The following is a 71,646-nucleotide window of genomic DNA, read 5'->3' as shown; positions in this document are numbered from 1 at the left end:
CTTATGGGGACACCTTCACAGATGGTAATATTTGTTTCTATGGACTTGTTCCCTTCTCCCATAAGCTGCATAAATAAGTATCCATTATCTTACTAAGCATTGCAGATGGTGAGATGACAATGAGCATGAGTCAGTCATGGTACTGTACTGTGTCCAGGAGCAATATTAAAGGAAGGGTTGTGTGTTCATTGTGCTGGGAGCACAGCTCTGGGCATGCTTTATGTCTAGACCAGATCCTGGTGTTTCCTACATGAGGAGGTGTGTAACCACAAAGGTTTGAAGGGCAATGAGGGGGGAGGACTTTGCCAGCATTACACACATTTCAATGCAGTGGGGTGTTCTTGTGTTTCTAAGGCATTTGATGCAGGGGTGTAATAAAGTTTTTATTGCTGTATACTTGGAGTGCTTGCAACATTTAGAGTTGGTAACAACCTTGCATGCTGATATCAGGGGATATCAAATGGCTCCTGATTGTGAGTATGGGTGTAAATACACTGCTTTTCACTCCCTTTCTGTAGAACAGACCTGTGTCTCTGAAGAAACAAGAAGGATGAGGAAGGATGCTGTAAAAAGAGCTACAAATGTTGCAGAGGAGGAGCAGAGCACATGAAGGTCTCCAGCCATCCTGCAGGAGTGAGGGATTGATGCAAACCAAGCCTTGAGAACAGGCTCGGAAGGGCCAGACCCGTTCCTCTACCCACGCTCATTTCCCCTGCACTCTGCCTGGAGCAGAGACAGTGCAGGCCACTTGGGGCAGCTCCACTTGAGCAGGGATGTTCCTTACTACATTCCAGAGATGGCAGGTTTGGAGGGTGCAGAGAGTATTTACCCAATAGAGTGTTTACTATTGCTGGCCCTTCAGAGCCCATCACCAGCCATTCCCTGGTGAGAGAGGCTCCATCTCTGCATCCAGCATCAGGTACCCTCCATCCTCTATTGAGGGATCTCCAGTCAATAGAGGGCCACATGGCAGGTTCCTTTTTTGCTCTGTGGGTTGTGGTGAAATACTGTCCAAAGTGTGTACAAAACAGTTTAAATCACTTCCACCAAAGAAAACATTTTTCATTGGCATGGTGGTAGGAAAGACATGGTAACAGAATTTTGGTAACTTTTTGCTCCTTCCTGCAAGGTGCAAGTGGTTCCTCAGGCTCTGATGGCATTTTGGGCGCCCAGGGTGTGTGGGCACTGTCTCTTTAGCTGGCCCATTCCCAAAAGCCCTGTTACAGCAGGACAGCTGTCAGAGGGGCAGGAGAAGGACACTGCTGCAGGAGAAGCCAGCGTCCTTCCCGCTTCCCTGACTGCCACCCCACAAGCAGATGGGCATAACTCATCAGTGTCACCCTGACACAGGGCATTGACCCTTGCCTAAGCACATCCTTGAGGCTTCCCGTTGATTCCAAATGCCCTCCTCCCAAGACTAACTTTCATTTTCCATCCAGGAAGCAATGTCCAGCTGAAGCAATGGAATGTGGGCATCAGAGACTCCTTGTCTAGACAGAGAGTTTATCCCAGGCACAGTCACCTGGCTTGGACACACCCTCAACCCTTCTCCCTATGGAAAGTGAGCACAGGCCAAGCTGGAACCCTCCTCTGCTGCTGTCATGGTCTCTGGAAAGGAGCAACCAGCCATTGGTGTGTTTTGAGTCTTACCTTGTGCTTTGACAGGAAGCTGCCATGTGGCAGGATGAGAAATTAATTAGCCTCATGCTGCTGCAAGCATTTCCAGTCCCAGCTGACAACAGACTAATTAGGAACCTCCCTGTGGTGTCTATTTTAGATAACCATTTACTTTGATACAATTTAACAAGGGCTTTTCTAATGGTTAATTTCACAGGCAACTCATTAGATTAATGAGTGGCAAACAGCAGGATCTTGAATAGACATTTTGAATTCCCAGCTACCAAAAGTCAATACAATTTTGCCAAAGAGTGCACTAATTTTATCGAGTCAAAACATATGCTTCCTTCTGATATTTTGTGTCATGTCATTTGTTTCCATATGTCGCCTTAACCTAAGTCCAGAAGTTTTGAAAACTGAAGGTGACCTTGTAAGCGCAGGTTCTTAGGAGCCAATTAATGCTCCTGAATGAGATTGCCCATCAGAGTCATTTGTGATGCTTGCAGACTGAGCACCAGGGCTGCTAAGTGCACCACAGTGTCAGTGCTGTCTGCTTCTCAGTGAGGACTGAGGAACCAAACTTCCTGCCAGCCCAACAATCCCTGCATCCATGACTATGGAAAATGCTGATACATGTACAACTCCAAGGTTTTCACAGGATCTCCCACAAAGCCTAACAGAATCAGAAAAGGGCCCTAAATCCTTGAAATGGCAGGAAGGAGTATCCATCCTTTCTACCTTAACTTTCAAATGTTAAGCTTGACCCTACCTAACTGCACCACCACAGTTTGTCTTTAGGAGCCTACAGGAGTGCCAGATGTAGCCCGGACTAAAGTAGGGACATGGGTGGAAAATTATTTTCTCTGCACAATCTGTCCTAATGGGAAAACATGCAGGAGGATTTTACTTTTCCTTTTTGTCTCTGCACTGCCTCATGTTCACAAGTTATAATTGTGAGGGTGAAGTATTTGACTCCAAATTAAGAGGAGATGACAGCAAAGGCGGCAGGTTGGACCTTACATTGATGTGATTGCACAGCTTGGAAGGAGGACTAGGGCTCTGGGTGGAGAAAGAGAGCAAAGAACGGGAGCTGAAAGGGCTTGCCCGGGGAATAGGGTGATGCCGCAGCAGCAACTAAATACTCTGAGTGATTTTCAGCAGGATGCAGTTCTCCACATGACTGAGATCAGGTTTTTCGTTGTCGCTAGAATTAATTGGGAAAGTCTCTTTGAAAAGAATCTTCGAACATCTGATGTGTTTTGTTTTTCCCTCGGGGTACTAACTAGCATTTCCCTGCTTTCAAACACCATTGAAAACTTAGGTTAAACCCTCGCCTCAGAGATTAATTTTTCTTCCAAGTTTGGTTGAAATTGGCTTGTGGATTTGGATACATAATTTCATTGGATAAACTGCTAAACTGGCACTGCCCCCTTCAAGTCATTTGCTCAGAGCCACCTGCTCAGAGGCACGCAAACCATCCATGTTTGTTGATGAAGAAGAGTGTTTCCATTCCTTTCTTTCTAAAATGCTATCCCAAACTAAAATCCCTATATTCTTGTCTAGAATAACACATAGGAATTGAAAACTAGAAACATTAGTGAGGTTATCAGTTTGCATTTCTCAGCACCTTATTGTTTGTAATTCTTGCCTCACTCTCCCTTGCTCCCAGAAATTCTGTGTGACCAGAATTTGGAACACTTCCCCTGTTTCATGGCAACAGAGCTGTGCTGTAGAGGCTCCACAAAGCCACACACATTATGATTTCTATCCCTTGTTGCAGTCTGGCTGAGTGTAAACACTTCCTTCCCAGTCCTGTCTGAGCCTTTTTGGATGCAAGCAGCTACAGCAAATATCAAGTGTGACTTCATTTGCTGTAGCTATCTGCCCTCTGCCTCCTTATCCTTCGGGCTGTGGCTGCTTTCCCCCTTGGCTGCATGCTGGGAGGCTGGTGACCCACTTCCTGAGGCTGAAGGCCCCGTGGAACAGAGGGTGGCTGCAGCACCCCGCAGCTCTGCTGAAGCCGAGTGCTGACAGCCAGAAGGCAGTGAGGACTGAATGCAGTTGCGTCTGAAATGCACACTGTGCACTTCCCCCAGCAGATAACTCTGCTGCAGCCGTGTGACAAAACGTGCTCTTGACTCACTCCTCACAGGTAAATAGTGGCTCAGTGCTATCAGCTTGTGTTTCTTCCTGCCAGGAGCCTCCAAGGGCGCTATTAAGCAGAGGGTTCTAAAGCTTTTTTTCCTGAGGAGTAGCTTTATACAAGTAGCCTGTGTCACACTGATGAAATTATTAGTTCTGTCCTTTCTTGGCGGTCCTTTGGGCATTTAATGGTGCCTTCCTGAGGTCACTGGCACTGCTCTGCTGACTCCTACCTGGCATGCTACTCCATTGGTGAGCTCAGCCTGTCAAAAAACAACTTTGTCTACCAGGGTGCTCATGTCAACAGTTGGGTGCAACTGGATGAGCTGCAGTTGTCATTCCTTTTCAAACTATCAGATGGTCTTTTTTTTTTTGTACTCTTATTTACTATTAAATATCTGTTTCCAATAATATTGTGTGGTTTCTAAGGATGCTGTGTGTAAACTCATGTGTCCTTTGTGCTTTGGTGTTGTGGTTTGAGAGGAAGTGAGTTTTTTGGGATGCTGTGGTCAAACCAATAGGTGCTCAGATTTGAATATTGGCACCCGGTGTGGCCACTGGGGACATGGATACGCCTCTGACCACACGGGGGTTAAAAGCAGAGAACTCTTAGGAAAACTCCTTTTGGGTTCGGGTGGTGAAAGAGCTCAGAGCTCTCCCTGCCCGGCTGTGGGCTGGGCGGGAGGGGCAGCCATGCGGCCGGGTGAGGTAGGCCGGGACTGGGACAGAGAGGGGACGTGAAGCGGCCCCGAGAATGGAAGGGTGGAGGAGCATTGGAGAGTCATTGGGCAGCCACCTCTTCCCCCTTCCCCCCCAAGGAGTGAGGGAATGAGAGAGAGAGCGAGAGCCGGTGTCTGTGCGTGGGCCACCTTGAAATTTGATAGCAGGGCCGGCCGAGAAGGAGAAGGGGAGGGATGCAGCGAGAAGGTGCCCAGCAAGGCAGCCGTGGGAGTTCTGGGCAGGCAGAGACTGAGATTTTTAACCCTTTTCTTGGATGATGGAAACCTTGCAAATGCTAATCCTCCTCCTGAATGAGAAGAGAGCAGGAAATGGGCAAGTATGATGCAAGTTTGTGCAAGTGAAAGATGTCTGAGAGAAGCTGAGAAGAATCTTAGGTAGGAGGAGATGATGGAGTGGCCTTTGGCTGGACTTCTCTTGTATAGCCATGGACAGAACCATTTTTTTCCTGTGACACAGAGACTGCATTTAGGGGGAGGCAGTGGCTCGGAGCCAAGGGAGTGCAGTGATGTTATGTGAAGGAGTGCGTAAACAGAGACAACGGGTGAGGAGGGTGGTTGGTCCCTCGATCTTCAGTGGAGAAGATCTCTGTTCTTGAGACCCCTTGGCCCCAGGGGGTGAAATCTGGGGGGGACGGGTGTCCCAAAGGTGGGACTGTGCTTTTTTTGGAACTGGACAAAGCACCCTTAAAAGGACCCTAGAAGCAGCTCTGGTCCATGTGCAGTGGTGAGAGCACTGGGCATGGAAGGAAGAGGTCACGATGGCAGATGTTCTCTGGGCAGTGCCACGAGCGACATGGAAACACACGAGGTTTCAACAGTGTTTGCTGGGGAAACCTATGGCACAAGAAGGATTCCTCTCCTCTTGATGAACTGAGAATTGATTGTCTGAAGGGTGGTGATGGACCGAGAGTTGGTGATCTGAGGGGTGGCAACTGAATTGAGAATCCAAGGTTTTGTCTTACTGTGATGTATTGGGAACTTGGTTGGGGGGAGGAGGAATGTTTGGAAGGTTTTCATCCTCAGTTCTGTGTGTTTCTTTTATATATTGTAAGTTAATAAAGTTTTTTTTCCTTCTATTCCTAAGTTGGAATCTACTTTGCTCTATTCCTGGTCACATCTCATAGCAGACACCGGGTAGAAGGTATTTTCATGTGGGCACTGGCATTGTGCCAGCATTAAACCATGACAGGTGTATTAGCAGATGGAGTACTTGGGCATGTTGCAGTACCTGAGAGTCTGTCTGGCTTCTGAAGCTGACCTGATATCTGCTGATAATTTTCCAAAGCAGAAATTCTTTATGGGAACATGAAATCATGGCAAGGTCTTGTGAATGAGCTACATCTGAAGACCAAGTGACCACAGCCCCCCATGCTACATATTTCCTTGCAGAGGCTTGCTCTGCCCCATCAGTAACACTGAACAGCACATTGTACCTGGTTCTGAAGTTTTGATTTTCAGACTCTCACCAAATGTGTGCCATTGATTCCTAGGTGCTCTCTTGCCCTGGGTCCCAGGCATAGCACTTGGTTCCTTCTATACTTCTAGCTCCCTTTAGGGCCAGGGCTATCCTCAGGAATAACATGATCTCCTGTTAAATACACTGGGAACAGCCCATGAGGCATGGAGTCCTTGGGCTTAAACTGTAAGTATGATCCTGTGTCTCTAGTAAGGGCATTGGTTTTCCTTTTGTGAATTCCTGCCCTAAATCCCACCCTATTCTGCCAAGGGGAGCACCAGCTGCCATGTTATCCAATGGCCTTTGGCAGGGTTGCTGTGTCCAGCAAATAAAGTTTCTAGTAGTGTTTCAGCATTCATTCCGACCCTACATCCCTGTCAGGATCTTTTCCACATTTCCTATTCAGGTGCTACCTGCAAAACATGTAATCTGTCACAGGGACAAAGACTGGATTAAACATTCCTCAGCAACATGTATTAGAGAGATTCATCCCCTGTGATCAAAGGCCCTATCCTTATCCTGTTCCATTTAATGGAAATTTTACTAATAACCTCAGAAGACCAAGATATTATTCTCCCTGATTAGTGGACAAGACCATTACAACATTACAGCTTCAAAAGAAATGATAAATCCCTTTGTCTACTCTTTGGGTGAGGGAACAAGGCATGTGTTATGCTTCCTCTTTGGATGGTGTCTGTTCTCGCAACTGGTAATCATCTGAGACAGGAGCTGGTGTCCTGTCAGAGGAGTGTGCTGTAGCAATTTCTCTCATCATCATACATTTATCCCTGAGTTTGGAAAATGGCTCCTACTAGATGGGAGCTGAGCTAAGTTTACGTCCATGGTTGTAGCTGTGCATTTCCAGTCCCTGTTACCACTGGTGCTGCAGAACCTGGTGCTGAACTGCCACTACTTTTTATTCATTCCTAGGAGATTTGGTGAAAGGGTGTTGAGATAATTGCTCTGTCTTCCCCTGAAATTTTTATTTTTGGAGTGTGTCTCAAATGTACTCAGAGAAAAGGAATGAAATTCAGCAGTATGACTGCGCTAGCAGAGCAAATGTTTTGCTGGTGGTAACTATTTCCTCCGTCATGTTAGCACTGAATTTGTTCTGGTATTCCTGAAATGCCTTTAAACACTTCATTTCTTCTTAAATGCTTCCTTGTGTGAAAGCTAGCTCTGGGAAGACAGTGCTAAGCCTCTTAGTAGAGCAAAGTTGTGCCTGTGTTTAGACTTATTCCATCACCCTCTGTGGCACTTGAGCTGATTCTACTTTTTATGCCTATCACTTTCTCATTTCCTTTGGCTACGATCCCTCTTTCTTTCTGCTGAAATGTTTGGAGGGCAGGCAATTCCATGGCTGCCTGCAGATGAAGCCAGATCAGCTTTCAGCACTGAGCTGTGTAACAGCTGCCCAGTGTCACTTGAGAGCCAATTTTGGGACAGTGTCATCAGCTTTGTCAATCCATATGTCCCAGGGAGATTTTAAGTGGATAAAAGCCTAAGTGTCTATTAATTGGATCAAATTCTTAAATGTATAACTGAGACATTAAGTGTCAAATGGAACACCCAACTATCACGACTAACTGCACAAAACTGTAATTCAATGATATCAGAGTTCCATGAATTCCAGCTATCCATAGGCACAGGATAGCTAAAAGTTTGTCCTGTGCTCACCCGAGCCTGTATATGAATATGTGGGAAAAATATTAGTAGCGTTTTTGCAAATTTTGCCCTTTTTTTGGTGTTTTGTTAAATAAAGGTTTTAATTGCCAGGTTTGTGTTTGTCAAAAGCATGTGACAAAAAAAGCCAGTATGAATAGTATCTGAGTTTTAGTTCCACAAAGCAAGTGTAAAACTTGGAAGTGGAAGCTTGCATATATATATATATATATATATATATATATATATATATATATATATATATATTTCTAATATATATCTTTCTAAGCTTGCAAATATAAAAATAATCTTTCTAATACTAAAAATGTCCCACTCGCCTTAGATGTGGGACACTGTGTTCTGGAAGATGTCCTCCTGCTTCCTGAACAGCAGAGCCCCAATGAGAGCATGCCCTAAGTTGCTCTTTGCCACTGCATTCATTTCTGTACAAGACAAGAAGAGTCCGGGGCTGGAAGGTCAGCTGCACACAAGCTGCATCAGATCCCCGGCGGCTTCTGGCAGGAGGTTCAGCACCAGCCCATCCTGTCAGCAAGTGCCAGGCTGCTGACGGGCTCTCCAGCAATGCACGCAGCTCAGACAGCTGGTGGTTTGCATAGGTTTGCATAGACAGCCCCATAACTGAAATTATGGGGAGCACCACATGCTCCAGGTGAGCTGTCTGCAGAGACCCTGCCACTGAAAAGTAAGTCTCAGGACTGAGTTTGAACATTTTTCTCTTTGTCTAAACACAAAAGCATGATCAGTTCAGCTTGGCTCACTTGCCTTGTTTGTACTGGTTAAATTACTCACTAGCCTAATAGCGGCTTTCCTTCATCCATTACCTTAATATTTCTTTAATTAATTCAATTTAAATAAGAAACCAATCATATCTGGTGCAAAATGTACTGAATGATAGAGAATTGTGGCTGCTCAGAAGCTCACAGTCTGACTTTAACTCTAGATCATTTCTCAATAGACTTCTCTGCATCTACAACATGACAGCTGCCTTCAGGGTGGCCAGAGGAATGAAAAAAAAATAATGCTTATTTATTTTATTTAAGTTACTCATATGTTATAAACAAACTAGTAAGCACACCTCAGCCAGGCATGGAGCATTTATAAATCAGTGTAAAGAGCTCTGTTACTCTGATAGTGAATTGATATATATTGATTTGCATTTTTCATTGATCAGACCTGCCTGCATGAGATTAGCCTCTTACAATTATCTTATATTTGAAAAGTGAATTTCTTTACAGCACAGGATAACTTTTAATAGGACGCAATAACCCAGCATCCTGGGTCCTTTTAAACAATGGATTTCACTCTGGAAGGTCACATAATACTTTTTCCAGTAATAACCAGGAATTTTTTCAAGTTGGATAAATTCCAGCTCTAGTAACTACACTTCGCCTTCCCCAGCTTCCCGAAAGGTCCAATTAATTCAGGCATTCTTAGCATAAGACTGTTACACACTGCTACTGTACATGACTAGACAGCTGCTGCACTTCCCTCCAGTGACAAATACATCTCAGTGGTGCATGAGCTGATTCCCTGCCACCACTCTGATATGGTGTGCCTGAATGATTCCAGTTCTCACAGTCCTCCAAGAAAAACCACACTGGTAACACACAATTTTATCATGGTCTTCCTAGACCTGCTAATCTTGAACATAATTTTTTTGTCCTGCTGGTTAAATTCACTCCTGGATCTTGAACTCCCATAGGTGGGGAGGGTCTCAGAGCAGGGATGTGCCAGGTGCACTGGCAGGCTGTACTCACATAGCACATGTTGTTTTGAATAGCTGAGAAGGCACCCCCACTGAGGTAACTGGTTACCTCCCCATTGCCTAACAGGCCTGTGACACCTGTGTTGGCTGATGTTTATCTGTAGTGAAAGAAAAGTTAAAACCTCAGACAGCGAGTGGAGATAGAAAGCCCATAGCTGCAGTGGTGCCTGTTCTGCTTTTCCTTTTGAATATGTTTTTGCATCTGTTATTTTGACCAGGTCTCAGTCCAATCCTGGCAGCAAGAGTGTGTTGCTTTGAGCTTAGCTCTAATGGAGCTTAGTGTGTCTCTTAGTGTGACTCCTGTGGATTGTAAAATCAGCTGCAGTGCTCATGTCTGACGCTTGCTGCCAGACTGCAGCCGGCTGTCACATCAGAGCGTCAGAGCTTCTGAATAGGGGGCTTTCCAGGCCTTCAGAAAACTTGCCCCTGTCATCATCACTGAGGTAGTGAGGATGTTTCAACACCAGGGTTGAAAGCAGTGGCCTATTGCTTCTGTAGTTCTGCTTAAAAGCAATGTGAGGCCCAAAGGTAACCCCTGGCTACACCACCTTGGAGGGACCTCTGTCCTGCTGGAGCAGCAGCTAAAAGCAGCTGGGCTACAATGAGAGATGGTCTCACAGAAAGAATGCTGAATATGACAAAGATCAGAAGGGGGCAGCTTCTCTATTGTGTGCCTTGCTCTTTGACCTTCAGGGATCCTCTTGGACATGTTGTAGGATTTCCAGTTGTGTCAACTCCCAGCATACACATCCAGGTCTGCAAGATGCAACGGGGACAAATTATTTGTGGAGTTGCTGTGAGATGGGATAATGCACACTTCTGTCTCATCTGCACCTGTGGATGCACCTACCTTTCAGCCCATAAGGGTCTCGGTTCAGCTTGCATTGCTTGAGGGGTAGAATTTCAGCGGGCAGCTTCTGGGTCAGGCTAGTGTTGGCAGGTGGAGTAGCTCTGGGAAGGAGGTTGTTCAGTGACGGGTGTCCTACGTCAGTCTGTCTCTGGTGTCTGTCAGGGTTTCACTCAGTGCCGATTTACAGCTTCCTTCCTGCATGGCTGTCGGGAGTAGCTGTCATGGTACCAGACCCCTCTTCCGATTGTGACATTGGCATCCTCTGACCACGACACAAAGCACTGGGAAAAGGCTGCAGCAGGGAGGTGGCCTGTGCCTGCCTTTACTGCATGTGCTACCAGGGTCAGCCAGCTCACATTTCATCTGAGCTCAATCTGCAGATGAACACATTCAGTATACATCCTTCCTGGGGAAAGGCTGTCATCCCTGAAACTTTGCTTCTTCCAAGCCCATTAGCTTCCAAGATGTGGCATGGAGTGTAGACAGTAAGTTAAAGGATTAGGAAAACAGATATCATTTCACATGTGTAATTAGGCAAATTGAAATTCTACAGAGTGGGATGGGGAAGAGACTGGAAAGGGTAAGAGTGAAAAAAACCCCATGGTGAGAGGGACCAATTTGATTTTTATTTATGGCTCACCATGTGGTATATATGAGGTGAAACATCACTGTAAGGACTGCACACGTGTGGGGGCCCTGTCCCGGGGAGCCTTGGCCTGGCAGCCACTCAGGCCAGACAAAGCTTCCCCGCTCGGGCTGCGAGTGACCCCACTTGCTGGGGGCGATGCTGATGCCCGGGTGCCTGGCACAAACCGCCTGGGAAATCGGGCTGCGGGAGGAGCTTTAGCACATCAAAGCAATGAACTGCGACACCACCGATGCCATTTTGCTTTGAGTTCCTTCCTTGGAGGGATCAGGGGCTCGCCCGGAGGCTCAGCCCGGCCCTCCTCGCCCCTCGCTCGCTGTCCGCGCTGTCCCGCCGGGCTCCGCCGCTTCCCGGGCAGGACAGACAGACAGACAGACAGACAGACAGACAGACAGACAGACAGACAGACAGACAGACATCCCGTGCGCCTCCCGGCCCGGCCCGGCCCGGCGCGGGCACGCGGTGCTGCCCCGCTCGGGAACGCGCCCGGAGCTGCGCGGGCCCGGCCCCGCTCGCAGCGCCCGCTCCGCCCGCCCGGCTGGGGCTGAGCGGCGGCAGCGGCCTGGCCCGGCCTGCTGCTCCTGCTCCCTCTCTCTTCTCCCCTCCCTGCTCCAGATTCTGTCCCGCTTCGGCAGCAGCACTTACCCTGCTTTATCAACAAACAGTTCTCAGAGATAATATTGCTGCACTTGTGCTTTATTTTCATCTGAGAGGTCTATCCATAGGAATCCTCCCCAACTCCCCTTTTACAGCAGGATGGGGCATTCATGCACCCTGTTTGCAGGGTCAGACACTAGGGATGATATACAGCCAAGTATCATATGTCTCCAAGAAGGGCTTATATTCTAATTTACTGTATTACCATACAGTCACATTTATTCCAGCTCTAGTATTTTTTATATATATATATAAAACTAGTCATACATGACCAGTCACACAAATGGGGATGCCATGGTCTTGACAGTATGCAGAGTTCAGCTGATCTCTTTGTGCTGCTTCCAACTGGATTTTTATATTATTTGGATTGCAAAGGTCCGTGGACTACATTTAACGTGAAATTTGCAGCTGAATGTATTTGCTCATTACCATCTCATCACCTGTTACAAGAAGAAAGCCCGTAACTTCAAATGAAGAACCCCTGCCTTGGTAAAGCTGGGCTGTCTTCTCTGCAGAGAAACACTGAATGTTTCACCTCAAGAGAACTAAACTAAGAAATGCTCACATTTCAGTCCTTCTTTCCATTCTTGGGCTGATAGATGGTACCTATGAGGACTTACCTGTTCAAAATACGACAATTCAAAAGGCAGTCAATTAAGCCACTATCCCTAGCTTAAGGCAATGCAACATCAGGCCTTAGCTTTATTTATTGCAACCAGAAGGGTTTTTCATCAGAAAATAGTGGAGGGATTTAGCCTAGTGACAAAGGTGTCAGCAATAAACCCCTCTTCAAATAACTGTATTTCATTAGGCCTGATCTCAGGTTTCAAGGAGGTCTGATAGAACTGTTGTTAGAGCCATCTGTAAAAGTAACACTGAGACAGCTAAATTTTTTGGGGAGTGCAAAAGATAGCAAACTCCATGGAGTTTATGGCCTTACATAGAACAGCTGCAAAACAAGCAAAGGAAAATATAGTCGTGGCTGTTTCCCTGAGGAGGAGCTGAGGGGATGAACTGGCAAATAAATTGTCTGTGCTCTTAGGCAAGGTGAGAGCTACTGATTGACCACAGCCCTCCTGTGATGACACAGCATCTCCCAAGCCAGACAGGGTTTTAAAGAGCCATTTAAAACACAGCTAACACAGAATTTCTATTAAAGACTTCTGAAACTGTACTGAAACACAGACATAGCTGTGATGGGAAATGTGGGCTGCAAATGGATGACAATGGAGAACTGTAGAGATTAAGAGAAAATAAAACCTGTGGTGTCACATTGTAATGTCCCAGATTAAAAGACAGATTAAAATAAATCTGATATTTAAAAATCTGAGCAAGATGGACAGTGAACAACCCTGCTCTGAAGGGTAGGATAGGAAAAGAGACAGTTCCACTGGGCAGGAAATGGCAAACTGCCCTCCTCAAGATGGAGCAAGTCAGCAGAAGGGGATATTTTTTCCATCCACCTTAGTCTGTCCAGCACAAGTGAACACATGGGGACATCAGCAACTCATAGATGATTGATTTGTATTTTTCCTGACAGCTTGTTTCTTTCTGAGTGGTCCATTAATTTTGGCTTCAGGCAAAAAAAAAAAAAAAAAAAAATCCAATGCAAAACCAAACAACAACCAATCAAAAAACTTGCATAGGGAATTTTGGTTTTGGATAAAAAGAAATGTTTTACAATAAATAGTAGGACAGACTTACAAAATTCAGAAACAATTTTCATTACTATTCCAGATATAATGAGATTTATTAATATATATTAGGACAAAGTCTGTGTACAAATATGTAATTTAATATGCTTTATAAAATGGTTGTATCTCAAACCACTAACTTTACATTTGAATGGGTAGTAAAGATAATTTGCAATTTCCTGAAATACTAAAAGCTGAGAAAACCATGCTTTCCTAAGACAGATATTGGTAGACTAGAATAAACTGGCTGTGTTTTCTGTGCAAGATTCACCCACAGATAGTCTATGAGTAAGTCAATACTGCTATCAATTTTTCTTAATTAGGAGGCTTTTACCCATGAGGAAGAAAGAAGCATAACTACATCTCAGAACTACTTCGCTCATGCTTCAGCCTGCTGTTGGCCAATTTATCTTTTTCAGCCACAGCTCTAAACAGCTTCTGGGAAAAGGGCTCATTTGAAGAGTACATACTTCCAGTTTCGGAAGCAATTGTAAAAATAGCTTAGTAGGATTCTTATTAATAAGCGTATGTTCTTTTAGTGCTTCCTCAGGGTCAAGCATAACTCATCTATGTTGTTTTTTGCTATTTAAGTTAGATAATGAAACTGTAAGTGATGCTTTAGAAATCAGTATAAAACTTCTGTGCTGAATTAAGTGGGCAATATCAGTTGCCATGTAGAACTGAGTTACTATTACTTTTAGAAGACAGGAAACTGTGCCTGTAGCCTGCTGATAATTTACATATTCACAGGCATATTTTTCACTAAAAGAAATGCCTTTTTCCCTGCTATGTTGTGTGAAAAGCCCAAATGAAAAAAAAAAAAAAAAAAAGATTGATGTCATGCATGTGAATGTAGAGAGCTGTCAAATCAGGCACACACTCTCATCCCTCCCAGGGAACAAAATGCAAATTAGAGACTTCTAAAACCACTTGCCCTTTAGAAAATGAGACCATACCCACCAAACTAAAGTTTGACTCTTTTGACTCTTTCCTGGCACAACTATCTCAGTAGACACAAAGTCATGCCTGTGAAAAAAAAGTAGAAAAAAGCCTGTTTCTTCCTTTGCTACATTTATAATAAGTTCAAACACAACTTGCCACAATTTGAAAGTGAAAAACTCAAATTGAAGTCGGGTTTTTGCTAAGTTCACACAATGTTCCTTTGAAAACAGTAAAGTAGACAGAGGCAACAGTCTCATACTCTGCAGTGTAAAAATGGTGCTTTAATGTTATCAAGACCCTTGAATGAGGCTTTCAAGCTGCATAAAGAACTAACACACAATTAAAAGACAGGAGATAAAACCTGTTTTATATTCCATATTTACAAATCTGTAATTATTTTAAGGATTTCATTCTCTTCCCATGCCTGCATGTATAATTTGAATTACTCTAGTATGAAACTAGATTAGGCCAACATATGAGAACTTAGATAGATATTTTCTCTTTACAGCCATCCAAGAATTAGATATCTAGCTTAAATTGTCCAACTAGGCTTTCATCCTAGGCCATCTAGTTTTTGCTGAAAGATTGGTGTCTTGGTTTTCATCCATGGGCCAGACTCATCAATGAATTATTACTCCATGCTCTGTTCCCAGATTTCTCCTGGGCGCTTTAAGAATGTGAATCAGACATAAATCAACAACGCACTTACTACCTGCATGAGAGTACAAACATCTAAGGGGAAGAGCTGCAAGGGGTTTTGCTATGCCACAGCAACACTGCTCCAAAATGCATCATCACATCAGCTTAAGCAGTTTAAGGTGGAAAAACGTACGTAACCACTGCCTGAATTTGGGACATAATCTGTATTTTTTCTCCCTGAAAGTGCCCAACCTTTTGCCACGTACACAAGGTGTTTCTGACAGGCAAAGATCACAAACTCCTTGCATAGACTCAGAGCAGATGTTTTGTCTTCTGAAGCAAAAACTTTTATCAAAAAAGTAACCTGAATTAGTGGATTTTTCATAGGCATATGGCAGAGAGATGCCACAGGGATGACGCATGGTCAAAACCATTGAGGATCTCATCTGCTTCCGCTCTTCATCTTTCCATAGCTTCCAAAATGTGCAAAACTAATGCAACTAATGTTAAACTACAGCTTTTATTAAACAGAATGAAGAGAAAAACATGGAATTAACCTGTGCATGAAGTGAGACATTTTTACCATTCATGTATAAAGCCTTTTGATTTTCAGAAAGCCATGTGGAATATGAAGGATAACCAAGAAGTTATTTCTACAGCTGGCCTTCTTGACTTGTTTCTGGTGCCTAACTATGCATCAGTCACATACTTTATATTCTAGTGACATTGATAATAGCAACTTGAAACAAACCTGTCTAAATGCTTCAAAATTATCAGGTGAACTTCAGTGAAAAAGTTCCCAATTACTTACAGGGATAACAAGGTTACAAAAGATTAAGAAGGTAATTTTTACCATTAACAAAGCCCAACATAATCCAACACACTTCAAGTATCTACAAAAGTGTATATTATCAAGTACGCTCCATTTCCTGGACAGAGTCTCAACTGCCAGTGCAAAAATCAACACCCTTGATTTATTTTTCCCTTTCATTAGGGTCTTCTGATGGTACAGGCGGAGTGTAATTTGAACAGAAAGGCATATTGTTTAAGTCTCATCTCATACATCTCTTTCCCAGCACTGACTCAGGATCACTCCACTCCCAAGTCCTCCAGTGCACACAAGAAGTTCCATGTTGGCTTTTCCTGTGTCAGGACAGAGCTAACAAAAGAAAGAAATGTAAGGAATGCTTTTCTGGGAGTGAAGTGCATTTCCCATTGATCATTCATAAAGGGAAGGTGGCATGTGAAGTATGTATCTAAATAAAACCTATGAGGACACAGGAGTGAGGAAATAGGCAAACTTCATGCAAGGTAGGGTTTTCTGCTCTCCTGAGAAGATCAATACTAAAAAAAACTTTGATTGTGTTTGTCCTAAAAACTTGGCAGTATCCCCTATTGTCCTCATGAATCAAAGAATTAATAAAATAGTATTTAAGCAGCATTTTCTACCTCTGCCTGTAGAAAAGATGCTTTCCAATGGCTTAGCCCTTCTTGCTAAGCTAATGTTCCAGGCTGCACTGTCTGCCAGACTAGGGAACTTGATTTGGAACAACGAGATCCAGTCATGCAGTGAGGAGATTAACTCACATCCGTTATAACACCTTTTGAGGCAACTCATTAAATCAGTCTGGCTGTGAAGTCCAGCAACTTGATGGCATTAATCTAATGTCTCGTCCCAGCCCTGAGGTTATCAGTGGACAGCTGTAATTACAATTGATTGAAAAGACATTTTCACAGAGGAGTTTCTGTTTCCTGGAATTCAGGCATTTCTGAATATTTTTCCTGTGTTGCCCAGCCCAGTCATTCCAATCTTATTATCTGCAGGCAGGCATATGCAGCTTTTTAGTAACTTGAAATCAAGGTATGAAATTGGCAATATTCTGATGACAGGCAAGCTTCAAAGTTAAGCTCTAATGACAAGCTCACATGGTCTTTTAATGGCACTGTATCTAATTTCTGCAACCTCCTACAGCCTCCCTGTATGTTGGGGAATGTGGTGAGAAGCTCCTGCTTGGTTCACTGTCACTCCAGCTGTGACACTGGACTGGTCGCTGTTTCTTGACCTCTTCCCTTTTCTCTTCCTTGATGGACTCCTCAGAGTCAGAGGACAGCTCGACCACTTCTGGGGTCCTCTCAGCCAGCGGCTTCACGTACCCAACAATGACACAATTGTCTGAGGAAGAGCCACTGTCGTTTGAGTCAGCATTGGCCTGTAACTCAGTCTGCAGCTTGGTTCTTCGGCTCCCTGAAGCAGAGTCCTCATCAGAACTTTCTGATGACTCCAGAGGAGAAGCTATGGTTGCACGAACCTCTTCTGAAACGGAATAGGAAGGCCCCGGAGTTTCGTCATCCCACGGGGCCTGACCAAGGCCAGGAACAGACAAACTATTATCGGGCCCTTGCGGGTACGCCACATCGGGAGATATTGTAATAATTGATGAGTCTGAGTGGCTTCCTTCCTCATACGACGGGGCAGGACAGTCGTAATTGGCGTGCTGATCGTATGCTTCTAAGTTAAAAGGACAACGAGCAAAACTGATGAATTCGTGCAGGAAGTGCTCTGTCCGATTCAGCAGAAATGGCTTCAGGTCCTCAGCAAAGGCCTGGCTTTCCAGATCGTACCTGGTTACGTTGCTCATGATGATGTGCTGCACAATGTTGATCAGAGACCCGTGGGCACCAAACAGGACCGTAAGCTCTCGCTTCAGCCAAGGAACCAGGCGGTGAAGGCAAGCAGGGTTGCGGCGGAAGAACTCGGCCGAAATCTCTCGGTATCGGCCGCCGTCCTGGATGCTGCGGATGCGCACGCCGGTGCGGTACAGAGCCCTGCGGAAGGCGATCATGTCCTCCTCCTGGATCTGCCGCAGAGATCTGCCCTCCGCGCTGGCCTTCCTCCTTGAGGCCAGCCTCCTGAGCATCTGCTGAATCTCCCTGTGCCTGTGTCGCGCCGGCTCGCTCGACAGCCCTTCAAACAACATCCCGTTATCCGGAGGGGACGGCATCCTTCGGGAAGGGGAACCACGCGCGCGGCGTTCCCTCGTCAAGGTGGTGCGGTAACGAAACCTCCGGCCGTCGGGGCTGGCAAAAGAGCTTGTTTCTAAAGGGCTGAGGATGTACTCCTTGAAGTCATCTTCAGCACGAATCGTGTGGAAAATGGAAAAGAAGGGTTGCTTGCAGAGCGGGCATTCTGCTTTGTTCTTGGACCACTCTTGCACGCAGCGGAAGCAGAACCTGTGCAAGCAGCGATCCAGATACGCCACGTTGTCAAATCTGTCCAGGCAGATGGGACACTTGGAGTCGGGAGACGCATCTGTCGGCAGCTTACTGGTGCTGGCTTTCGGAGAAAAATTGCTATCTTCTGCAATCTCTCAGCTAACAGAAAGCACCTAGTACCTCCCACATTTTAGGATTACCATTTGGCGAGTGAGGTCATCCCTGCTGCAAAGCACCTTGGAGCATGAGTCACATCCTGACCTGTGAAGGACAGGCTGAGTTTACTCACTGAGATAAGGAGTTTTTTCCAAGCAGATGCTCTGTGTGCACCTCCTGTTTCCACTCTTGGCTCTTAGCCAAAGGGTGCCCACAGGGTCACAACTTGCAGTGGAGATTCAAGGGTCTTTCTCTTTTTGTTTTTATTTTAGTTCCCTGCCATCTCAAGGATGGTCTTAAGCAACCATCTCATCTTGATGTGACCTGCAGGCAGCTGTCAGATGGCAGCATTGCTCACTGATATGTGAATGGGAATTGAGTCAGAAACTCAGAAAGCAATGGTTTAGCTTCAACAACCACTGTTTTAAGCCACCCAGTTCTCACAATCAAGTGAGCAATTTTACTTTATAAAATAATCATGTTCTAAAGCAAAAAAATAAAATAAAATTTGTTTTAAAAGAAAATTAATTATTTTTGTCTAGACAAAAATATAGACTCAGTCTTCTGGACATGAAAGGAGTCTAAATATACTGTCTAAACCAGCATTATAATCCAAAAGACCAAGAATGTACAACATGCAGTCACTTACCAAAGGGACTGAATATTTGCAAAATAGCATGCTCCTCTTGAGGAACTCTCTGGGTAACAATTGGAAGGGAAGATAGAAAGAAATTCAGTATGATCTGCAGACTTTTATTTCTGAACATGGAATAATATTTAATATTCCTGGCACAGGCTCTTCTATGCAAAGCCTTCAAGCTCTGAAATGCACTGCCTTCTACCAGCAAGCTGTAAATCCTCCCAGTCATTCCTCACACTCCTGCAGGGCTGCACATCCACTGGCCAAACAGCGGCCACATTAGCAACCTGACACCTTAAACAAATTCAACGCTTGCCCTTTGGTTGGCTGATGGCAAAGCAGCAAGTTAAACTGGAAAGGTCAAGTGGAAATCTCTGAACAGAGTGAGCCATATTGCAGACACAAAGTAAAGCGAGCAATGAGTTCTCAAGCTATGCGAAAACTGGGTCAAAAGGGCCTGAAACAGAAACTGTTAGGCAAAGTGAGAAACCAAGGTTGTTATTTCAAAGGCGGTCCATGTGGCAATATCGCTCTGTGGCCGGGATGTGCTTTGCTTTTGGCTCTGCTCAAGACTGCAGGCAGTTTTGAACTGAAAGCAGAGGTTGTATAAAGCAGATGCAAGCTGCATTGGGAGCAGAAGCCATGTTCAAAAACAAGGTGTGCAGGGAAAAGCAAAATCAACAATCCTGATAAAGGGAAGAAATTACATCACATGCTTTCACAGATAGGCAAGGACAGCATTGAAAATCTTCCACACTCACTAACAGGACACATATTCAAAACTTCTAACCTTCCAAGGATTTAATGCATGTTGTCCTCTTAAGTCACAATGTCTAAGCTTCCAGCCTTCTGCACCATTACTAAACCTGCCTCAAAAGAAGAGCAATGAAACCAGAAGTGTCTCCATCCTCCTCAAAGAAGGGTGCTAGCAGGACAGTGCTTACAAGAATCCCTGTAACACCCTTTGGTAGGCATTTCAGAACTTACAAAGGTGGTGCTTTGTGATCCTGGGCAGCTTCTGGTCCTTCATTGCAATGTATTCAGAGCACACAACACTGAGCGTAGAAACAGGGAACTTTGAAAAAAGAGATGCATGGCAGGTGTGAACACTATGAAGACAACCCATCCTTTCCCTGGTGGAATGCAATCAGAAAAAGCATTACAAACCAGGACTGTGGGAACTGGTGTAAGACAATAGCAGAATCCTGCACTGAAAAATTTACCTGGAAATTTGTACAGAAATACTAAGGGCACAGTGGTTTTACTAGAAACCTTAGCCTGTTACCCCAAATTATCTGTCCTTACATTTTGGAAAAAACAGCCAGCACTTGTGAACAGGGACTGAAGTGACATCCTACTGTAACAGCAGCTTCTTTTAAAGAGGATGAGCCAGGTTGAGTAGAGACCATAAGGGAAAGAATAACAAAGGTAATTCACATTCTGTCTTGCTTCCATAACAGCTGAGCCCTGCACACAGAAAGGCTTCTGAGGCTCCCTCCTCTGCTCCTTGTATGCAGTGGAAATGCTGCTTTTATTGTATGCCACATCATTATGTTGCAGCTGGAGAAAGAAAAAAAAAATATAAGCCCTTTTTGTACTTGCCTATAAATGGTCAGGTCATGAAAGAAATAAATTGCAACAAATTATGAGGTCCTACTCAATCTGCAGCTCTCTGCAAGCACAGAGTATTCCCAGGTAAGCTTGCCCATTTATTTAATTTACCTTTTTTTTTCCATTTAATTAATTTTCTTTTTTTCCCCCTTTTGTAATTAAATATACTTTAGACATCAAAACAGCCAATATGGAACAGCCTGGTTTTGAAAGCCAGCATGCTTTGTAACCGTGGCAAGCTCTCAGAGTCAGGCTGATGCTGCAAGGAATGAACTGCACATTTAAGTTACATAAGCAACTTTCACTAGAGAATATATAAAATGTCAAAATCTGGTACTATGCTTTATGTTCCTCTGTTTCAGAGTTTAAAAGTTAAAAACTACTGCAAAACCACCAAAGGTTTTCAGTCACAAAGGTGCATGCTTTGAGCTTTAGATATTTGAGAAGTATTTTAAGATGAAACTTGGTGATTTGAGAAGGTTTCAAGGTCTGATTTTTTTATTTAGTTTATTCAATTTTAGCATTCCTGGAGTTTGGAAAGTTAGATGTCCATCTGGATCCCACAGTTTTAAGATTTTTTTTTTTAAATTCTGAGGTAAAATAACTTTCCTTGATATTCACAAAAAGGCAGTTTACAAATATAATCACATGTGCTTTCCTTTACCATGGACACATGATTCAACTGGCTGCCAGCAAAACAGGCTGCTAAATGCTGAGAAGGTTTGCAATCAGTCTGCAATGAAAAAATCTATACCCCTCCACCAAAATTTACATGGCATATTAAAGAGATAACATAATCATTGAGCAGAAAGCAACCACATGAAATAAATGCAGCAAATATTTGCTTATCCAGCCACTAAATAAGTAAAATGCAACCTAGATTGAGTGAGACAAAAATGGAGAGTCCTTATTTTTCATATGATACAAACTATTATCATACTCTTCCTTAAAAAGCCATGTGAACAAGTTGAAGTTACAGCATGGTGGAAGGAGAGTACAAGCACACTCGTGCTGTGCCACATCATATTTGTTGTGTTCTAAAGGCAAGTTAGCTCATTTCTTGCAGCACTTGTGAAAACAGGAGAAAAAATAGATGAGGGTGGGGCAAGAAGAGAATTTGAAATCTAGAAACAGAGCAAACCCCCATTCTCTTCTTCAAGTTTCAAAGGCATCCTCATTTGCATTTCCATAACTGAAAATTGAAAGTGCACATTTACTTCTACCCTTTCAGATGTGATATTGTACAAATTCAAAATGGGCCCACAGTCTGAAGAGACACAACCTGGAGTCCAAGTCACCCCTGAAGTACCAGCAGAACAAAACCTGTGCAGGGATACAGCAGCCAAGATCAGTACATAGCAGCAGGTCAGCCCCTCAGCTTGGTCTGAGGTGCCTGTACTTCAGAGACTGTAAAAATAGAAAGCAGCAGGTTTTTAAGAAAGCACCAGCATTCAGTAGTGCTGCAGGTTAATGGTATTCTGTTAAAGCCATATGGATCAGTGTCATGCAGACTCCAAGGAGGAAGGAGAAGGGGACAGGGTGATGAAGAAAACTGAGACAGGAGAGTGGGAAAGCTGAGGAAGAGAAGAAGGGTAGCTGCATCTCCACTGGTCTCTATGGCTATTGCACAGAGTCAGGAGCTCATCCTGAAAATGGCAATTTAATATGCCCACACCCTAGGCCCAGATAGAAACACTGGTTCCAGTGTCTGCTCCCCACAGGAATTCCCCATCTGGCACAAGGTAAAGAGCAAATCAAGCTCTGGCTGAGCATCCCATAATCTAAAACTAATCCCTCGGATACTCCTTTGGACACCAGCCACCTTTTGTGCCTGATGCCACACGCTGGGTAAAGCAGCATCAGCTCCTTATGGCCATTCTCCTTGGCACAGAAAGGCTCTGGGTGCCGCCTGTGCTGGCAGGGTGCTGTGTGGGGAGAATGCCAGCAGGCACAGCTTTGCAGCCCACCTTGAACCAAGGACATATCCATGCACACACACCAGAGTCAGACAGCACTTCAGATCAGATGAGGCACCCCTCTAAAAAGGCTTCAGGTTATGTGCAAAACTTGGTCATCGTTTAGGCAGGTGTATAAGAACAAGGACCAGGAGATGGTCTGTGTACTGGTTTTGGATTAGGTAGTGTCCACTTTCTTCACAGTGCCAGTATAGGGCTGGGTTTTGGATTTGCGATGAACACAGGGTTGATAACACAGGAATATTTTTGTTATTGCTAAGCAGGGCTTAAACAGAGCCAAGGCCTTTGTTGCTCCTCACCCACACCACCAGTGAAGAGGCTGAGGGAAGGAGAAAGGCAGAAGGAATTGTGAGAGGACACAGCTGCAACTAGATGACCCCAAATGATCCAAAGAATATCCCAGTCCTACAGCTTATGGTGCCATGCTTAGCATGTAAAACTGGGGGAAGAAGAAGAAAGGGGAGGAAGTTCAGTCATGGCATTTGTCTTCCCAAGTCATCCTTACACAGGATGGGGCCCTGCTCTCTTGGAGATGGCTGAACATTTGGCTGCCTATGGGAAACAAGAATGAATTCCTTGATTTGCTTTGCTTCTTTTACTTTCCCTATAAAACTGTGTTTATCTCAACCCATGTGTCCTGTCCTGCTGTAAAAGGGGAGTTGGGGAGGATTCCTATTGATAGACCTCTCAGATGAAAATAAAGCACAAGTGCAGCAATATTATCTCTGAGAACTGTTTGTTGATAAAGCAGGGTAAGTGCTGCTGCCGAAGCGGGACAGAATCTGGAGCAGGGAGGGGAGAAGAGAGAGGGAGCAGGAGCAGCAGGCCGGGCCAGGCCGCTGCCGCCGCTCAGCCCCAGCCGGGCGGGCGGAGCGGGCGCTGCGAGCGGGGCCGGGCCCGCGCAGCTCCGGGCGCGTTCCCGAGCGGGGCAGCACCGCGTGCCCGCGCCGGGCCGGGCCGGGCCGGGAGGCGCACGGGATGTCTGTCTGTCTGTCTGTCTGTCTGTCTGTCTGTCTGTCTGTCTGTCTGTCTGTCTGTCTGTCTGTCTGTCTGTCTGTCCTGCCCGGGAAGCGGCGGAGCCCGGCGGGACAGCGCGGACAGCGAGCGAGGGGCGAGGAGGGCCGGGCTGAGCCTCCGGGCGAGCCCCTGATCCCTCCAAGGAAGGAACTCAAAGCAAAATGGCATCGGTGGTGTCGCAGTTCATTGCTTTGATGTGCTAAAGCTCCTCCCGCAGCCCGATTTCCCAGGCGGTTTGTGCCAGGCACCCGGGCATCAGCATCGCCCCCAGCAAGTGGGGTCACTCGCAGCCCGAGCGGGGAAGCTTTGTCTGGCCTGAGTGGCTGCCAGGCCAAGGCTCCCCGGGACAGGGCCCCCACACGTGTGCAGTCCTTACAGTGATGTTTCACCTCATATATACCACATGGTGAGCCATAAATAAAAATCAAATTGGTCCCTCTCAGGTATGTGAATTTATGATTTAGAAGGTACCACATAGTGATACATAAATACTAATTAATGAATGGCAACCCTGCAAGGATTTTAGTTTGGTGCTTGTGTGTAGTTAAAACTGAATTAATTGGCTTTACGTCCTGAAGTTCAGCACATGCTTTTGTATGTGAATAGTCACCTTGAAGTGACTGGGAACAGCTGTCAGTCGTGGGAACCTTCATGTCTGACATGGATCTGAAGCCTACTGCAGATGTTTATACGGAGCATGCTTTTTTAAAAATTGTTTGCTTTTATTGACTTTGATGGGATGATTTGCCCCAAGTCAGGTGAGTAATTTGTGTGGATTTTGGATTTAGTCTTCTAAAGGAAGGAAAAGGGGAAGAAATTGAAACAGATTGTGCTAGGGATTTCTCCTTCTTGCAATAGACACTTTTACCTGCCACAAAATGTATTGTCTGTCCACAGTTACATCTGAAAAATAACAACAGAGAACTCAGAGTGTGTTTTCCTGCATTTGAGAGCCTTTGTAGCAATGTGCAGTGACAGCAGGATGACTGCAGCTGATGAAAAATGATAAGATGTGATTATCAAGCTGCATAACCAGCAAATTATTTCACTTGCTTGGGTTTGAATTTTTTTTCTTTTTGTACTCTAATGCTGGCACCGAGCTTTTGGTTCACGATAAAAAACCAATATATAGTCTTAATTGTAGTTCATAATTTTATTAATTTTGATTACTTTGCTACTTGAATCAGTGTAAGGATAGAGTCAAAATATCATCTATATCTTTTGTAATGGAGAACTATGAAAATCACTCTGTCAAAAAATAATTTGTTGAGGAAAAATATATTGTCCTGATGACTGTAATCAGTAACACACTTAGTGTGAACAAAGTAAATGTTGTCTTTATCTGCTGGCCATGGGCTCTTAACTGCTGCAATTATTTCAAAATGAGTGGAAGAAAATGCGTTTTCCTTTTCCTTAGAGTGACTGTTGTCCTTCTGTTCTTAAGTGTGATGTGTGCCACAGAGGAAGGAACTAAAGGAACGTACTGTCTATGTTTTTTGGTCTCACCAAGTCCAGAAATCGCTTTTAGAGCAATCCTGAATAGCCACACATCTGTACCCAGTTAAAAGATTATTATGACATTATTATTATTAGAAATCGCTGCAGCAACAACTTGCCAAATGAACCATTAAAAGCAAGCCAGACTCACTGAACCACAGTAAAATCAATTAACGGCTGCTTGGGGCAACATATGGTCTTTGAAGGTCTTTATCTTTTTAACCATTTGTCTCTTCCAGTGTTCGTGGCAGAGCTCTCCACCTCTCTTTCATTTGAATGCAAAGAGCCATTTCAAATACTGCAACTTCCTCTTAGTAACAAGCTCATTTAGTGGTGTGTCACTGTTAAATTGGACCTCTACTGACATGCAGAAATTTGAATTAAAGGGAGAAAACACCTTTTACTGTTAAGGAAAACGGTGTGTTCTTTCTGCTTTGGGAATTTCACTTGAGCCTTTTTGGCTGTTGCTCTACCCTACGCCCTGAGCGCCTCTTTTGTGGTTGTTGTTTTCGAGGCTGAGGTTTCAGAGATGCTGAACCATTGGTTTTTTCAGATGACAAAAAAGGGAGGTGGAAGGGCGATTCCCGTGGCTGGATTTGCACAGCGATTGCCGGCTGCACGGACCCGAGCAGCAGCCGGGCTGTGCCGGGAGCGTGAGCCAACACTGCCGTCTAGCCTCGGCCGTGCGCCCTGCTGCCTCCGTCCGTCCGTCCGTCCGTCCGTCCGTCCGTGCGTCCGTGTGCGAGCTAACGCAGCTCTGCCGAGCCTCCGCCCGCCAGTCTCCTGTTGTACTCACTTCCGTTGGGAAACACAGGATCTTCTGAAGTGGCCACAGCACGAGATGAGGGATGGAAGACGGCAGCAAACAGTGGAGGAGATCTGAAGTGGCAATGCGTCAAGAAAAGGCACCGTCTGTGTTTGCAGATAGGGAAATGAAACCCCTCTGTCCAAACTCTTACAAGATATCTGGTGGCACAACAAGGCAGAAAACCCAATTCCAGGTCTGTTCAGTATTTCTAATGACAAAGCATTTGCAATGTCATTGAGCAGGGTCTCCTGACATATCACCCCCTGCTATATCCTTTGGGCTCTGTGTTGAATCCCACTTTCCTATGTCTCTCTCTCCCTTTTCCTTCTCTGTCTCATACCAAAAATACATCTTTTTTACTCTTTCCCCACAGAAGTTGTAGTTTTGCTTCTTGGTGTGTGGTGACCTGTGAGCTACTTGACTGAAGTAGTTTGAAGTGCTGTGTTTAGGTTTTATATGCATATTTTGTCTGGACATCTTGGGATTTTAAAACTTTGTATTGCTTCCATTCACCATGAACTTGTGTTTGTTTACCAAAATCTGTGTCTATATAGCCTTTACGTTACAGATGGTAGTGCATAAATAATAAAGAGGATAACAAATATATAAAACATTTTTACTATATATGTGAGTATATGTATTATTATTTTTAAAGAGGCAGAAGGTTCTATTAGGGCTCTAATAGAAGAAATTGCACAATTCCTCCATTTTCAAACAGCATGTAATGCAGGAATGAAGCAATTATATTCAAGCTTTCTGGGTAGTGTAACTTGTGAGAAATTGATTATTATGATATATTAAAGTGATTTAAAGCTGTATTTAGCCCAGAGTGGCCTGACAAGTGATTTTGATTATTATGATATATTAAAGTGATTTAAAGCTGTATTTAGCCCAGAGTGGCCTGACAAGTGATTTTGTTTCTTGTTTTTACTCATTTTCAATAGACTTCTTTAAATAATTCAGCTACAACAGTAATCATAGAATCATCAGGGCTGGAAAAGACCTTCAAGATCATCAAACACAACCTTTGGTCAACCACACCCTGGCATTTAGACCATTACACATCCAATCATTTCTTGAACACTTCCAGGGATTGTGACTCCACCACTTCCCTGGGCAGCTTGTTCCAAAGCCTGTCAGTGAAGAAATCCATCCTGATGTCCAACATGGACCTCCCCTGGCACAGCTTGAAGCTATGTCCTCTCCTCCTGCCAGTAGCAGCCTGAGAAAACAGGCTGATCCCCACTTTCAGGTAGCTGTAGGGAGTAATAAGGTCACCCCTGAGCCTCCTTTTCTGCAGGCTAAAAATCCCCACTCCCTCAGTCACTCCCACAGAACTCACTCTATACACACTCTACCATCTCTGTTGCCCTTCTCTGGACACACCAGCACCTCAGTGGGTTTCTTTTAGTGAGAGGCCGAGAACTGGACACAGGAATTGAGGTGTGGATTCACCAAGTACAGGGGCATGGTCACTGTCCTGGTCCTGCTGGCCACGCTATTGCTGGTACAGGCCAGGGCACCACTGGCCTTCTTGGCACACTGCTGGCTCCTGTTCAGCCATTGTTGACCAACACTCCCAGGTGCTTCACCTCTGGGCTGATTTCCAGCCCCTCCCTCCCCAGCCTGCGGCTCTGCAGGGGTTGTTGTGACCCAGGTGTAGGACCTGGCACTTGGCCTTGTGTAACCTCACACAACTGGCCTCGGCCAATCAATCCAGCCTGTCCAGATCCCTCTGCAGAGCATTCCTGCCCTCCAGCACATCAACTTGGTGTCATTTGCAAAGTGACTGAGGATGCACTTGATCCCCTCACCCAGATCATGAATAAAGATGTTAAACAAGACCGGTCCCAACACAGATTTCTGCGAAACACCCCTGGTGAGCAGCCACCAGCTGGATACAGCACTGTTTGCCACCATTCTCTGGGCCTGGCCATCCAGCCAGTTTCTAGCCCAGTGAAGATGCCAAGCTGCAGGCTGCCAGCTTTTCCAGGAGTGTGCTGTGGGAGACAGTGTTAAAGGCCTTGCTGAAGTCAGGCAGACACATCGACAGCCTTTCCCTCATGCTCTAGGTGGGTCACCTTGTCATAGAAGGAAATTAGGCTGATCAAGTAAGACTTGCCTTTCCTAAACCCATGCTGGCTGGGCCTGATCCCCCCTGCTTGTCTTGTACATGCCATGGGAGCACACTCAAGAAAATCTGTACCATAACTTTTACCGGCACCAGGTTTAGCTGTCCTTACATATTCTTATCAACCTTATAATTAACATGTATCCATGGGTACTGCCTCACGTTAATGAGACAAGGTTATATTTGAAGGAGAATCTTTTGTCTCCATTAAAGCAGCTGTTAGTGTGGCTGCATACCTGGGTGAATCAACTAATCATTTCATTAAATGAAAGTCCTCTTAGGTATGCTAATCAAAAGCATGCTGATCACAATTTTTTTTCAGACAACCCCCCTGAAACCTAAACAAACAAACCACTTCAAGGCTAATAAACCAGACTTACTCGGACATATAAGCTATGCTTTATTAAAGAGGATTAAAGAAAAAGAAGATCTGAGGGAGATTTCATCAGCATTATGCATATATTCCTTTAGCCATCTCTGGTGATGTCATCTGAATGGTTAATGCTGCCTAAACATAGTTATTTGCTGCATCATTTTGAATGTGACAGGAAACACAAGCTTTCTGCTCTGAACTGCATCTTCTTGGGTGAGAAGATGGTGGATACTGAGCACTGAAACAAAACCCTTCTGATTAAATCCCAGAAGCAGGCTGAGGGGGTTTCTATGTGCTTCTTGACTTCTATGAGCAAGCATACAAGCAGAAGCTGAACAGAGTTTTATCAAGAAGGAGAGGTGGAATGTATAACACTGTCAGTGAACAGTTTCACAGACAGCTTTTTCAGAGAGAGGGAGATCAGTGTATTAAAAAATGAAATAACTGGCTTTAAAACTTCATAGGTGTGGTTTAAACCCAGCAGGCAACTAAGTACAATGCAGCTGTTTGCTCACTCCCTCTCCAGCAAGATCAGAGAGAAAATCAGAACAGTAGAAGTAAGAACCTTATGGGCTGATAAAATAACAGCTTAATAGGTAAAGCAAAAGACACATATACAAGCAAAATAAAACAAAGAATTCCTTCACCACTTCCCAGAGGCAGGCAGATGTTCAGCCATATCCAAGAAAGCAGGGTTCCATCATGCATAACAGTAATTTCAGAAGACAAATGCCCTCCCCCTTGGTTCCTTCTTCTTCACCCAGCTTTATATATTGAGCATGATACTACAGGGTGTGGGATACCCCTTGAGTCCACTAAGACCAGCTGAACTGAGAGTGTCCTGTCTTCTCCCAACTCCTTCTGTGTCCCCAGCCTCCTCCTGGTGGTGTGGGTAAGGAGCAACAAAGGCCTTGGCTCTGTGGAAACCCTGCTCAGCAGTAACAGAAAATGCTTTATATTGTCATCACTGGTTTAAGTGCAAATCCAAAACACAGCCCTATACCAGCCACTGTGAAGAAAACTACCCCAGCCAAACTCATACAACTTTTGTCATGCTGTAGTCCTACACGATTTTATAGAATCTCATTGACACCCCCTATTTCCTCTCCATCCTTTGATATAATACACAGATATAATTCCCTTAGTCTATGGACACCCCCCACAAAAGCCCACCAAATACTAACATATGTCCATAGAATGCCAGCTGAATTACTTTCAGGGCCCATGAGCTGAGGCTCTGTCTGTTCTGCTGGTCACTCAGGACAGGATAGGAGAGGTGATGTGCTGTGGTACTGTGGCCTAGAGCCAGCTCAGGTGAAGTCACTGCTGCATTTGCACTGTTTATTGTAAGACTTGTCCTCCATTGGTTCATGTGGCTCCTATTACAGTAATTCCTGTAAGCAAAACTCAAATAATGGGTTACAACAATTTAAAGGCATTTTGTGCCAGACTGAAGGGTTTAAGAGTGTAATGATCTCCTCACCTTGCTTCTAGCCTGGCTAGAAACAGGGGTTCCTGCTATAGCAATTACAGGGTCCACCATGGACCTCCAGAGGATACAGAAGGACAGCCTGTCTGACCATGCCTTCACCATGGGCTGCAGGCGAATCCCTGCCTCATCACCTGGCGCACATCCTGCCTCTCCTTCTTCTTCAGGAAAAGGGTTTCTCACACTCTTCCCCTGTACTGTGGACTCATCCACAGGTCACAGCCCCTTTGGCTCAAGTTCATGCTGGAATTCCATCCTGTCCCGTGCAGCAGACAGCTCCAATGCCCTGGCCACCTGCCAGCCCAGGCACACCGTGGCTGTTATCAAAATGTTCCCAGGCACAGCTGAGTGAGATAAGAAGCAGAGCACTACAGCAAACAGCCACCAACAAGCACTGGATTGCAATACAGCATCAGGCAAGTGACCCCTGTGGGCAAGCACTGCAGCCTGCTGATTAATAATTTAACAGTTTCATCTAGCACATTCCAATCTAGTCTGTCATAATCTGAGTTTTCTGAGCTCCCCATTGGGTCCAAAGAAGGACCGTTGTGGTTTAACCCCAGCCAGCAACTAAACACCCCGTAACTACTTGCTCACACCTCTGTAGTGGGATGAGGAAGAGAACTGGAACAGTAAGTGAAAAAACCTCATGGGTTGAGATAAACACAGTTTAACAGGGAAAGTAAAAGTCACAAAAAGAAGCTATGCGAAATAAGGAATTCATTCATTGCTTCCCATAGGCAGCCAGCCAGGTGTTCAGCCATCTCCAGGAGAGCAGGGCCCCATCCTGTGTAAGGATGACTTGGGAAGACAAACGCCATGACTGAACTTCCTCCCCTTCCTTCTTCTTCCCCTACTTTTACATGCTAAGCATGGCATCATACATGGGAATATGGGATAGGGATATCCCTTGGGTCATTTGGGGTCAGCTGTTGCAGCTGTGTCCCCTCACAATTCCTTGTACATCCTCAGCCTCCTCACTGGTGGTGTGGGTGAGGAGCAGCAAAGACCTTGGCTCAGCAGGAAAAAAAAAAATCCCTATGTTATCAGCTCTGTTTTCAGCACAAATTCAAATCAGTCTGAGAGCGTGAAGAAAATTAGCCCTACTCCAGCCAAAATCGGCACCTTCCCACTGGACTAGGAGGTATTTTCTAAATCTCTATGGGGCCTTCAATCCCACTTCTCTCTTATGGGGGATGTAAAAGTGGCTTCTTGCTTCTGCCATCATGCTGACATGACTTCAGGTCAGCATCAGGATGTGGAAGTGGAGATGCTTTTGCACCCTTGACATTTACTCTAGTATTGAGCTGTGACAGCAGTTTAGGAGAGAGGTTACAGAGAATAGACAGGCTAGAGAAGTAAAAGCTCTCGAGTGAGGCTATCAGTTCTTTTAATATAAGCAGAAACATCACACAGGTTTCTCAGCTAATGAAAAGAGAAAGGTCTCCTTCTGCCTTAGCTTGCTGTCACTGTGCAAGGTCCTTGTCCTCAGCAGAGACATTATCAATTGTTTTATCTCTCTTGTGAGCACAGTCTCTGCCTTGGACTTCAGGGAGATGTAAATGGTCAGGTAAATGGACAGTAAATGGACAGGTCTTGATCCTCCGGAGATTTTTAAAGAAGAATCTCAGAGAATGCACATTAAGCAGCAGGCTAAGATGAAGGGAGTGAAATTCAGCTGCTGTTGCTGCTGCTGCTTCCCCATAGTCCTGCACGGCTCCAGCCTGCGGCGCAGGCAAGCCAGCTTGGAGGGGATGATGGGGAGTATTTTGCCATCTCGTGGCAGCTCTGAATTAAAGCATCTCTACGCGATCACAGAGACTCGCTGCCCAGAAGGAGCAAAGCCAAAAAAAGGATTTCCATTGAGCTGGCTGCAAAGTGACCCTTGGAAGGTTTGCAGCAGAGCAGGCTACAACCCTGAACTGCCCGGTACCTGCCCATGTGCCGCTGCAGGTGCACACCTGTGGTGGAACCTAAAACAAAGGATGAGAAGATAGCACTGAAGAAGACCCAGCCTGGGGCAGGCCAGTGGTCAGAGACTATTTCTAACTCCTGCTCTTGGTGTCATGCTGCTGGAGATTCCAGCTAGTACGAGAAAGGGGTGGATAACTGCAAGCTGGTGAAGGCTTCAACCACAGTGAGGACAAGGGCACACTGAAGCTGAGCTCTTTTGATGTGGACAGTGAAGAATGATCCAGCCAGTCAGCTTTGGCTCAGAGAAAGTCAGCAGAGAGGCAGTGAGCCCATCAGCACAGAAACCTCTGGAGGAGCACTGCTATAGGTCTATCACAATTTTAATGTATTTACAGGTGATGTAGCTAAGATGGGAGATGCTGAGCAAACTCAGGGATTGAACAATTTGCACCTTCCACTGAGCTCCTTTCCCACAGGAACTGTTGCTGCTGTGCCTGAGGGAGCATTGTCCGAGGTTCCAGGGTACACCAGAAATGGGGCTGGGGGTTGTCCCTTGTCAGGGACTGCAGATGCCACTCTCAACAGTGTGGCACTGCCAGGGCTGGGACTGATGCTCAGGGAGACATGGGACTTCTCCACACACCTATTCCCAAAAATCAGCAGAGAAAAATCCTGCTGATGACTAAGGGACTCCAAAGGTCCTGATGGCAGAAGGAGAAGGGCCAGGCTCACCAAGAAAAGATTGTTCCCCAGCTTCAAGAGGTATGTGGGATGAGGTGCTGCCAATCCTCGTGGGCAGTGGCCACGAGTTCTGCTTTTCAAAGCTGTTTAGAAAACCAGCACCTCAAACCGGATCCATTTTACCTCTAGAATTGCTTCTTTTCAGCTCAGAAATTATAAACCCCTGTGAAGAGCCTGGAATGCCTTTAGAGTATACCTTTACAATTCCATGACCCAGAGATGAACTGTCCAAGAGGGTCCCACCTTGCCTAGGAGCTGACACATGCACACAGCATTTATCAAGTTGACAGAGTACGACTATTTGAGATACAAATTCCTCCTATTGTGCCAACAATGGGAGCAGGTAGGTGCCAGTGTGGGGGCAGGATGGGTATGTGTGCCCCAAATGCACCTGCTGGGGGAACTGAGGAAAGTAAAACCAGTGAGTCTTGGCACCCACACACAAAGCAGGGCTTCAGGTCACAGCCCACATGCCTGGTGCTGCCTGCTGTGGACATAAGAGAGGTTGTATCTGCCCTGAACACCAGGGAAAATTACTGGGAGCAGTGATGTAATTCCTGAGCAAACTTCGTCGTGGGCTACCTGGTGAGGAGCAGGCAAGTCATGAACGATAGGCCTGTGCTGCTACCCGGGGAGATCTTTAGGAGTGGAGTACCTGTTGGGAAGCGCCAGAGCAGGCATTTACTCTTGAGCAAGAAGCAGGACCAGCTGGTGCGTGGGAATGAGTAAAATGGATCAGGATATGGGGCAGGGCTATCACATGAACAGAGGGCTGTGCTGGTACTCTGGGCATCTGTGAATTCACGTGTGCTTTTGCAAACTTTAGTCCATACTGACTGTGGGTAAGAAAAGGGACAGGGCTGGCTGTGCCCCACCTGCGGCAGCCTGCACAACTGGTCTCGTCCGTGTTCTTTGCACACTTTTATCTACTCCAGATATGCACTTGTAAAAATCAGTAAGGACAGTTATTTTTCTCTTTCCTAATAACGGCTTATTAGGAAATGCTTTTCCTATCTCCTCTTTGCTACGTGCTATTTATGTTTTACTTGCCCAACCAACCACAAGACTACTCCAGTCTTCCATGGAGTCCTCTGCGCTCTGGGAGACAGTGCCAAGCTCCCGCTGGCGCCGCCGGCGGGCTCTGCCATTGCCTCGGGCAGCCCTTGGGGCAGGAAGCGGCTCTCCCGCGGCCGTGGGAGGCCACCCGCGCCCCGAGAGAAGGACACGCCGGCCGCGCCCCGCCGCGCCAGCCGCCACCTGCGGAACAAAGCGCGCTCCGCCTTGGCGCCGCCACCGCCGCGACTCCCCTCGCTTTCACCCGCCCGGGGCCGCCGCCGCCCGCGCTGCTCCCCGGGGCTGCTCCGTACCGCCAGGCCCTGCCGCGGCCCCGCGAACACTCACGGGGCGGCGCAGCGGGCCGGAACCCGCCCCCCCGCCGCCGCCATCCCGGCCCCTCCATCGCGGCCCCTCCCCGGCCCCGCCCCGGAATGGCGTCACTGCGCGGGGCGCGGATATGACGGCGCCGGCCCCGGCCTCGCTCCCGGCAGATCCCGGCTCAGCTCCGCGCCCGCGGGCAGCTGTTCCTGTGGCAACGCCGCCGCCGATGGCGGACCCGTCCCGGCGCCTGGCGGAGGGTGCCCGCCGCCGCCGCCCGCCAGGGGAGGAGCGGCGGGAGCCTCCCGGCACCGGGCGCTGCCGGACGCGCCACAGGCTGAAGGCGGCCGCGGCCCTGGCCCGCACGGGAAGCGAGGGCCCGGCGGCGGTGAGTGCGGGCCTGGGGGCGGGCGGAGCGCCGTCTCCTCCGGGGCGCTGGGTGGCGGCTGCTGAGGCAGGGGTGGCGGGGAGCGGGCGGGGGCGGCGTCGCAGCGGGCGGAGCGGGGCGGGGGCCGGGGCCGGGGCCTGCTCACCCGCTCGGCTGTGCCGGCACTTACTTGAGCCCGGGCTGCGCCTCTGGCGCCCCAGCGCTGCTGCTGCCCCATCCCCCGGTGTCCTGCCCCCGCAAAGGCCTGATGCCAGACAGGCTGCAAAACAATGGATTTTGAAGTAGGGTGGTAACTTATTTCCACCGGATTGTAATGCCTTAGGGTAACGCCAAAACTGAAAATAACTTTTAAATCGATTGATTTTTTTGTTGACCATGTTTGACATCTCTCATGATTTCACCGCAGCCAAGCACCACATAGCCACTTGCACACTCCCTGAGATCAGGGAGGAAATTGAAAGGGTGAGAGCTGAAAAACCTGTCAGTTGAGATAAAGACAGTTAAATAAGGATGCCTAAAGCCATGCACAAAACTAAAGCAAAACAAGGACTTAATTCACTGCTTCCGATGGACATGCAGATGTTCAGCCATCTCCAGGAGAGCAGAGCCCTATCATGTCTGATGTGATTTGAGCAGACAAGCATCTTTACTCCAAACATCTCACGTTTTCTCCTTCTTTCCCCCATGTTATATATTGAGGATGTCACATGGTCTGGAAATCCCTTTAGTCAGTTTGGGTCACCTGTCCCAGCTGCATCTCCTCCCAGCCTCCCATGCCCACCAACTTCCTCACAAGTGTGGAAGTACAAAAGGTTCTGTGTAAGCCCTGCTCAGCAATAACAAAAATATCTCTGTGTTATCAACACTGTTCAACACCAATTCAGAGCTTAGCTCCAGACCAGTCACTGTGAACAAAACTTACTATCTCAAGCAAACAGCACAACAACCTACTAGATAAAAGGCAGTGTGTACTTCAGCATGACATCTGGTTGTTTGTCCTTCAGTCTTGAAAAAAAAATACTTTTTTGGCAGGAACACATCCCTGGAGATTGTCTTGTCCAACAAACTGTGTGTGGTCCAGCATGAATGCCCAACAAAGAGGGGCAGACTGTGCAGGAACAGAACAGGTCCAGCAGAACTTGGAAGGTGATAACATAGTTAAAGTCCAGTTACTTCTTTTGGTTGGTTTGTTTCAAAGTACAGAGCTAACTGTTCTCATACTTTTCATATTTAAATGCTAGATTTTATAAGCTATATTTTGGAGGATATAATGTAAATAATAAGTTTACTGACCACATCAACAGAGTTATTTAAGAGTGGGGAAGAAGACAGGCCTGCCTGTTACCTTCATCAGTGCCAGCATGATTTGGGTGCTGTGTAAAACTTGCAGCACTGAAGAGCTAGACCTCACTGTGAAGAGAAGTCAAACCAAGTAGTTAGGTCATACTGCCTCTTTGTTCAGCATTCTCTCAGAGCTCCTGCTGGGTTTTGCAACTGTGAAAGAAATTGTTATGGGTTTCTACAGGGTAAGATTTTTGCCTCTCTGTGACAGCAATGGTCTTCTGTCTCTGTCTTTTCTAGAACATGACATCAGATAAGGAGTTTGCAGAAAATAGCAGTTTTTCTCCGAAAGCCAGCACCAGTAAGCTGCCGACAGATGCGTCTCCCGACTCCAAGTGTCCCATCTGCCTGGACAGATTTGACAACGTGGCATATCTGGATCGCTGCTTGCACAGGTTCTGCTTCCGCTGCGTGCAAGAGTGGTCCAAGAACAAAGCAGAATGCCCGCTCTGCAAGCAACCCTTCTTTTCCATTTTCCACACGATTCGTGCTGAAGATGACTTCAAGGAGTACATCCTCAGCCCTTTAGAAACAAGCTCTTTTGCCAGCCCCGACGGCCGGAGGTTTCGTTACCGCACCACCTTGACGAGGGAACGCCGCGCGCGCGGTTCCCCTTCCCGAAGGATGCCGTCCCCTCCGGATAACGGGATGTTGTTTGAAGGGCTGTCGAGCGAGCCGGCGCGACACAGGCACAGGGAGATTCAGCAGATGCTCAGGAGGCTGGCCTCAAGGAGGAAGGCCAGCGCGGAGGGCAGATCTCTGCGGCAGATCCAGGAGGAGGACATGATCGCCTTCCGCAGGGCTCTGTACCGCACCGGCGTGCGCATCCGCAGCATCCAGGACGGCGGCCGATACCGAGAGATTTCGGCCGAGTTCTTCCGCCGCAACCCTGCTTGCCTTCACCGCCTGGTTCCTTGGCTGAAGCGAGAGCTTACGGTCCTGTTTGGTGCCCACGGGTCTCTGATCAACATTGTGCAGCACATCATCATGAGCAACGTAACCAGGTACGATCTGGAAAGCCAGGCCTTTGCTGAGGACCTGAAGCCATTTCTGCTGAATCGGACAGAGCACTTCCTGCACGAATTCATCAGTTTTGCTCGTTGTCCTTTTAACTTAGAAGCATACGATCAGCACGCCAATTACGACTGTCCTGCCCCGTCGTATGAGGAAGGAAGCCACTCAGACTCATCAATTATTACAATATCTCCCGATGTGGCGTACCCGCAAGGGCCCGATAATAGTTTGTCTGTTCCTGGCCTTGGTCAGGCCCCGTGGGATGACGAAACTCCGGGGCCTTCCTATTCCGTTTCAGAAGAGGTTCGTGCAACCATAGCTTCTCCTCTGGAGTCATCAGAAAGTTCTGACGAGGACTCTGCTTCAGGGAGCCGAAGAACCAAGCTGCAGACTGAGTTACAGGCCAATGCTGACTCAAACGACAGTGGCTCTTCCTCAGACAATTGTGTCATTGTTGGGTACGTGAAGCCGCTGGCTGAGAGGACCCCAGAAGTGGTCGAGCTGTCCTCTGACTCTGAGGAGTCCATCAAAGAAGAGAAAAGGGAAGAGGTCAAGAAACAGCGACCAGTCCAGTGTCACAGCTGGAGTGACAGTGAACCAAGCAGGAGCTTCTCACCACATTCCCCAACATACAGGGAGGATGTAGGAAGTTGTAGAAGCTGTTTATCTCCTGCAGTTGAGAAGTTGGAATCAAAAGGGGATGAGAAGAACAAATACAAAAGAAAAGATCTGCCTCCACAGGACTTGAGTTGGAGCCCCTCTCCAGGGAGTGATACAGTATGCTCCCCTTGGAATCACAGATTGTCTAAAAAGGGGAAGTCTAGAAGTCCACAGTCCTGTTCACGGGACAGTCGAGGCAGCCATGGCCATCGGTCTAGAAGGGAGCACCATAGCAAAAGCCAACTTAAAAAGAGACGATCGAGAAGCAGAGATAGTAGCAAACATAGGAGCAAAAGAAGCAGCAGAAAATCAAGGGCTCATGACAGCAGAGCCTCTCTGAAAAGCCAGAGGGGCTCTCTAAGTGGTGAGAGCACTCCATCCAGAGAAGTGAGCAGATCACGTTCACGCAGCAAAGGCCACAGTAAAAGGAGATCAAGAAGTAGAGACAGTGATCGCTATTATGTAAGAGACAGTTACCAAAGTAGACACCAGTGGGGTTCTGCTTTCTGTAGTCGAAAGGTGTTTGGAGACAGCTATGAATCCTCCAGCAGAAGGAGGACCCGGTCTAACACTCTTTACTCGCGGCAGTCTGCTAGTCCAGAATACAGGATACGATCATTTATTGAGAGGACAGATCTGCATAGCCAGAGGGGACTCCATGAGAGGCACTATTACTGTTATGAACGATGCAGGTCAAGGAGTCGGTCAAGCAACAGATCAAGGACTCCTTCTGGAGGAAATGAGAGAATGAAAAGTGAAAAGCCTGGTGGAAAAAGGAAGTACAAAACTCGCCACCTGGAGAATACATTCATGGAAAGCACAAGTCTAGAAAGAGAAAATGAGTCCAAGAAAACTTCCTCAAAATTTGGTGATTGCTGCAAAAATGAAGATAGCCTGTCAGACAATCGTGCAAGCAGCGAGACAAAGCGTAAGAAAAGGAAGAAGAAAATGAGGAGTCCAAGCGTGGAGATAGTCTATGAAGGAAAAGCAACGGACACAACGAAGCATCTTAAAAAGAAAAAGAAAAAGCATAAGAAGAAACACCGGAAACATCAGAGTAGCTCAGTACATTCTTCTCCGGTGGTGATTACAATTGATAGTGATAGTAGTAGCAAGGAACCGGAAAGTACCGAATGGGACAGCAGTATTACATGGACAGGCACAACTCAAATAAATGAGAGGGAAAATGAGTCTCCATCTTCTTTTCTGAGGAGGACAGGATGTGAGGAAACTGCAGAAGCAGACAAAAAGTGTGATATCCCTGACACAAGGGAAAACTTAGATGGTGGCGTTAGAGATGCTGATGTCAAAGTTCAGGAAACAGCAGCTGATCAGAGTGTTACCACAGTGAGTACCAGCAGTAACACCTCTCACACAGAAACTGTAACCAGTTATGTTCAGGAAGCACCAGCAGCGCCTTCCAGTCAACTGCCTTCCCCCAGGACTTCCTTCCTAGAGTGCCCAGAGAGAGAGCCATTGATACTGAGACTTCCAAAGAGACTTGTCAACAGATCCTCGTGGTTTGATTTCCCAGAAGAAAAAATGTAGTAGGCTTTCCTTGGAACACTTGTTAAAACTGTGAATTTAATGACTTTCTTTTTCCCCTCGAAAACTAAAATGTCTGATAGGGTTTCTGTCTGTTAAAAAGATGTCTAGGAAATGTATAAAACTTTTGAATGTGTATGCACTTTGAAGTCAAAGAAGATAGAATATTGGTAGTATGTAATTTTAAAAGTTTGTTAGAGGGCTCTTTGGAAGTTTTCATTTCATAAAGCCATCCACAGAGTGGATTTCAAAGTTTTGTGTAAACCAAACAACAGAAAAGGAATCCAAAACAAGAGCCTAGAAATGCATTTTATGGGGATTGTTCTTCTTAGACCAGAAAAATGTTTAGTTCATAAAAAGTGATTCAGTCTGAATTCCAGCATCATTTCAATTTCTGGTTTAAGCAGATCTCTGCTGAAAAGCAGTCACTGATTTATTTCCACAGAAATTCTCAAATATGTCAAAGTCTGAATAAAGCAATAAGTTTTTTTTTTGTTGTTGTTTAAATATATTTACATATGTACTGTGTGTTTTGCAAATGGAGTTTTTTCTTTTGGTTTTGAGTGTCTTATGTATCCAGACCATTGGATATTTTTGCAGTCAGGAGAACTTCAGGTTGGAAGGGTTGTTTGGAGATCAGTTGGTACAAGCCTTCACTGAAAGCAGGAACTTTGATCAGATTGCCTGGGTTTGGTTCAGTTCTGAGTTTTCCCAAAAGCTGGGTGGCCGCTCTGTCCTGCCCTTTCTAAAATAAGAGTTTTCCCTTGGGAAACATTTTTGTTTTCAAATTTCTTATTTTTATTTCCCTTTTTGGAGCCTGTGCATTCTGCCTTGCATTCTATAGCTGTGCAATCTTCCAGAAGTCTTTTCCTCTTCTTTATATCCTGTGGCTGCATACTTGAAAAACATCTGTCTTGTCTAGCCTTGGCAATAAAAGGTCTCCCTGCTGACCTCCTTGAAATAACCATCATTCACCCAGGTCAGCGCGTCCTAGATGTCCTGCTGCGAGTATGTGCAATTCACAGGGCTCTGGCAGGGTTTTGTTTTCCAGGTTTGGCCCTTTTCTGTGTGCACAGCAGTAGCTCTGAGGGCTGAATGGAGAGGGTACCTTCACTGTCTCTCCTGCATTACCTCCATGAGTTTTATGGATTTGACCATGGCTGGTTGCTTGCCAGGTAGTCAAGCTGCTGCTCTGTCCCTTTCCTTTGTCTGCAGGATGGGGGAGAAAGTAAGATGGGAAAGCTGGGTTGAGGCAAGGACAAGGTACTGTCACTAGCCAGATAGAGCTGGGTACAATTAATATCTTGTATTGCCAGTGAAAAATTGAGTAGGAGGAGAAGAAAAAAAAGGCAAAACTGAAACTATTCTCCCTTCCTTTCTCAACTTCACTCTTTCATATGTGCTCTTCTACCTCCTCCCCAGCTGTACAGAAGGATGGGAAATGGGTATTGTGTTAAGTCCATCACATTTCTTGCTGCTTCTTACTCCTTACACCGTTCCTCTGCTCTAACATGGGCCCTTTCTACAGGTATGCAGTACTTCTGAAACAGATTGCTCCAGCTGCCAGGAAACCTGCTCCTGTATGTGCTCCTAAGCATAGGCTTCAGCTCCTGACAGGAGCCTGTTCCTGTGTGAGATCTCCATGGGCTGGAGCTTCCATAAGGGCATTTCTACCTGCTCCAGAGTGGGGCTTTTCCACAGCCTGCAGGTGGGTCTCTGCCACACTGTGATTATCCAGGGGCTGAAGGGGCAGCTTGTCTCACCATTGTAGCATCCCATGAACTCTCCCGCCTCGGTCAATTCCCAAGTTCACAGCCCTAGAAACAGCAGTAACTACTTACCATAGAGTTGGTCTTCCTAGGAGGAAAAAACAGACTCCCAAAAGGACTTCTGGGTCACAACTTCCCCTGGTTTGTCCTGTCCCCACACTGGATTGGTATCCCTGGTGGCCACCCCCCTTCCCCTGGAGACCAAATTCCTCTGCCCAGCCTTTAGCTCCACTCCCCACCCTTTCCCTTTTTCAAGCTGCCTGCTCCATGTGGTTCTCTTTTCCTTGCTGGGTCCCCTTCAGCCACGCTCTGCTGGAATAAAACCTTGCAAAAGAGACTTTCTTGCCTCTGTCGCTGAGCCAGTTGTGGTGAGTATTGAGTGGGGGTTTGACTGCATTGCCTGAACGTTAACTCCGCTTGCTTTTCAAGAAGAGCGGTTTATTAGGGACAGATAATAGACAGCAGCACCCACCATTCTGACACCGCATTTTTACACCATGGTCTTCATCACCTGGAAGTGCCCAGGCTGTGGAGAAGGGCTGCTCCTTCCCAGTCAGTTGGCACAGCATAGCTGAGCCTGAGAGGGAGTCAGGAGTGGTGACAGTCAGTCGCCTCCACTCTTGCCCTGGGAGCGTCTCTGGGCTGCAGGGTCAGGTTGGTCCCTACCATGGGATTAGGTTTCAGAGAGCACAAATGTCTGAGGGAGCCAGGGCACTGGGAGGTCCGGGGGCCACATGCTGTGAACTGTAGTGGTGGGCTTGCCATGGTCCAGTCTGGCTGTTGGCTGCTGAGAGCTCTCTGGCATCTCCTGGGAGTGAGTGTGGTGCCTCCCTCTGTTCTGTTCAGCGCCAAGTTCTCCTGGAGGGCAGGGGCTCAGGGCCTGGGGTGTCCCTGGCAGATGGCTCAGGGATTGCTGCTGCAAGTGCCGTTGACTGGAAGGCTTGGTCCATTCACACAGCTGGGATATCCTTGGCAAAAGTGGCACTTCTCCTACACCCAGAGTGCTGGGATGGAGGGTACAGGCTATCGAGGAGAGGGCAGGGCAAGGTGGAACTCTTGCACTAAATAGAAGGGAGAAGTTTGATACAGCCCTTACAGTGGGTGGTGATGTGGTTGGGAGTCTCTGGGTGAAGATGATGTGGTGGAAGACAAAGCAGATATGGTGGGTGTCTTCTATCAGTTGCCCAGCCAGGATGCCAGTGCTGAGAAGTTAATTTAACAGGCAATTAGGAGAAATCTCTGGATCAGCAGCCTTTCTCCTTGTGGCAGATTTCAACTTTCTAGAGACCAGCTGGAAATGCCTCCTGCTATGGTGAGCAGATTTGAAAAATTCTTACAGTTTATGGGAAAGAACTTTGTGTTACAAGTACTCGGAGAGGTGCCTAGGGAAAGGAAAGGTATCCTAGACTTACTGGTTTGTTATGAAGAAGACCTGTTGGTAGATGGCATGGTCTTGGGCCACAGTGATCAGGAGATGGTTCAGCTTAAAAATGTCAGTGCAATGAGGAAAAATGAACTGCAGGGTTGCTTCTCTGTTTTGAGAGAGCAAACATTGCACCACCCAGGAGTCCCATGGGAATATGCTCTTGAGGTCTTGGGAGCTGCATGCTACATGGGATCTGCTGCAAACACTGGAAAAAAGCAAGCTGGCAGAAAACATTCTCAATACTTCAAAGACATTTACAGCATGGGAAACTTCATTTGGTTGTTTTTCATTACACTGATTGCCAGGAAATTGTCAGTAAAACAGGGTGAAGGGTGAAAGGTGTCTAGGGCAGTGAACACAACTGAGGAAAACAAGTGTGCTACAGGCCACCATTGCTTTCCAGTGCTGCTTGTGTAAACCAGCTCATGACTCCCACTGCACCTACCTGCCTAGTGTGAGTAAGCAGCATGACTTGGCATCAGCTGCTACTAAGGGTTGTACGTTTATAGAGAAGGCATCACGGCTTAGCCCCAGCTGGCAAATAACTACCGTGCAGCTGCTTACTCAACAGCACCCTACCCCACTGGGATGGGGAGGAGAACTGGGGGGAAAAACAAAAGTGAAACTTAACAGTTTAATGATTGAACTGGAGGAAAATATAATAGTAGTATTAGTAATAGTAATAAAAATGAGGGAGAGAGAGAACCAAAGAAAAGTAAAGTAAATAGTGGACAACATAAGTGCTCACCACCTACTGGCCAATGCCAAACCCAGACAGGCCCTCATCTGGGTAACTCCCCCCGTTTATATACTGGGTGTGACATTCTATTTTGTGGAACATCCATTTGACCAGGTTCCCTGTTTTGGCCATGCTTTTCTCCACCTTTTTGTGTGCTTCCTCACTGTTAGAGCATGAGCCGCTGAAGAGTCCTTGGCTCAGAGTATGCATGCCAACAACTAAACCATCAGTATGCTATCAGCATCATTCTCATACTGAATCTGAAACCCAGTGCTGTACCTGCTTCTAAAAAATACCTACTCAAATTCCAGCCAAAACCAAGACAAGGACTGAGCTGCGTTAATCAGCTCAGGGCAGGAAATGAGCTTTATCAGTCCTCTTCTAGAGTTCCTGTGGCATAATCTTGTAGGCTTAGACAAGTTGTGTTGGATTTAGCAACCCACATAACCTTATCCAGGGCTATTTGACTTTTCCTGGATATTCTGCCTGTTTTCCAGGTGCCTTTTGAGAAGAAGATGTCTTACCTACCTGGGGTGTAAAGCCCTGGACTCTCTTGATATGTTTCTTTAAGGTTAAAATTTGTATTCCCCGGGACAGGCATATGGGAGAAACACAGTGTTCTCAGGACGTTAAACAAATTTTTACAGGCAAACTTAAGAGAATAAGGGTACCTGGCAAATTTTAAAGCATTCAATTGACATAAAGCATTTCACAAGACATTGACTTAGCAAACTCTAACCCATCCAACTTTAAGTTACCCAGATTTCAAGAAGAAGAAGTTAGGGAGATGTGCAATTGCTTTTATCTGCTTTAGCCTCCTGGAACCCACCCCTCCATGTGGGGCTTCTGGTGTGCCAGTGGCTGATAACCATTTTAAAGCTGGGTTAGAGGCTCCAGGGAGGTGGAATATGGAGAAGTACATCATCCCACTTTTTGCAGAGCTTGCCTTGCCACCCTGCCGTGCACACAAACACTTTGGTTGTTTTTGAGCAAATAATGATTTTCTCCAGTCTCTCACACTGGGGTAACTTGAAATCTCAGGAGAGACAAAGAGAGCAGATAAACCCACCAGAGTTATTTTGCTGTACATGCATGCAGAGCTTACTCATGTAGGCCTGGGATGTTTGTGGTTCATCCTGTCAGAAATACATAATAACCTAGGGTGTTCTGTAGGGACCTCCTCCTTTAGTACCCACCTGCTGTGCTTCGAATGAGTTTCTAAGGTTCATCACATTGAAGTGAAACTGCAGAGATGAAGCATATTTCTGTCTCCAAACTGGACAAGAATCCAAAAGGTGGCTGCAGAAAATGCTGCTGCTGTTGTCATGCATACCTATTGAATATTTTACTGGTAGATGAATCATCAGCAGTGCCACAGATGTTCAGTGCCGCAGTTTTAAGAAGTTTCAAGGGCCAGTTTCCAGCAAGCTGGAACTATCTGCAGGTCAACAGGTTTCATGGCTTTTGCCATGGAGTGACAGAAGACCTGGAAACATCCCAAGCCTAGCTTGGCAACCTGCTCATCTAGGTATGTTGTCAGTAGTCTCCAAAAGAGGAACTAAATTAACTGAAGCAAGCCTTTTGTTATTAGCAAGGACTGAGGAAAAGTTCCCTCATAGGATACTTCAGAATGCTGAGTCCTGAAGAATTTTTTGCCCAAGGTGTGGAATGACCAACTGCACATTTAAGTTAGTCTTTAGTCCTGATGAATAGCATATGAACCAGTGTGGGTTCATATGTTATTCTTCAGGGTGGCAAAAATAGCATTTATCTTTTGAAAACCTGTAGCCATTAGAGATCAGATGTCCATCCAGAGTGTTATGCACAGAAGTCACAACTAAGTGACAAGCTGCTGTCCAAGGCATTGAGATGAACATCAAGTGCAGAGGGCAAAAGACATGCAGAGCATAACTTTTTTTTAAAAGATCTTTCACTTCGTGAGTGTAGCTGGGATGGTAAATTTAATCCTCAGCAAATTACTAGAGCCAGGTCACACAGCTCCTCCAAAACAGAGGGCTTTGTGCCTTGAAGTCATAGCAGTTTCTTGTCCATTAGCTGAAAAGTCAAAAATTAATGTACATAGATGTACATGTACATGTATGCACACTGCATGCATTATGTTTATGGGGGGGGAGGGAGGGAGAGAGAGCAGGGGGTAGAGCATGAGTAAGCCTCTTGTACCCTGGGAGAGGAGAAAAGCAACAGCAAATATTGTGCAGCTCCTGCATGAACTCCTATTTTATTTGGATATACAAAAGAAGGAAAAAATCTGAAACAACAAATCACTGGATGGATTGGTGTCTTGTAAGACTTATGAACTACTAAATTTAGGAGAGTCATTTTACTCTTGCTGTTGTATTGCAGGCTCTTATGCAAGAGTCAATAAGAAAAGAAAAAGTAAGTTACTTTCTCTGTGAGAGCATGTACAAGTACATAAAATAGGTTCAATTAATCTTTTCAACTACTGAATTTACTCTGGATAAACAAAGCATGTATCAGATTATACATTCTAGAAAGGTAATCAGCCTTTTAAAATGCTTCACAGTTCTGCTTTTCTCATTATTGTATTTCAGATAGTTTTCTGAATAGGAAAACTGTTCAAGTAAAATGTTAAATGGCATTCATTTGTCATTTTCTTGCACAGACCAAGCAACATCCTGCTAAATCTCAAGATACGTAGTCATTATGAAGCTAGCATTGAACTGTTCATCTTTTTTTACTCTTTTTCTGAGGTAGTCCTCCTTTTTAATGTTTAATTTCCAGAACTCCTGCTTCAACTGCTAGAGGTAAAACTCTGCAGGAATCACACAGATGATTAAAAACAGAGGACCATCACAAGCTAGTGATTGAGCTGTGTTCAGGAGACCTGTGCAGGCAGCCTCTGCTGCTTTAGCTGTACCTATAGATGTTTCTTCATGGCAACAACCTGTGCTCCAAACCACATCACCAAGATCATGGCAGAAGAAACCTGTAATTTTAGGCTGAGGCATTAATGAGTGGAAACAGATTTTATCGATTCCTTTATATGGTTAATTTTTTCAAGAAGGAAAAAGGAAATCTCTATATTTTTCACGGCAAATTGTTGCAGCAATAACTCAGGACTCTTTGACTTTTGCTATGAATTAGGTGATAGTAAACAATGGAATTAAATAGTCCCTTCCAAGTTAAAAAAAAGGGAAAAAAATAAAATGTGAAATAAAGAATTCAGCCACAAAAGAGAACTTCACGTTGTTCAATGGCACAGCTGTTTGTGCCGGCATCTCAGTTTCAGAGAGTGAGAGATTCGTTACACTTTCATCATTACACACTAGATGCTGTTGCCCACTTTAAAATTAATGCAAGAATTTCAACATTCCAAAGTGTGATTGAATACCACCAATTTATTTTGTTTTAATTCCAAATTTTCTATTGCTTTAGGTGAACTTTGCTATTTACTGCCAGATTTACAGGGCTGGTTGGCTAAACTAGGTTAGAATGATCTTCCTAGGGAATATTAATAATCCTTGTTTCAACATGTCAGAATTGTCAGAAGTTAATTTCATTATTGCTGTCTTTTTGCCCAGGCCTATTGGTTGGTGCAGAGCAGTGATGGAAGACAGTGTACAGTTAGAAAACAACTTGTGCAGGAAACAGCTGGCACCACAATGAAGATTGCCAAAGAACAAGTTGCTGTCACAGAATGCCCCTACCATGTCCCACAGGCCAAACAGGTGAATCATGATCTCATCTCCTACACAGCACTGAGCCGATGTGTTGAAATAGTATGTAACATATTATCTATGTTGTAACTACAGCTGCCAGAGATAGTTTCTTATAAGAATGCCTTGTTGTCACCAATTAGTATCCTGATCAGTTCCAGTTCCATCATAACTGAAGGTAAAAAAAATAATAAATTTTATCAATGATTTAGCAACATCTCTACAAAATGGTTAAGAGCCATAGGGCTGGCATTTTCCTCTGCTCTTTCCTCTCCTCTTTATTAATCCTTTTAGCACCTTTTCCATTTGTTCTGCAGGTTCCCCGGACATCTCAGGTATTTTATCAGATAGGGCAATATGGGCAGAGTGTGAATCTTGTGAAGTTAATGTCAGGGCCCTTGGGGCATTGCAATCCAGCCTTCTCCCCAGCTCTTGTCTGCCTACACGGATGTCCAGCTCTGGCATGGTGCAGCCATTAGCCCGGGGTTGTGGTGTTGGGGTGCCAGGAGGTGCCCATCACCTGGGGCTTTGCATCAGCTCAGCCCCACTGGTTTGTCCTTGTGCCCAGACGCCCAGCTCCTCAGCCAAGCAGCCAGCTATTGTCACTTGCCAGTATTTGGTGGAGGTGCAAACTGTTTGGGCTTCCAGTTACCTTAGCTTTGTGCTGCATGCCTCGAGTCTGATTGTGTGCTGCTCTGCTTCCAGGTCCTGAAATATTACATTGCCAGTACCACTTAACAGTGATCTAGCAGGAGAATCTAGAAAACTGTCAGAAGAACAGCTTTGTGCCATGCTTTCATGTTGAGTAAAAAGGACAGGGAAGTAAATGTCTCTGCAATGGTGAACTTTCCTGCACTGTTTCTCTTCCCTGTTTTTCCATGGTCTTTCTTACTTTAACTGAAATTTGTCCATGCTATGCCTCATTCACATCTGCATGTACTTTTGCTCCATCTGCTCAGGCAGATTGTTTTCCTTTTATTTATATTGAAGCACATAGATGTATCAGAAGCACATCTTAATTGCTCTGCAACTGTCAAATTCTCTATGTGCATAAAAGGAGGGAGAGGGACTTTTTATATGGGCAGACAGTAACAGGACAAGGGGAAATGGTTTTAACTGAGAGAGGGCTGTTTAATTTAGATATTAGGAAGAAATTCTTTTCTCAGAGGATGGTGAGGCACTGTAAGAGGTTGCCCAAAGAATCTGTGAGTATAACATCCCTGAAAGTGGTTAAGGCCAGGTTAGATGGGGCCCTGAACAGCCTGATCTAGTGAATGCCATCCCTGCCCATGTCAGGGGCACTGGAAATAGATGATCTTCAAGCACAAACCATTCTGTGAAACTGAACATGCAGAGAGAAGTTGAGAATAAGCAGAGTAATGATAACCCAACTGGTTACATTTTCTTTTTCATAATAGAATCCAAAGTGATATCTCTCAAAAATTAAACTTTGCTAATATCTGTAGGAATTTGCTTTGCACAAGCTGTTTTTTGTAGGGGACTAAAAAATCGATTTTCCAGTCTTTTTTCTAAAGGCAACTTTATTTATAATCCAAATTGCATCTCTGATGCTATTTTCATACATCTATACAAACTGGAAATATTGTAGACCTGAAGAAATTACCATTTTTTTTCAGGAGAAGAGAGACAAATAAGGATAGGGTAAGTAATTTTTCAGCCATCTGCCTTCTGAAAGCATCCTACCAGCATTTGTGCCTTGAGTTGAACCCCACAGCGTCATACCCTCTAGAGATGAAAATAAGAAAGCACGGACAAAATGGGTAGTGGTATTTGGCTAATGTGTTCTGTCTGATTCTGACTGTATACATTACTATGGCTAAACAATATTTAGGTTTTCTCTGAAGGCCTGCTGAAGTGGAAAATCCTTTGGCAGCCTTGCAGCTCTTATGGCTCCAGGGTAAGTCTCCAGTGGAAAATGTAGCATATAGAACAGAATCAGAAAACTTCACAATGGTAACAGGACGTTTCAACAGCAGTATAACTTTTGAACCTCATATTTTTTTTGGTGAAACAACTGCTTTTGTGAATTTTCAGTGAATGGCATATAAGTGAGCATTTGCATGTACAAAGTTATATCAGACATAGTGAAATAGACTTACAGACTTCCTGATGAAGTCTGTCAGATTTACTAGTGAATTATTTTATTTCTACCGACTTTGTGAACTATCTTGTCGAAGGGCATTTTTGTTGATACAGAGTTTCTGAGTGGCTTAATACATGGCAATAAAAATGAAAAACATTCTAAAGGTCTTTGAGGTATTTCTTTTAAAGTCAAAGACAGAGTTTTCCTAAGTCATGAGTTAGAGTCGAGGCAATTCTAGATAAGCCACTCCTTTTGAATTAAAACATTTTATGGGAATGTTAGGAATATTTGTTTCATTTTAGCACATTTTAGAGATCTCAAAAATGCCTTATTTTTCTAATTTTCCTCTTCTGGACACTTGACTCCAGACTCCCTATCATGTTAGTGAGACAAACTCAAGAGTTTAATGACAGCTGTTGCTGTGACCTAAGAAGGGCTTTGTGCAAGGTGGAAGTTCCGAAGGTGCTTAGCCTTCCTGGGGCATGGATATAAGAGCCAGTGGTACCCTGTGCACCATTAGAAGTACCAACACTTGTCTTCAGCTACAGAAGAGCACCCAACAACTTTTGGTGTTCTCTTTTGAGTGTGGAAAGTACATTAGTCAGACAATTATTTTCCTTTGTCTGCCTGGGCTGGGTTTTTGCCTGGCTTTGGAGTCCAGAAAAAAAAAATAAAAAGAGCATGCAGAGAACCCTAAACCCTTTGGTTGCATCTTTTCATAGCATTTCATGACTTTTTGCTCTTGTGTTTATTTTAAGTTTAAGCTTAAAATAGGATACTTGAAAAGCAATTTTCTTGAATTGTGGAATTTCACAGCATTTTTGGATGTAATTTTCTTGTCTTGAGCTATCTTGTGTGCTGTTTGCACAGCACAAGATAAAAATGTTTCCTCTATCCTCACACTTCCTTCTACTGGATGAAAACAGACATAATTGCTTGACTTTCTTTATATGCAGCTTTTATTTCTGTCTCCTTTTTTTAATTCTTCTCATGTTTCCTGGTTCCAGTACAGCCTCTGCATGACTAATTGATCCATCTTCATCAAGTTGCCATCTGAATAAATGATTGTCACAATGTATAAATATGGTGTTTACTGGGCAATGGCATTTTAAGAGGTATTGTGCACTTCCAATCTATCATGATGGCTTTTTGTTATGAACTGTACTAATCTTAAATATATTTGGCTGCTTTTTCTGCAGGAAAACAAAAAACAGATCTGTGAGTTTTACCTCCAGGACTGTTTTTATCTCCTTACTTCAGTCTCTGGTCATTATTGGTGCAGTTAAGTATGTGGCTGGTGAGTTCTGGAAAATTGGATGTCTGGGGTATTGTTGGTGTCTTTCAAATACACTCTGTATGCTTTTGACTGTACTGGTTTGCACATTTCTAGACCTTTTTAGAGGCATTTTGAGTTTTAGCTAAGGTCTTCATGGTTATGGGGCTAATTTCTAGTGGATTTGTCCTTTGATGGTGCTGAAGTCATGAGCAGAGCCGGCCAGAGGCTGCTTGTCAGTTTTGTTTTCAGAAACTTCTTACTAGCAATTCTGTTCCCAGCAAGAAGTTTCCAGGTTTGTGGTTTCCATATGTTTGATATGGAAATAGTGATTTTTTGCAGGGCCTATATCTGTCTGGCCACTTCAGCTGTGCAGCGATAGCTAAAGTGCCTCTTCTTTGCCAAAGGGGTATGTATCTAATACTGGGGTTTTTTCCCCAGCCTATCCACTGGGAGTGGTTGGACTGTGCTCTCAAGTGCATGTTGTGACACTTGTGGTGTCCTGTGCAGAGTTGGAAGTTGGACTTGATGATCATGGGCTGTCCCTTCTAATTCAGGATATTCCATGACTCTGTGACTCCAAACCCACACCTCACAGCACAGGAAATAAGAACAGTGATCTGATTTCCTGGCCAAGCCCTGACAGACTGCCTTCAGGAGGAGAAGTTGGAGAGTGATTTTTAACAGTGACTCCGTGTCATCATCTTCAGCCTAGCCCTGACTCAAACTATCAATGAACCTGAACTGAATCAGGAAGAAATCTGCATCCCAAGTTTCATGCATGCAAACAACTTCATGTCTCCTCTAAGGCCTTGTGTGGATGAAAAAGCTGTGGTTTGCCTTTTCCCCCAAGACTGCAACACTACTTACATTGCAGTTTTATGGAGTTTTTAATTATTTTGAAAATGGTCTTTCTAGTTCTGATCACTCTTAAAAATGTAGCCAAGCAAGGGTATCATCTATTAAAACAAAAGTCAGCCAGCCAGCCTTTGCTGCTCAGCTTTTGCTACCAATCTGTTACGCCTGTCACAACAAGTTGACAGATTGTCACAATAAATGGCACAAGTTTAGGATGTTGTTTTGTTTAGCCTTCATATGAAGTGCTTTGAAACACATTTTAGTAGAGGAGTGTAATTAAAGTATAGCAAATGAATTCTGAAAGAGGGGAATCAGTTACACAGCAGTTAAAAATGGATAGAATACTATTCTCTATTATTTTTGGTTTACGTGGGGGGACAGCAGATTACCACAAGTGGTTGTGAATACTGAGGAAATAAGTATTGCTAAGGAACTTATTTCCTGAAAGCAAACTAGGAATGTAAATATTTTATTTACTTACTCAAATTACTTAATTGGTAATTACTACTCGTAAGCAAGTTCAGATATTGTGCAGCCTGCCAAATATTCACCCTGTAAGAGGAAGAAAGCCTAGTGTCAGTTCCAAGAAATAAAAATGCCCAGCCATTGGTATATTGGTATATTTTTTTTTATTAGGTATTCCTGTTCTGTCTGATTTTTCACAGAGATCTGATATTTTTCTTTGCCTTTTTTTTTTTTCAACTATTCTGTTCTAAAACCACCTTCATATCTGTCCTGAACAAGTGTGTTTGAGATCGCTCAAAAAATCACCGGCAAGAGAATGAGCAAAAGTCAGATTTAATATTAAACCACAAAGCACAACAGATTTGTTGGCAAGATTCACTCTACTTACAAAGGACAGCTGAGGCACAACAAGGGGGGAAGCAAGCAACAACAAATCCAAACAAAACCTCAGCTATTAAAACAGAAATTAATTGAAACTACCTAAGTGTGTATGTGTGTCTCTGTGTAAAGACAGTGCAAAAAAGAATGAAAAAGAATGCATCTTAAAGCTTAAAAACACTTAAACTGAACAGTACTTTAACCTAACTCATACCTTTGTTTACAGCTTAACCTTAACAATCTAATAGAGAAACAACACTTAACAGCATTTATCCTAAATTATAACATAACCTAACTTCCAGACATATGCACAAAGAGTGCATATGCAGACATATGCAGACACAGTGCCAGACAAGGTACCTGTGGAAAAATTCTCCTCAGAGGTCAGTGAATATACTCACTTCAGATGCTTTTGCATCTGGGTCCCACTGTGTTTATAGGGTTGCATGAGAGCGAACTTTAGTCATTACAATGTTTCATCCTGGCCACAGTTTGGGTTGGCACTTTCTTTGATAGTGTGAGAACAGGAAAGTTATGCCATTCAGGCCAGATAAATATTTTCCAAGGCCTGTCATGGGAAAAACAGAAGCTTGTGAGGAGTTTCTGAGAGGAGACAATAGTTTTTGATAAGCTCAGAAGGATATGAGCCCAGGTGGCATTTTCAAGGATGAGGTCTAACAAGCATTTTCTCAGAGAAAAATGCAGCCTGAGAAGGTGTTAAGGGGGAACACACCACCACAGTATCTCAAGCCATCACTGTCAGCAGCATGGGACATTTGCCATTCAGACATGTGGCCTTGTTCAGCCTTGATCCCTCCTCATCTTGAATCATAGCTCTACCTCTTGTTCCAGTCAAATGCTTTCAGAGGGACTATTCTTTACCTTACTGTACACAGAGGACTTCCCATCCATGCCCTTGTGTTTCTCTGTCTTGGCTTTCTGCACATGCACATTTTTCTTTCTCACAGGAGGTGAATGCCCTTTGATTTCCCATCCCTCTGACTGTATCGTTAGAGTTTTGGCTAATCCTATTAGTTCCCATTTAATTACTTTGATTTGACTTCTTCATGACTGTGTTATTTCTTCTTCCCACTGTACTTCCAATCACCCCCTGTCCTGTCTGGTACTCTACTAGCACTCTGTTGTGCCAGTTTCAGCAGCCCTCTTTCTCTCTCTCCTTTTGTTATTACTCAGTTTTCCATGTTAGTACACAAGTCCCTGAAGTAATAGAGCTTCCATTGCATTTCACTGAAAATTTGAATTTTCAAAGATGTGGATAAGATTTTCCAGGTCAGAGGGTGGTGAAAATACAGATTCTCAGAGTATCACCAGATTCTGATGGGGCAAAAAGGTTCTCCAAATGCTCACTCCTGCAGGCTGGACAAAGAAAAAACCTGCCAGTATTCTGCAACTTGTATAACCTCTGAGATAATCTAAGTGATCCATCAAAGCAGGTTCTCTTAGAGTAGGTTGTCCAGGACCATAACCAGTCAGGCCTTGCATATCTTCAGGAATAAAGTCTCCAGAACCTCTCTGAGCAACCTGCTCAACTGTTTGACCACCCTCACAGCAAAAGCGTGGGATTTTTTAAATGTTTAAGTGGTATTCATTGGGATTATATCTGTGCTATTTGCTATTTATCTGCTCCCTGGGTACCCTTAAGAAAAATCTTTCTCTGTCTTCTTTAGTCCCATTTGTATATAGACACATATGTAATCCTCCCCTCACCCTCCCTCAAGTTGTCCAGAGCAATTGCAGGTCCCTATCTCCTGACAGACAAGGTAGCTCAGTTATTGCACAAGAATATATATAATTCTGAATTTATATTTAACCCAAAGCATATTAATTTAATTTTTCTTATTATAAGTGGTGTGAAGGGACACCAGAATAAGCCAAAATCAGGTGAAGGAGTGATGGGATAACCTATATTAATGGCAATTCACATTATTTTAAGGTTCCTTCATCTGTTTAAATAAAACTGGTGCCATTTCTGAAATTTGAATTGGTCTCAGTTTTCTTGGAAAATGGTTTTCTGTATTTTGTTGCCTTGCGTCTATTTTTGTCTACCACAACCCAGTGTTTGACATTGGTATGGTTTTAATCCTTTAATCATGGCTTCATTGTGATACTCTCAGAGACCTAGAGATGGGGGCTTCATTTCTTTGTTCCTCACGTGCTCATGTTCCTTGCATAACTTTGAAAATTGAAAGGAAAATGCCATCACTGAAAATCACTTTTGTTTCATCTTACAAAGATGAAAATTAACAGACAATCTTTTAAGAAGATAAAATTAAGCATTTTTCTCATTTTCTCTATGCATTGTTATGAAAAAGGACTCAAGGATATACACACTCAAGTCTTCAGCTGCTGTGTAAATTTGTTCCAATTTTTTTGCTTATTCTGGTGATTCCAGAGCTTACTGTTTTGACTATAAAGATGCAAGCAATCCTTGTTAGATTAAAATTGTCTCTCCGTAGCTAAGAGCTTGTACCTCTCATGTTTCATATACAAATGAAAATTAAATATCTAAAAGTACTGGCACTCTTATTCCTAAATACTCTCCATTCTGTTTGTAAGAGGGAAGAGCTGACCTCAAGAAAATCTGCTCTTTAATCTTCTCTAGACAGGCCCGTGTGTCATAGTGCTTTTGACTGGGCAGGCTGATCATCAGCTTTCCAGTGCAATGAAGTATCTTATGAATTGAGTGCAAAAGCTCCTTAAGCAGCAAAGTCTGCAGTTCTGCCTCTCAGCAGGGAGGAATATTGTTTCCTCAAAGAGAATCTACTACAGTGGGAGGCAATTGTGGTATTTAGCACACTTCAGCACTGATCCCCCACAGCTTCAAAACAGTAATTTCAAAGGAAATTTCATGTCATCAGATGGCCAGTGGAAAAAGAAAGAAGCCCAGTAGTAATATAAATGTTCTCCTGCTGGTGTTGTGAGGCAGACAGAGAGAAGGAGAGAGAGGAAAGTGTGGCAGTTTGAACAATACCAGTTTATAAAGGCAACACCAAAAAATGCCATTATCAGCACTCATGTCTTTCAGTTAAATCCTGAATTGCTCTTGAAAGCTTAGACCACAGATAATGACCCGAAGAAGAAGCTTAATTGTTTATGAAATCTTTCATTTCTGCTGTTGAGTGCTTCATAACCCATATTACATTGAGAGTTAGAGGATATCTGTTTATTTTAAAGGGAAATACCATGCACCAAATGTCCATTATATGAGCAGTGTAGCAGAGCAAGACTTCAAGAGGAAATTAACAAGTCTAGTTGCTTCCTTCCATAACTGAAAATGGAAAATGTATTAAAAGTGAATTATTAGCACATTTATTGAAAGCCAGGCATTTTTGAAGTGTGTCAGACTGCACATTAAGTAATCTGGAAACATTGAAAATGTTCACTAGAGAGTCTCAAAATTTTAGGACAAGTTAGCAAAACTTTTTAGTGAAATCTGTCCTCAGTTCATAGATGGTAGGGGGAATTCCTTAATTAGAATAATCAATGACTTAAGGAGACTCTTATGGATAACTCCAGCTGCACAGGGGTCTATAAGACAACCAGGGTCCTAATCACTTGTTAACAGCTCTGACTGTCTCCTATTAGTTTTGGTTTTGTCTCTAAATTCCCCTTGAAATTCATATGTGTTTGGAAATATTGCTGAATTGTTTCTGCAAAATGCAAGGAATTTTGACAAACTTCCCTAAAGTATGAGGACTAGTGAGATGATACAATTTTTAAGGTATTTAAAGTTGGGAGTAGAAGTGTATGCTAGTAATTGTGGGTTTATTTTTTATAAAATATACTACCTTTTTTTAATGTACTATTATTTTGAACATATTTTGCTGTTGAACAATGACAAAGGATCACTACTAGCAGGAGTTTTATGCTTCTTTCTATTTCCTTACTTGACAGTCAACATTAATATTATTTTTTGTGTAATTCACTTGGATGGACAAGAGTTTTTACTTGCCCAACAGAAAATTTTTGAAACATTGTGTAATGGTTGTACACAATGTGTCCTCCTCCCCTCAGATAATTAGTGTACTAAATCTATGCACGTAGACCTTAGGAAATATCACTGTGTCCTGGTTCGGGGCAAATTTGGGAGAGAACCCCCAGAGAGGCTCCTCTAGGAAAGCAGATTCAATTGGCCCCTCCTCCCGACCGGTCTGGGAGAAAATACCTCCTTGGAGAAAAGTGGAAAAAACCTGTTTATTAAACAATAAAACCTAAACAGTATTAATCAGTAAAACCCTTTGCTGGTCCAAAAGAGATGGCAAACTGAGAAAGTCCCTGCCCGGGTTGCAGCTCAGCTCGCTCAGTCTCTGGTCAGTCCCTCGGGGGCCCAGGCCCGGCCCGGTGGGCCCAGGTGTGAGCTGCTCTGCTGGGTGTTCAGTCCAGAGAAGGTTTAAACAGCTCCAGAGAAAAGGGAAAAAACACAGGCCAGGGAACTTCTTTGCCTCAGCTAGCTAAACTCGCTAAAAGCAAAGGAGAGCTCTGTCCCGCTGTCTGTCCATCCACAGACAACACAGTCAGGAGCAGGAATGTGGAGGAGTGAGTGCAGTGTCTGAAAACAAACTGCTGCTTCTTATCTCCCCCCTTCACTCTCTGGAACAAGTCTTAAAGGTGCAAAACTTATTATTCAGCATAAAGAGAACAAGAGAATTGGGGATAACAGCATCATACAGACAACATAGGACACAGTGGTTTTAGTATAGAAAGGAACTAATAAAGGTGGCATCTGCTCTCCATGTTCTTTCACTAGCTGAAGTACTCTCCTGCAAGACTTTGCTTTGGAAGCTGCTGTCTTCAACAGGATTTTCAGATGGCTGCTTTGGGTAGTCAGGCTTGGCTGATAAACTTAGTTGATTAAGCATGTTGCAAATAATGCCGAGGTTGTGGATTTGATCCCGACTTAGGAGCTGGACTCAGTGATCCTCATGGGCCCTTTTCACCTCAGTATATTCTGTGATTCTGTCACTCACAAGCACTGATGTGGTGTGTAGGCTATGCTTATATGCCTGAGCTGTCACTTTTGTTTGTCTGTGGGTTACACTTCTCTGCCTGCTTAATTTTCTTCAGCTAAGCCAAGCAGTGCAGGCTTTTCTGAAATGTGGTAGAAGGGAACAACTGATTGGAGACGCCAGCAGCCCCACACTGTCACTGTCCCAGCTCTGGCATGCAGACACCATTGTCTCAGCCAGAAGTCTGTAATTTAATGGAAAATAAAACATCTCCAGAGCCATTGTTCCCAATTGCAGTTCCTGTCATGTTATTTTAATTACTTGAATTTGTTTTGCAGTTAATCAGGTAATTTATATTCTAGCTTATTCTGTTTTAAAATTGTCTGCTCTTATTTTTCTTTCTTTACTAAATGTGTGAACAAATTGCTGTGGTGCCAATGTCTATATAAAAACAGTAATGAGATATAGATCCCCATCAATATTTTCCATCCACATAAGTTTTTCAAAGTTTAAACAGTTAACTGAAAGTGGTCTGTTGGGTAAAAGGTTTCAATGAAGGATCTCTTCTTTTTTTCTAAACAAGTATTGTTTTTATTTTTCAAATGTATTGCCATTACAAAGGACAATAACTTCTAATTCTTAGGTGTCAGCTTTGGGTATTATTTGGTACCTTAGATTCATGTAAAGTTGTTTCAATGCATGCATACACATGCCTTTGCACCTCTGTGTATGCATCAGGTGTGGGGACACTTTGCTCTGTTTGTTTTAGTGAAAGGAAGGCAAATAACAAAATACAGCCTTTGAACTAACAATAAATTTGTGGTGTTCCATGGATTTCAGCTGAGGAGCTGGTGTGTTCATAATCTCTGGATCAGTTTTCCTGGTATGAGGCTGCTCTGTATGAGGGAGAATAGAGCTATGTAGTCCTTGGATGCTAGAGGTATATGATAGGCTTGTAACAGCTAAAAGCCTCTGATCAGGTGGATGTGAACTTCATCTTAGTGGACTATGATTTGCTTTGTGACATGTGCAACATCACATGTCTGATGTGTGTCCTGGGGAAAAGATCACCTCTTCTACATGACTGGATGGCAAAACCTTTTTGTAGTTATAATCAAGCAGCAATTATTTTGTTGGAGGGTAAACAAGATAAATGTTCGTGAATTAACAACTGCAACATCATTTCTTATTTCACTACTGGAGATGTACACCAGGGCCTAAAATGCATCTGCCATTCACTTTTAAAGCAGTTCTAGTTGAGGCTGCACCAGAAGAGTTTGTTCTGGGTGCTCCAGAGCTAATGTTGCTACTCTTATCTCTAAAGAGCTCAGACCCTTGTGTCCTGACAGAAGCTTCCATCCTGCTTCTTTCCAGATTGCCTCCACCTCTCTCGAACCTTAGGGCCAATACTTCTCTGGGCTCCAGGAATTTCTGTGCAATTGGTTTTGTGAAAAAATCAGTGTCCATCAAGTTTAGCTTTTTCAAACTATGCCCCACTAAGAAGCATTTTCTGTGACCTTTTGGCTCCCAGTGCTGATGAACTGTTGTTGTGCCATTTCCCTCATCTGCAGTGCTTGTGACATCAGTGAGGACCACAGGATTACCTGCAAGTCTGTGCGGAAGGACTGAGCCTGGCTGACAGCAGGTTCAAGCACCAGTCTTTACAAATGCTTAAAGCTGATCTCTTCACTTGGCTACTTGGGCCTGCACCACCTGTTGATCTATTAATTATTTCACCCCACTGAAAATCTCTTTGGTGTGTTTCTTTATGCTTCATAGTTTTTGAGGGTCAGCTTGAACTGTTTTGCTTTGACTGCACAGACAAATACTTTGGTGTGAATTATCTGGCACTTTTACACATTTTATTACTGCTGCTATATAAGTGTGAAACCCTTTATCTGCTGCCAGTAGATCTCTCCTTCTGTCTTTTGCTTCTTTGTCTTTGTTTTGCCTTGAAATTGCTTTAGTTTTCACCTTCTGTTTTATATTCTTTACCATCAACTGCCCTTTTCTTACAGATAATGCATATTCATATTAACCCCTCCCACCATCTATGTCTTTCCATATTTTTTTGTTCATTGGATTTTTTTAATACTACTTTGGCCTATGAGATTGTTGCATTTACAGAAGGGAGTGAGAGCTGGAGCAGGTGCTGTAAGCCTGCTGTAAATTTGTATTACAATGGAGGTTAAACTAGGTGAACTGATGGTCTTTCCTTGCCTGAACATGTGTCAAGAAGGCATGGGGTGAGAGAGGAATTCAGAAACAAGATGCTGTATATCATCTGGCATGTTTCCACTAACTCCTCTGGGGCAAAAAAATTACCAGGGACTAAAAATTACCTGAGATGATTATGGGCCCTAGATGCTTCATTTTGTCAAGTGCATTTTTGAGTAGGTATTTGATGCCAACACAGTGAAGCATCTTCTTAAGGAATGATTATGCCTAAGACAAGTCTGAGGCAAATTGAGGAAAAAAGTTGGACTATTTTCCAGAGTAACAGAAGTAACAATACCTTGGTTTTTTATGCAGTAATGGATGTTGTATGCTCAGTTAATTTTCAATAATTCATATTCTGGTTACTGCATTTAATAATTTTTGAAAAATCCTAATATATTTTGTCCATTCAAAAAACACTTTACAAACAAATCTAGTCATTATCACTAGAATTCCTACTTTACCTGCTTGTAAAATAGGTAAAGTATAAAGATTATAGCCTAATAGGCTATAATCATTTTTGAGACTAAAAATTTAAAACTACACAAGAGAAGCTGTTAGGATATGTGTTGGGAATCACTTCAGATTTGGTCTAGATACATTTCTGTTGCTTTGATCAAGGTTTTCTGTGCAAAACATCTTATGTGCTGCAGGACACGGGAGCGTAGATGGCAGTGGTGGTGATCCATGCAGCTCAGCAACGTTTCCATATGTTGAGGAACATGCTCCCTGAGGCAGCTCGGGGTGCAGCTGCAGTGGGAGCTGCAGGCTGAGCTCAGGCCGGGCCAGCCCAGGCACAGAGGCCCTGAGGAGCCCATCCTGGGCACACAAGGGCCCGGGGCCCGTGGCCCAGCCAGGGCACCGGACACTGGGACACGGCAGGAGCCGACGGTCCCACACCTTCCCCTGCTCGGTGAGGGGATAAAAGCCCAGGGGTTCCTTTGTTCTGGGTCCCTCCCCAGAGACACCAGCCCGAGCTGTTTGTTTGTTATTGTGCTGTGATGAAATGATTTTAATGGCTGGGATGCCTGAGACTGCTGTGGGAAACCTGGGGTCAGCCCAGTGAGGAAACCTGCTCTGACTGTGGGAATGTGGGAGCTGTAACTGGGAAGAGCCCCAGGTCCAGCTCAGGTGGTGCAAGAGTGACTGCCAGAGAGGCTCCCAGATGGTCAGGCAGGGAAGTTTCCTTAGTACTGGGCATTGTCAGCTGCACCAGAAGAGTGTAAAAACAAACTTTAGACTCCAGAGAAAATGTTCATTTTCATCAAACCTGATTCAATTATGGACAAAAGGATGAGAGTTTGCTTCCATTGTCTTGTTCACAATGATCCTGAATGCTCCTACAGCATAAAGAGATTTATTCCTTTAAGTGCTGCAAAGTTTCTGAGCTCAGGAACATTTCTTGGCAATGAGTTTCACAAGGTAGTTGAGCACTAAAAAAATGCATTTCCTTCCATTGGTATAAAATGTGTTGTCTGACAGTTGTATAGGTTATTTCCTTTCCTATTCTTTTTTGATATTACTGGTGAAGACGTTGGTGGTTCAAATTCTTTTCTCTGTCTGATGCCTGCCCAGCCCACCAAATAGCTTTCAGAGGTCTTCTGGGGGTGGTGAATAAATGGGCATTATTACCCTGTTGAATCTTAGTTGTCTTTTTTGTGTGTTGTGTTGTTATAGAATTTATTTACTCTAGAAAGTCTTTATATCTTATATGCAGAGTCTGCATGTGGAGCTAAAAGCAGCTATGCATGCTGACCCAAGAGATGGTGGTAATAAGCCCTCAAACAGGAAAGAAATACTGGAAGAAAATATTTATCTGAAACAATTTGTCACTATGGTATTTGTTGAAATAAAATGCAAAGGCACCTGAAATGCCATTTGGTAAACAAATCTTCAAAATCTGAAGTAACTTAAGAGGTATTTTCCTTTGAAAGAATATGCAGTACTTGACAACCAGTATTCAAGCAATTAGGGTGCCTTGGTAAGCAAATTCCTTTTGACATTTCCTGTTAAACCTGTGCCATCCATGACAACCATACTATTGTTGCTGAACTTTGACTCTCTTCAATGTGATTCTACACTTTTTTATTTTTAATTACTGAAGCTAGAAGTAACAGCATGTGTGTCTTTGGTGTATTATAACTACAGCTAGCTACTAAACAACTGCTTTTAAGTTGGCTGTATTTGGCTTGCAAAGTATCTCTGAATTATTCAATTTATTCAGAAGAGGGAGGTAATATTTTATTAAGCCCCTTCACTCCTTCTATTTGTCACAGATATTTGGGAGATCTTTTGATAACAGCATTAACACTGTTGATGACAAGTTTTGTGGTTTTTACCTGTGCTATGAGCAGAAAAGTGCCAAGACTAAACCTGAATAAGACCATCAGCATTAAACTTTCTGGCAAACTGGAAGGTTCCTTTAGGTACAAGTATTTTACTCATAATGGGTGTAGAGGAGTTGAGTGAATTATTAGTGTTCAGAAGTCTAGAAATAGGTACTGTTTTGTGCTTTGTTCTGACTGTCATTAATTAAATTGCACCACATGGGAAAAGCTGGTAGAGATAACAAACATAGAAGTGATTCATTCAGTGTTGATTCTGTATGGATAGATTTCTTTTACTGGCCATGTAGATTCTCAGTAGGTTCAAAAAATTTGCATTTCATTCAGGGTTTGTTGTCCTCCCTGCCTGTTTTCACAGCTGTTGCTCAGCTGTGCTGATGGGTAACAATGAAGTGTGTGTAAGAATTCTAAGGTCAAATGCTCTGAAATGTTTTTTATCTCCTAATTATCAAATATTTTAATTCAGAATCCTTATATGAAAGCTCTAATTGCTCAGAGTTCTGATGTCATATTTGGTCACTAAAGATTATCACTGAAAATGTAACTGAAAATGTGCATTTCTCATGGCTGTGTTTATCACACAGTTACTCATACTATCTCCAATACATCATTACTAGAACAATGTCCAAACTCCCTGATTAAAAATTTAATACCTGGAATAAATCTGATATGGTATCTACCTGGAACTCTGTCTAAAGTCGTCGCCAGTAAAAGATTCCTGATTTGATATCACAGAGACAACAAATGCAGGAAAAAATAATAAAGGAATTTCCACTCTTTTGTTGTGTTCACTTTAAATCAGCTGATACAGTCTATGTTGTGATCTCTGAAAGTCCTTTATAACTAGAGCTTGGGAGGATATTTATGCTGCAATAATTATTGACAGCTGAGATACATATCCTCATATACTCTAATCTCCATGCCAAACAAACTGAATGTTGAGGACATACTGACATATTTGTTATTAAAAATGTAATGTCCTGTGAGTAGTTGTTGAATAAAGATTTCTACATACCCCTTTTGTTATGATGATTCTACAGTTTTCTTAAATTGTCTTTAAAATATCTTGTGTTGTTCTGTATCACTGTGAAGTAGTGAACAGTCAGTGTATAGCATCATGAACAAATCTGTTTATAAATACGAACATTTCACACAGGAGCTCTCTAAACTGTTCAGTCAGGTAACAGGTATTTATAACTTGCTGTATTTAAAATAAATTGCTTTTAAAAGCTTAAATTGTTAATAATTTCTGTAAAAATGGCTTACTTGGAGAAAAATGTGCTGTTATGAGCATTATTAGCTGAGAAATCCTTCACACTGGTTTTAGATACGTTGTCTGCAAACTTGATTTTGTTAGAGTTGGTGACATCATGCAGCTCTGACAGAGGATGATTTTCCCGAGTGCATTTCATGCATGGTGATTTGGTGAAAGTATTATTAGGAGGAGTATTTTTCTTACTTAAAATGTTCTACTCTTACAGTGTAAGTGTAAGATACCGTTTTATTTGTAAACAACTGAAGTGTAGTATCTGCAATACACCACACAAAAGTGTAATCACTGTCAAAATGACAAAACAGCATCACAGAAATTGACTGCTGGAATTGATAGAGGTGACAATCAGGCTCTGAAACTGTTTTGTTCTGATTGCATATTCATGATTCCTCTCTATAATATGTTACGGTGACTGTGTGAGTTGTTCTAAGCAGATGTTTTGACATAACTAGACTGACACCTTGTACTTTGTGAGATTTGCAAGTCTAATCTTTCACACAGTTCCTTTCACCTTTTTTCCCAATGTCTAAATCTTGACTTGCAGGCTTAGTTATGGGACACATCCAGGAACACGTGCATGCAGGAGTGCAGCAAACTGCTGCACCCATGTTGCTGCACCAGTGATGGTGCCTCACTGGTGATGCAGCAGTGACCCTGTCTGACACCGTGCAGCCGACCCTACAAGGAGCTGTCAGAAACTGGTGAACACTCATTCAGCAGCAGCTGAGAAATGTGCTTTCATGCACACCCATTTGCCTGAATTTCTCCGTCCTCGGGTAGCTCTTTGTAAGATGACTCTGTGGTTTGCTGTTTGTTTGACTCATTTGGCTTTTAGGAAGTCTCTTCCAGCATGCTGTGCCATAACAATGACAGCTGCGGGTGAGTGAATGATAAAGCTGCAGACACTTGTTGAAATAGATGGCTCCATTTGCCTCTTGGATAATCAGAAGGCAATTTTCTCTCTTCTTTTATGATTTTCATTCAAGTTCAGAGAAAAATTTGGAAGGAACAAAGCAAAGACATTGTCCCTATTTTTTCTTTCATTGTTTGTTTTACAAAGTCAAAAGAGTTTGTCAATTTTCCAAATAAATGATGATTTAATTTTTTTTTCTTTTCCCAAGAAGCCAAAAACCCCCTGAAGTTCTATATAACTACATTCCTGAAGACTTTCCAGATTGCATCAATACATAGTCAGTGGTCCAGAAAGGAAATTACTATAAGGGGAATTTATGAAACTTGTGCAAAAAGAGAGATGAGTGAATTGCATTTTTATTTCACATTAATTCTCTCCTTTTTCTCATTCTCCTGTTAACTGTACACAGAAAAGTTTTAACTTGATCTCGAGGCAAAAATAGAAAAGGTGGGTTTTATAATTAAATAAATTATAATTCTGTTGTGCAAATAAGAACTTCTAGTTCCTATCCATCTCCATTAATGAACAAAGGAAATATATACTATAGGATGTAATTAAAGACTCAAACACATGGGAGGAATCCCAAATTTACTGTTGCTTTGTCCAGTTGCTGCCTTACATCTGACTTTCCTCAAATCACAGTCTTTCCACCATTTTTCTGGCTGCTGCTGCCCATGTTTTCATGGCAGAAAATACAGAAATCTTACACTGGCTAATCTTTCTCTCTGTGCAGGCCACATTTAATGGCCATCATGCACCACAGTCTTATATATGGATATAAGAATCCATTTTGTGCAATAATAGAGAACCCAGTGCAAAACAACTAAATAACTATTTAGTGCAGTACAAAATATGGATTTGACTATTTTTTGAGTTAAATATGCTTCTGAGTGAAAGAAGAGAGGACTATCCCTCTGCAAAGTGGGCAAGCTTGCCAAGAGTTGCACAGCCAGCTGAAAGCTGAGTTTTTTGCGTGAGGAACAGTGACCAGGGTAACAGGGCAGTTTCCTTTTGCTCTCTTTGTGCATCCAGTATAAACACATGTCTATTTGTTGGACATTGAGGATGAGTAAGCTGCACGAGTGGAGGATCTGCTGTACCCAAGATTAAAGCAATAGGTCCTGGTATTTTGACAAAGCCAGTCAACGGCAAACCTAGACTTTTCAGACCAGGTCACCTGGGTTTAAGGTATTTGAAGTGAGTCAACCAGACAGAGAACATTGTTGAGTCTGGTCCTTCAAAGGGGAGTAGTTCACATGGCAACACCTTAGACTATTATCAACATTTCTGCAGTACCGAATCAGCCTGAAGCAGCAGGTGCAAGAGTATTCAACCTACCAGAAAGCACATTTTGATGTCTACCTAAATGAGAGAATGCATTTAAAAACTTGAGTGGAACTACAAAACAGCTGGTGCCTTCACAACGCAGCATGCAACCTTTCAAGTGTCTCCATGTCCCTCCCAACTCCTAGAACTACCTACAGCTGAATAGAAAGAGTGAAATCACCTAGGATGGCAGAGCTGCTCGAGCCTTGCTGTTGTCAGAGGGGAGGCACAAATGGCTTTTCTTACTCTGCCTGCCTGTCCCCTGCTGCAGGCAGGGACCTGCTCCTCTGTTGCAGCTGCTGTGGGAGCTCAGGGTCCTGCACTGACACCTGTCTGCTTCACACAAACCAGAGTGGTGCTGTGCCATAGCCTGCTCTGATAACTCTTCCATCAACTGAGGGAGCAGACAGCCCACTGCTGGCCTTGCTAAAACCATAAAGATGTTCTCTTTCCCCTAGATGCATGGTGCAGAAAATACTGGTGATCATGCAAATTTTGGAAGAGGTGTCAAAAAGGAAGAAAATTTTTGTAGGATGATGACATATTTTTTGCAATTCTACTGCTTTTTAAGATGTCATACATTGAAATGAAACCTTGTAAATTTTCTTATGATACCTGTAAAGTTTGTTATGTTAGCGTTAATACCTTTATGAATTTTTAGCATATGCTGGTGCTTTTTTGGAAACAACAACAACAAACATGATAAAATGCAGTTTGTCAAAAATGTAAGTGTTTTATAGAATTTTTTCTCTTAAAAAAAAGAAATTAGGGTCTTAAACACATTTTCTGTTTTCTTATGTCAAGGCATTTCATAAATGTCAAAATAGGTTTTCTTCAATTTATAGAATACATTAATGTGCTGTATGTGCATAGATATTATGTTACTAGATGTTAACGGAAACATTTTTGAGTTTTATAATAAAAGGAGAACAAAATGTTTTAATGATGTTGGCAAATACTGAGATATTTTTGAAATAAGTACTTCTGCATCTTAATTTCGTGGTAATTTTTTTATTTCGTAGTAAATATATGATTTTTGTGACTTTTAACTTGCATATGAAGTAATATATTTCTGCTAACTGCTAGGAATATCTTCAGAACACAAATTGTATTTCATGAGTTTTCTTCACCTTTTTGTGAAGAAATAGCAACACACATTTTTCCACCAGATGGCAGAGGCGAGTTGTGGAATTTATGGGCGCAGATTTAGGGAGACACGTGAAAATCTGAAAATAGAAGATGCAGGTTCAATAAACTAACAAGAATGAGGATAGTATGAAGTCAGAGGTAAAACTCCAGATTAAATTCACTTTTTTCTGACCAGAGTAGCATGTATTTTATTGTAAGATCATATACCATGGCTTTCTGACAGCAAGCCAACATTGATTACAAGTTCTTATTACAGTTATCCAAAACCTTATCTTTATTTTAAATGAAGTGTTTTCAAGTACAAATTTCACTCTCAAATACATGTTTTTATATTCATATGGCTGAAAAGTGTCCTTTATTTTATGCTGTTCACTGTGTAGTTAGAACTCACAAATTATTAAAAAAAAAGAAAAAAAAGAAGAAAATGTATTTGAAAACACAGTAAGTTTCATTACATGTGTAGAGATAAATACATATTTTAAAAAATTTATTTATTAATAATATTAATTAATATTTTATTATGCCAGATCTTGTTCTAAAACTCATTCAAATTGATATTAAAACCCCCATAGGTAATGAAATACTGCATAGTTGAGTTGTTGTAAATGTATAATCAAGTCCTTGCTCAATAATGAGAGGAACCATCCATCATCAGCGGGCATACAGTGATCTTCCCCTGCCTAATTCCAGCTTTTCCAACCCTATTTCCCAAAAGAATGTTGGGGGACAAATCCATTCTGCTCATTATGAACACTACTTTACCATGATAGTGCAAAGAATGACCATTTCCGAAGATGTTGGTGCAGAGTGAGTGGAGATGTGGTGGAAACACAGGTGACCTGAGGTGCAAAAACAGGAGACAAGGCCAGCTTGCAGCAGCTCAGGAGCTGTCCACATGAGTTCAGCCCTTCCGAAGTCACAGCTCTTCATGAGGCATGGTGGATTTACTCAAGGAAATGTAAAACCTTCCTGTGAGATTTGCATGGGGAAATGGTTCATCCAGATGGATCCCAGCTGAGGTTAAGAATTGCCATTCAGAAAGCAGAGCTTGGCCCCATCCAGCAGAGGCACTTGCTGATAAAGGGTCACTCTTGGATACCTGTGTCTTTCCAAAACGTGAGAGGGACAGCTGAGGGTGTCTGCTCCACAATGCAGCAGGGAATTCTGGCTGATTCTTGCTCTCTTCTGCTGACATGGTCGAGTCAGGTCAGGTTCCCACCTCGCACCTTTCCCAGCAAGGTGGCATCAGCCCACTTTTCACAGGCAAGGAGAGCTGCCACAGCCCAAAGCCAGCAGAGCAGCAGACAGGAGCGATGGACTGACTCTCTCAGCTGCTCTAGGGGCAACAGGAAAAAGCACGGTAGGCTGCAGGGGACTGGAAGGTCTTGGACTGAGTCTTTCAATAAACTTAAGTTTCCCTGTCTGTCCCTCAAATGCTGTTACTCTGTTGGGTCTTTGAGTGTACATTTACAGAAATGCGTGTTTTGATGTCAAAATGACTGTGTAACTCATTTCTCTATTGTTGAACAGATACAGATATTGCTTCTATAAGGTCTTGGAAAAGAAATTCCACTGGGAAGGATGCTCCACAATTCACCCAAAAAGTTTCCCCCTTAGGTGTTTGAGAACTTTTGCTAATCTTTAGCATAGCTTTCTTTAACAATTATAATTTGTGTTCATGATTTGGAATTTGGTTTGGATTTTTTTTTTCACCTTTGACCAAATTATAATCTGCTTTGCAATTGCTAGGTTGATTGAGGGCTTTGAAAGCTGATTTTTATTTCCTGTGGTTTCTTTATCTTGACTACAATAGCTTTTATTTCTTCATTATATTTTATGGCTTTCCTCCTTTATACAAATTTTTGTTATCTCCATTTGCTAATAGGTAGATTCCACCTCTGATGAAATCACCAAGAGCTACACTATTCTCATGAATGAAAGTTAAATAAAGTTAGGAATGCTTTAAAGCTAATTGATGCATCATGTAGGTATTATATTGGCAAATGCAAATAAGGTGCAGGCTTTATTCTGGCATCTTGGTATCCTTTAGTTTTAACCTGCTACTGAACAAAAGTGACTGTCAGGTATTTTTAAGTTTTCAAAACCCTTTGTTGCAACATAGACTGAGATGATGATGTTTGCTCAATGGAAAACTTTATAGATGTGGTTTTTGACTTACAGTTTCAGGTTGTCACTGCTGTTTGGATGTCTCAAAGAATGGGAAGAGCCTGATTCCCATGAAACCACCATAGCTTGTACAAACCAGTTTCACAGAAGTAAAATTCAACTTGGCTTCTGAAATCAATTGCCTGCAAGAACAACCAGAGAAGCTGAAATTAAAAAGAATTTGCCTAACGTGTTTTCAGTTTGCTTCTGTTGTGGTATCATCTTTTTGATGTAGGATTAATTTTATCCAAATAGAGGGTTCCAAATGGAAACCACTAGTGCTCAATCATAAATAAGACATATTCTTACCTTTTCCAAGTGTTCTCTACCATGCCCTGAAGAGTTTGAAAGTTTTACCTCTGTTTTGAGTTGGTTTAAACTCTATTGACTGCATTGTCACAGTAGGAATATATGCTCATTAAAAAAGGCACCATAAAGTTTAATTTGGAAACTCATTTAAAAAAAAAATCTGTAATCCTGACAAAATTGATACCATTACCTCTTTTAGAAAGTACAATCAAAGGAATAGGAATGATTTTTGTGCTTTTTAATTTTTCAAACTGTGAAAAGAAAGTGTAGCTCACATGTGAAATTTCAGGCTGTTTGCAGAGTCTCACAAACATGTGGTGGCTTGTAGTTAAGCACAACAGAACAAATGGAATTGGCTTCTTCTTCTTTCCAATTCCCAGTGAGAAAGCTGGATTGCCAATTGAAGAGAATGGGTTTAAAATGGATGATATAACAAATTGTTACTTTTTAAATTCTCGTATGCACAAACAAGAATAGATATTGCTTATCTTTTCGCATTTTTTACACAGTGGAGAATAATATTGTCTTGTATATATTACTCTGTAAAATCCCAAAAAAGTAATATGCAAAAGTATATCACTTGGTTTTGGAAAGAGGAAGGCTGAATCCAGGATGTAAGTCAGGTTCATATTGTAAATGAAATCAACAAATTAATTTAGGGCAGTTTTCTCTTTTGAAAATGAAATTAAATACATGATTTCTTATGCATTTTATTCATTTCAGCATCTCTTAGTTTGGGCCATTTACATGTAACATTAAAATATTCCATGATATCGGGCTCCAAAAAGACCTTGGAACTGGAAAGTGAAAGTTTGTCCTTTACATTTCACCAGAAACAGGGATTCTGAGCTCATTGGTTTTTCAACTATCCTCTTGATAATAGATCAGAAAAAAAATCTGATCCATTCTTCCAGCTCTTTTCATCTACTAATTGGAAAAGAATAAAAGTATTTTGATTATATAATGCTACAAGCAACTCTCTGAACACAAACAAGGAATAGAGATATCAGTACTTTGTCATTACTTTATAAATTGGAAGTTTTACAAATAGTGCAAACTAAAGAAGGAGGAAAAAAGATTGAAGCTCATATTAAAGTGGATTCAACAGTTCTGTCTGACTTGCACTTTACAGCTGAAGTAAAATGTTTTCTCTCTCCTTCAGGTACTTTCAGAATTTCAATCTGACTTATGCATGAGTTTTTCCAAGGTCTATTTTTCTCTGATTGAGAGGCTCCACATTTTTATTTATTGCTTACAAGTTGAAGAAATTCACTTGTATATTTAGAAACTTCATGAGGTTCTGTAAAAAGAGCAAAAAGACACTGCTGCCTCCAGAAGAGCTTATTGCCCTCTCTGATAAATGATGCATGAAATACACTTTAAAAAAATTGAAATAAAATGTATAATTAAAATTCAGGGATAATTTCACCTTTTTCCTTGGTTATTTTGAGCAAAGTATGTCCATTTATCAAACAGTTTTGCCACCAAACTAGTATACTCTGAAAAAGCCAAGGAAAAATGCCAAACCACTTGCATTTAAGTACTACAAATCCATTTTTATATCTGCCAAGTTTTGCTGGGCTTCACACCAAAATTATGTGAAACTGTAAATTTCCTACTGTGCCGCTCTGGCTCTCCAAGGATTAATTTAGAAAAGAGGAGTAATAGCACACATGTGTGTATACTCTACCAAGAGTCTTTAAAGTTTTGTTTTAACAGCATTTTTAGGTGTTTTCTATCTCTTTACGGTTTTAGAGAATAAAACCTTCTAGCCAAAAGTTTTATATCTTACACTGAGCACCTGGCCATTAAATGCTCCTGAGTTTTAATCAGTGCAATAGTATGAGGTCTCTTACACTTGTGACAAGGAATTTTACTACAATACTATCAATGAACAGCTCATGCAAAAACCCCTCATACAATTAATTTTTTGGCAATTGTCCTTTCCTTGCCTTCTTGACAGAACAATTCAGTACTTTCTTCTACTAATTATGACACTTAAGCACTTCAGAAAACACTTTTGGTCTTCAAAGGTTTCTTCAAGCATTAAGTGATATTTGTTACATGTCAAAACGTTGACATGGGCCAGGCAGAGAAAGAACAGCCTCTTTGTAGGAGCAGGTGAAGGTCTGGGACTTGGTTCCATTTGAAGTTGTCCTCACACAGCCTTTTCTGCACCCAGGCACGTGTTCATAGCCAGTAACTGCACCCCGAATTAGCCCCCGGCTAACCTTCCAGAAGGTTCTGCACAAAATAAAGCCAGACCCAAGCCCCAGCCGGGATGCCGCCCTCTGCTTTCCCGGCGCACGAGGGTCAGCCGTCCCCCCGTGCTGCATGCTGGCCAACAAACCGCCTGGGCACCCTGAGCACGCTCCACCACGCCTGGCACTGGCATCCCTCCTCCCGGCTTCCTTCTGCAGAACAGAGACAGCAGCGCTCCAGCATCCCATGGAAGCAGTGCTCCTCCCTGGAGCAAGTGGGGTCCCTGCAGCCCCTCCCAGATCCTGCAGAGGGTGAGAGCCTCTCTGTGTAGTCTTTGAATCTCACTGAATGACAGGATACAAGCCAGAAATATTACAGAGTAATGTGTTCAAGCCATTTAGTTACAACAGCCAGTATTACAAATCTTGGGGTTTTTTAGTACATGTGGTAGTGAAAACCCAATGGGATAAATTTCAGGAAAATGTTATGGGGTTGTGTTTAATCTGCTGTAGCATACATACCACACAACACCTGCAATAAAAGAGTTGGATCTATGGTTCACTGAGCAGCATGACTGACGTGTGAACCAGAAAGTCATAATATCCAGAATTTTTTTATTGTGGGCTCTTTTCCTTACCTAATCTCCTTTGTCTCCTTTGTATCTTATTACTGGACACATTATATTTTACCTGTGCCTCAGTTTCTCTAACTGTACAGTAATGAAATTCACGCTTCCCAAAGTGCTTAAAGATCTCTGGACAAAATCAGTACTTAAAAATCTCTGGACAACTGGCAAATCTTTATAACAGCAGAGGCAAAGCTTTGCAGGCAAAAGGATTTCTACAAGATATACCACAATATGAGACTCCCTGTGATTGCAAAATTGCATTGACCTAATAGTCCTTGACACACAATTGTTTTCACACTGGCAGTACAAATCCAGTCAGACCTAAGAGACCAAGCACTGTCTCCAGGGTAGCTGCCAAACTTCGGGATAGTAACAACATATGCATCTAAACAGAAGTGGTTCCTTTCAATTTGTACAAATTTTTCCTGAAAATATAAATAAATGACATCTGGTGACTAAAGCCCACGTTTATATTGACAGTTACTGACAGTCTCCACACAATTTCTACACAAATCTTACCACTGAAGGGAAAACATTAGGAAAGAAAATATTTGACATACAAGCAAACAAACAAACAATGCTTAAAGCATCTAATTTCCTCTTACTGGGGTGCAAACACTGACCTAAATTACACTGTTTCAGGAACAGATGTTTCATACCATCCTCTGAAGAGCAGAAAGAAAAGTTGTGTGGTTTGAAATAGATCTCAGTATTTTTTGTTT

At 43.4% G+C, this 71,646-nt stretch overlaps 2 protein-coding genes across 3 annotated transcripts; one reads left to right on the top strand and one right to left on the bottom strand.

The window, feature by feature from the left end:
• Positions 1-16,765: 16,765 nt before the first annotated feature.
• Positions 16,766-29,796, bottom strand: LOC134432545 (E3 ubiquitin-protein ligase Topors-like). The gene is made up of 2 exons (XM_063181391.1): positions 29,737-29,796; positions 16,766-18,196 (listed from the first exon to the last, which is right to left on the bottom strand). Exons 1-2 carry the CDS (start codon positions 29,794-29,796, stop codon positions 16,781-16,783), a joined length of 1,476 nt encoding a protein of 491 aa, XP_063037461.1. The 3' UTR covers positions 16,766-16,780.
• Positions 29,797-34,000: 4,204 nt separating this feature from the next.
• Positions 34,001-39,230, top strand: TOPORS (TOP1 binding arginine/serine rich protein, E3 ubiquitin ligase). 2 transcript variants are annotated; one of them, XM_063180155.1, is made up of 2 exons: positions 34,001-34,159; positions 35,741-39,230. In XM_063180155.1, the coding sequence occupies exons 1-2, from the start codon at positions 34,001-34,003 to the stop codon at positions 38,720-38,722; spliced, it is 3,141 nt and encodes a 1,046-aa protein (XP_063036225.1). In that variant the 3' UTR covers positions 38,723-39,230. The 2 variants fall into 2 exon arrangements, with proteins under 2 accessions (XP_063036225.1, XP_063036226.1); XM_063180156.1 differs by lacking the exon at positions 34,001-34,159 and adding an exon at positions 34,431-35,305.
• Positions 39,231-71,646: the final 32,416 nt, after the last annotated feature.

Source organism: Melospiza melodia, chromosome Z (genome assembly GCF_035770615.1).
Source record: "Melospiza melodia melodia isolate bMelMel2 chromosome Z, bMelMel2.pri, whole genome shotgun sequence".
Lineage (NCBI taxonomy): Eukaryota > Metazoa > Chordata > Aves > Passeriformes > Passerellidae > Melospiza > Melospiza melodia.
Note: the sequence above shows the minus strand (reverse complement) of the source record. Positions and strands in the feature narration are given on the sequence as shown.

What these genes read in the sequence shown, in the direction of transcription:
- LOC134432545 (XM_063181391.1), bottom strand. Translation starts at nt 29,796, where the DNA reads ATGGTGGACCCTGTAATTGCTATAGCAGGAACCCCTGTTTCTAGCCAG. An exon ending in CTAGCCAGGCTAGAAGCAAG is followed by an intron (nt 18,197 to 29,736) that starts GTGAGGAGATCA and finishes GTTAGCTGAGAG; the next exon opens with ATTGCAGAAGATAGCAATTT.
- TOPORS (XM_063180155.1), top strand. Translation starts at nt 34,001, where the DNA reads ATGGCGGACCCGTCCCGGCGCCTGGCGGAGGGTGCCCGCCGCCGCCGC. An exon ending in GAAGCGAGGGCCCGGCGGCG is followed by an intron (nt 34,160 to 35,740) that starts GTGAGTGCGGGC and finishes TGTCTTTTCTAG; the next exon opens with AACATGACATCAGATAAGGA.